This window comes from Lissotriton helveticus, chromosome 8 (assembly GCF_964261635.1).
Source record: "Lissotriton helveticus chromosome 8, aLisHel1.1, whole genome shotgun sequence".
NCBI classification, from domain to species: Eukaryota; Metazoa; Chordata; class Amphibia; order Caudata; family Salamandridae; genus Lissotriton; species Lissotriton helveticus.
The window spans coordinates 292,464,407-292,536,495 of NC_136069.1; positions in this window are offsets into that span (position 1 = coordinate 292,464,407).

The window sequence follows — 72,089 nt, forward strand, 5'->3', positions numbered from 1 at the left end:
AGTGGGGTGTTTTGAGGGTCCTCCACTGGTTCCACATCCCTCTACCATCCTGCTGGCCACCATCTCCTTCGTACGAGACCTTAGATCGTATCACCTTTATCGGATCTCAGGAATGGTCCTCTGGGTGACTACTAGGGAGTTAACCTTCTCCAAGATGCTGGACCAGATCTAGGTCTTGTGGCTCTCTGGAACAGAGAAGGAGTCCTTTCCAAACAGTTGGTCGCTATGGGCCACACATTCCTCTGTCAGGAACACCAGCACCTTCTCAGTAAAGGTTACTTTCAGCTTTCTGGATCCTGAGTTCTTGCTTTCATCATCTGTGGATATGGTCTTCTCCTGGGATGGTGTTATTCAGTGGCAGTGATGATGGCTTCCCCCTATATTTATAAACTTCCTGGTCTGACATCATCATTCTGCATCCAGAAAGCTCAGGTTCCTATTTTGCGATTTCTTACTAAGAAATTGTGATTTTCCTATTTCCTATTTCGCAATTTCCTAATAGCAAATGCAAATCCGAAGGACTTGCATTTAGGAAATCGCAGTTTACATACATTAAGGTTTGCAAATCCCAATTACCAATTTCTATGGATTCACTATTTGGGGATAGCAATTTCGGGGTATTTGACATATGGGCCCCAGTCCTTAACTAGTTGCAGTCAAAGTTTGTTTTTCCCATTTCCAAACACAGCCACACTTTGGGGCAGCTTTACAAGAAAGTGACTCAGGGCGGAACGCAAGCCATTTGGATGTGCCGCAATGAGTCACTTTCAAAGCACAGGATGCGACATATTTACAACAATATGTTGCATCTCTGTGCTTCCCCGTGCTGGCGCTCAAACTGCTGTCATGCGCCGGCGCAGGCACCGTTGCACCATGATGCAAGCATGCCTGCGTTGCGAAGAGATTGTTTTTGTTCAGGAAGGGTTCCCTTTCTGCACAAAAACAAGTTGAAATGCCGCTTTTCAACTTCTATGTGTGCTGCATTAGCACACATAGAAGTTGAAACACGTCATTGTTTCAATGATTGTTTATGTACAGGAAGGAAACCCTTCCTGTACATAAACAATCTTTAGAGGGGATTTCCTCTTTCTATGTGTGCAGCAGAATGTTACACTTTCCCCCCTGGGTTATTTCGATTACATCACCATCTGTACCAGGTTCCTCAAGCGTTTGATGACCCATCCCCTGATCAGCCCTTTTCCATAAATTGCCCATCTTATGTTTCTTTATCAAATAGGTTCAAGGTTTTGAGTGATTTTCAGTAAGTTGACTTTCCACCTCTGAGGAAATGTCCCCACCTATTTATTTGAATGGTCCTATTGACCAGACCGCTCATTCCCCCTGCCTTAACTGTGAGCGTATTGCTGTATTTTCTGCTGTTGTTTCTTTTAATTCTTCTTTGCCAGTTAAGAACACTCAACCAAGGTTATTTAATCCTCTTGTTCTTCCTTCAACAGCAACATATTATGGTTATAAAGGTATTTGCCACTTCACCTCATGGAACATTTCTGGGCTCCAAAACAAACTAACAGCCCTGGATTGGTTCAACATTACTTCCACCTCACATATGATATGTCTGCAGGAAACCTGGTGTGGCGAACCTACCTATCTAGAAGAGTTCTCTTCTCTTTTCCCTTCAGCCACCCAGTCTCCGCCAGGCCGGGCCAAAAGTGGTTCGCAGATTTTCATTTCTAATTTGCTACCTGTCATTATTAGAAGGTCTGCTACTGTTTCCCCTCATTATCAGTTTATGTTGTTGTCTTTCAGGTGTCTGTCCTAGTGTTAATTAACTAACTTTTACAATAATGTGCTTGTTTCTTCCCATAATGATGCTGTTTCCGCCCTTGATGTGGACTTAGACGCATTCTTGCATCCTTTCGATTCTAATAGACCATCCTTAAGGCTGGCGATTTTAACATACAAAAATGTCCTCTTCCGGCATGCCGTATGTCTAGTATAACCAACTCAGTGGGTGTGTGCGTCTCACACTTTCCACACAACGCCTATGGGAAGTCTTTAAATTCCTTACTTTTTAAATATTACTTTTTACTACTGGAGATTTGTAACACCATGAGCAATAAGCAGGCTTTTCTTCCATTGGTAGAGGAGTCCACACTCCAATTGACCACATTTTAATCACTTCTTCTGCTAGTGACCTTGTTCTCAATTTTGGGGTAATGCCAACCATAGTGAGCAATCATAAACCATTCATTTTATCGATGTCTATTCATGATAAAAGTTCCACGGTTAGCACTTGCATAGTAAACTCTGCCTCAATCAGGCCTAATGGTGTCCTCATTAAATGGTTGGGGGTTGACCCTCTATGTTTAGTGCAGAAATTGCTAACTACAAACACAACTGAATGAATGATGAATGATTACGCACTTATGTAGCGCATGGCTGCCCGGAGGCATCCCAGCGCATTAAACAATCTGGTCTGTCCTCCATGGTTCAGGGAAAAAGGAAGGTCTTTAAAAGTTTCCTGAACCTTAGATGGTTAGATTCCAATCGGATGGCATCAGGAAGCTGGTTACAAAATTTTGCAGCCTGTAGGGAAAAACATCTCCCACCCATACGGGTCCTTTTAATCCTAGGAACACTCAGGAATTTCTTATTGCTTGACCTTAGAGTACGCGGAATGTGATGGAGTTGTAACATAGGTTGGATCAAGGCTGGTCCCGAGTCTACCATGGCCTTATGCACAATGGTATAGCCTTGAACCAGATCCTATGTTGTACTGGGAGCCAGTGCAGCTGACGTAGCGCTGGCTTAGCCGAGCTCCTCTTAGGGATATCCAACAGCAGTCGTGCCGCACAGTTTTGGACTGTCTGTAGGATTTTGATCGTTCCCTGGGGAGCACCCAGGTAAAGTGCATTCGCGTAATCCAGCCGCGATAGGATCAGTGCCTGTACCAGCAGGCGCCTGGCTTCAAAGGGAGGAGTTTAAGAATCTTCCTTATTACTCTTATAAGGGCATAGCAGGTAGCTGCCACCTTGCGAGATTGAACCAAGAAGCTAAGAGTAGGGTCAAGCCAAACACCTAAACTCTTAATTTGTTTCTTGGGGAAAGGGGGCTGGCCAAGATTACTAGGCCACCAGGCATCCACGTTAATCGGTGCATCATGCCCTAACATCATGACTTCAGTTTTTGTACCGTTAAGCTTCAGGAAGGACTCGTCCATCCATTTGAGTACTTCACTTAGGCATGCAGAAAGATTTTTACAAGCAGTGTCCTGTCCAGAGAGTGAAATTATTAACTGGGTGTCATCGGCGTAGGTGACCAATTGCACCCCCCAGGGAAGAACCACCTCAGCCAACGGCCTCATGTAGATGTTAAACATGGTAGAACTGAGGGAGTATCCCTGGGGGACGCCGCACTGCAGGGGCATCTGCGTTGAAATTGCCTCCTCCTCAAAGACAGCAAAAGTTCTGTCCGTGAGGAAGGATTGAAGCCACTTCAGGGCAACACCTAAGACCCCCACATCACTTCGTCTTTGAATCATGATGGTATGTTTAACAGTGTCGAAGGCTGCGCTTATGTCTAATAAAATTATAACTGCGCAGCTTCCAGCATCCACGATTTTCCTGGCTTCTTCGACCACTGCAATGAGGGCGGTCTCTGTGCCCTGTTTACGCCTAAAGCCCGTCTGGGTGGGATGTAGGGAATTGGTGTTTTCCAGAAAGGTGGATAGTATTGAATTCACATACTTTACGTCCAGCTTACTAATGCCCGGCAGCAAGGAAATGGGACGATAGTTAGCCCACTCCTCCGGATCCAGGTTAGGTTTTTTTAAGAGTGTCTTTACTCTAGCCTCCTTCCATGAGGGTGGAACGATACCCGCTGCAAGGGAAGAATTAATTACCTCCTGGATGACTGGTGCCACCGTCTCTGATACCATTTTAAGACGGTAGGAGGGGCAGCATCGGCGGGGGAACCAGACTTAAGGTTTCCAAGCAGTTGCTGCACGGTGGAAAGAGCAAGCGGATTAAACTCCTCGAGCCTAGCCAGCCCTAAAGGGGGGGGGGAAGGAGTGGTACCGGGTCCACTTGCTGAAACAAAGAATAGATGTTGGCCACTTTAGTGGCAAAAAAGTTTGCAAATTCATTGCAACGTTTCTGTGCGAGTAGTGGATCACTGAGGGGGCTGAGGGGTGTAACCAGTGATTTAAAAAATTTTGAAAATTTCCAGCGGGGAATTTGAGGCAGAAGCTATCTTTCCTTGATAATAGCTTGACTGGGGTATTTTTATTTTATTTTTATAGGTCCGCAATGCGGTTCTATAATTCCCTTTATTGGTCTCGGAGTAATCTTTCCTCCATTTTCTTTCATACCGTTTACAGATTTGTTTAAGAGATTTAAGTTCAGGAGTGAACCAAGCTTTTTTATTAAGGCCGGTCTGATGGCAGAGTTCATTTTTTGGCAGGGTAACGTCAAGTGAGGACTCCAGCCAATTGTTAAGAAGGGAGTTTGCCGTTAAAGGGTCAGAACTGCAGGCCGGCACAGTCATTTGGAGGTTCATGGCCCATTTCTCAACTGACAACTTAGACCAAATACGGCCCCGTTTTTTAGTTGTAGTAACCGGGAGAACCTGCTCACAGGGGAACCAAGAAAAAGATAAAAGTGCATGATCCGACCAAGGGACTAGCAAAGATTCCTCAAAGCTAAGATTATTAGGATTCGTAAAGAAGTGGTCAAGCGAATTACCTGCTCTGTGCGTGGGGCCTTTGACTAATTGTTTTAAATGGAGCACCTCCAGACCTGCCGTAAGATTCTGACACGCAGGAGTGTAGGGAGCATCCAGGTGAATATTAAAATCCCCCATGATGGAAAAATTGGGAGAAAGACTGGAATAATTTGTGACAGTATTTGGGAGCTTGTCACAGAATTTAGCATGTGCCCCTGGAGGGCGATAAAAAAGTATCCCAGAGAGAGTGCATGTGGGGGAGAAGGAAATAGCAAACATCATGCTCTCGCAATGCGGAATAGGGCAACTCGAGAACCTACAGCCATAGCTATTTTTATCAATAATAGTAATGCCCCCCCCCCCCTCGCCCATCATCCCGATCTTGTCTCAGGATAGGGTAATTCAAGGGTAAAGCCCGGACAACATCAGGATCTGTGCAAGAGTTGGTCCATGTTTCGGTTAAAAAGAGCACATCAAAGTCTCTCTCTTCCAGCAACATGCCAATCTCAGTCGCATGTTTCGGGAGGGAGCGACAATTAAGCAGCGTTAGTGACAAAGACTCAGTCTTACAAGATGCTTGAGCTGTAGGTTCTTCTGAGGTGAATTCAAACTTACAACAGGGGCAGGATCTCTGAGTCATATCTCCGGCCAAAGTATTCGTGCATCTCGTTCTTTCCCTCTCTCTAAATCCAAGGAGCTGTTCCTTGCTGTAACTGTAACTAACCTTGCCTGGAGTGGGTTGTGCAGGGGGACTGGCCACTGGGCCCGACCTGGCCCAGATGGGCTTTCCTTAGGCACTCCTTTGGCGCGTTGAAGGTGCGTCCACTGCACGCGTCCGCTGCGCGGAGGCTTGCCCGTCTGTTTTTATGCTGGCGCAGAGCACAGAGTGCCTCCAACGCCTAGACTGCTACCCTGGGTTAACCTCCCCAAGATGGCCGCTATAATTTTCCAGCCGCCTCCGAGTGAGTGTGATGCTCAGCGCCTACTCGGCTGATTAAGGGTGCGTGCGGTGGTGAGTTAAAAATAGGCAAATTGCCGAACTAAAGATCTTTAAGGTTAAAAAGTACAAAGTACAAAGTACATGCAGAAATACACACAACACAACTCCCGGCTTCCGCCTCAGGAGAACAACTAGGTCTGAAATGAATTTAATTATTGTCTGGATATCGATGTGGTCCATTTCGGGCTGATTCATGCCTTTGAAACAATTGTTAGGTCTATTAATTGTTTACTGACACGATTCTCCAGACCAATGACCTTCAAGAGACATGGTTGGTTTGATCACTCGTGTACCCAGGCACCCAAGCGGGTGTAGATTGATTTGCACAGTTCCCCCAAGGATTACCTTGCTAGTAAACATTATAATTTGGTGCTAGCCTCCAGGAAAAAGGTGCTCAGGGAAGAGGCTTGGTCAACTTTGGCTCAGGCAGCTGAGACCAATGATGTTACTGTTTTGGAGCACGCTTAATGCCCCATTTAAAATATATACTGCACTTGAATTAACCCCATTTGTTTCCCTTCAAGCATGGGATGATACATTTTTTTTTTAAATCTCTGACTCCCTTATGGACAATGTTTCCACAGATGTATGTAAGTGTCAATCCAACTTGTAGCATGACTCTCATAGTCACTCTGGATGAGGTCCTTCTTGCCCTAGAAAGTAGTGCTAGGGGTAAAGCTCCCAGCCCTGATGTTGAACCAGTTGAGGCTTTTTGAGCTAAGAGTGAACTATGGGGGGCCATTTTGGCTGAGGGTTTAAAGCGGCTGCCAAGGGCACGGTCCCTTCCAGTTGGGCCTACTCCATCTTTATAAATTGCATAACATAACATAACATCATAGTGCTCCTTTTTACGTCTCTCCTATGCAACGCGCATGCGCTGAATAGGAGGGCCTTTAGCCATCGCTCTGCTCATTTTCAAGCACACACTCGTGCTTGTGGCGGCATCCACCTCGCTGGAGCGAGCAGCGGCGCGCCACAAGCAGGAGTGCAGTGCTTGAAAAGTGAAGAATGCGCGTGCACGCACCACTCCCGGCTTGTTCTTGGGGTGGTAGGTAAAGTGCACTCTCGGGTTGCTCTCTCCAGATTGTGAGGTTAACATCAGTGTTTCCTCTATACAAACTCCTAGAAATTAAAGCAACATGATTTCACGCTGTGCACTTAAGTTATACAATGCTACTTGCGAGTGAGAGCAATATGTGAGGTTGTGATACATTTGAATGTTAAAACAATTTGCGCCACTTTGTATGAGCCTGTGAACGCAGCGGCTATCCTTCACTGCCCATTACACAGCTGCCCAAAGTTGCATTGTTGCTTCCCTCTTTATTTGTGTCTGGCTCACTACATTTGTTCAACATACATCCCTCATTCAAGTGAATTGCTTCTTCAGCAGAGATAATAGCGCTTTAGAATGATAACAAAAGAAGGAAATGTTGCTAAAACACTTGCGTAATAAGTTCTCTTCATTCGCTATGTGCTGTGATCCTACGGAGGTCCCATGTTATGTGCAGCACCGTACACTCTTCCTGCTGTTTTTAGATAGCCAATGGCACTCTGCTTTCAGGGATATGTATTTTTGTGTGGCAAAATGTAAGTAACATCCTGTGATTATGGGTAAATCACTTAATCTTCCCGTGCCTCCAAAAAATATTCCTGTGTACTTATATAATGTAACTGGTGCTCATGTAAAGCATTCGGGTCGAGTTCACTCTATATAAATAGAACTGCAAAAAATAAAGTATGAGGTCAAAGCGCTATTGTTTCGAAAACCAAGAGGTCATAGTGCTATTCAGCCGCTGTTCTTCACACTGTTTGTTTATGTAGTCATTTACATGCCCAAGGTGCAGGGCTTTCATAAAGTTTGCGGGCATACAGGCGCTTAGATGTTTTCAATACTGTCATGGTCATTGTTTACAGTGAACAGACAACGCTGAACTGGCAATGCGCTAGGCTAGCAGGCATGAGGCTGCCTAAATGCCTGTCTCTTTGTAAGACTGACGGGAAGCGCAGGACTAGAAAGCAACACGATTGGTATAGTGTAAGGGCGTTGTCACAGTCAATGTTTCATGGCTGGGATTATGCGTGACTGGCATGCTCTGTACCGGCCGGCATTGCAAAGGGGCCATGACTGGTATTGATGAGTGCTGGGCGTCTGCTTGACTGACAGAGCGCAATGTTGTCTGTATTGCCAGAAGTGTGCAAGGACAGCAGAGAGGGCTTAGGGCTGCACGGGCATTGGTGCACAAGGCCACGTTTGCACACAAATGTCACTAGGGCTGATGGTGTGAGGTCGCTTAAATGACTGTCTGTGCAATGCTGTCTATGCAAAGCTACCTATTGGCTCTCTGCCTAATGTAATGTAATGTAATGTAATGTAATGTATGTGGTCTTGTAAAGCGCACTGCTGCCCGGAGGCGTCCTGGCGCTGTAGACCGCTGGGGAACCCGTAATGGCTATCCCTGTGAGATGGTCCCTAACTGGGCATCTCCAAGGTGAAACCAGGCATCCCCGGCGTATGTGGGGGGCCGTTGTAGAGATGAGGCAAGCTAATGCCCAGAGTTGCCGAGTGTGATCTCTGGTTAGAGTAGGCACCGAGGCGAGAATTATCGAGTCCGCTGACCCTGGTCCACGACCCTGCCACGTTGGGAATTGAACCCTGGTCCCGGGCCGTTCTCTGCTTCCGGGTCTGCCGCCTCTAACCAGTGAGCCACACCACTCCACTCAGGACTAAGGCAATCTCTTTACATTTATCAATATATAACCACAATTGATAGTCCAGTGAAAAGCAAATAAGGAATAAAATGAAGAACCCCTCATTCTGGTGTGTATATTACTCTCTTGATCAGTAGGTGGTGTTTGTTTACATAAAGGATGCAAAGCCCTCAGTCACCCTAGCATGGCACGCTTCATCATAAGGCTGGCTCCTCACTCATGCTATATATCTTTGCTTTGAGTGGACTCATTTGGCTTAATGAAGGAGCATTAATGTTGAGATGGTGTTATTATGGACACCATCTCAAACTAAAATTAACTAAAGGCCAGTCATAGACTTCGCTATCGCTGCCTCCTTGTAACGGGTAACAACAAATAGGGGAAAGGACAGTGACAGCAGTAACCAGAGTGGAGTCACTAAAATGCTGGAGTAGAGTTGAGGTGAGTGATTTGAGCGCATCAGTAGACCAGGAGCCGAGGAGTCTGGGAGGATTTACAGCGGAGACAGTTATGAATGCCTCTCCTTTCCAAGGCCTGGATAATGGTTGTGGATGTACATACATGCATGAGTGCACATTTGTGTGTTGAAATGCACATGCTTCGGTGTGTATGCATGTTTACACATTTTTGTATGTGTGGATTCCTCTGTGCCTGGCATTGTATTCCTCTTTGACAGATGGTGTTGCTCCTAAGATATTCATGGTACCCCTCCATCATAAGAGATTAATCTCTGGCACTATTGTGTCCAATCCTGGCATAACTGTGACCATGAGATAATAGCTGTCACCCTTCACAATTGTAGGTACTGCCGTATTTTAGGAATTCATCGGATTATTGTAGACATCCATGTCATTTGATCCTAATACCTTGGCATCTAGGGCAGAGCCTCCATGTGAGGCATTTGTAAATTTAAGTATTTAATAAAAACGTATGCTTCTTTCAGACAGACAAGATTTTCTTTAGAAGAGTGAGTTTGTTTAGTCAAAAAGTAAAGTCGTATTTGATAAAACCTGTGACCATAGGGTAGAACAAAGAGTCTGGCAAAGCCAATAGGTCTGGCAAAACACTTATATGGTCCCAAAGGCGAGACCTATTGGCTATGCCAATGCTTGTTAAGATAGGGGACAGATCTGAGCCGAAGTGCTACTGCCCCATCTCACTCCTGGATTCCTCTGCAAAGTTAATGGGTAGGTTTCTCCTACAGAGGCTGGAGCACTGGGCCACCAATAATTCTATCCTTTTTGAGCTCCAGTATGGATTCAGAAGGGGGTTGGGGACAGTGGAGCACTGTGTGAACTTAGACCTGCTTATTGGGAAATAGACCATTGCAAAGTCAGGCTCTCCATTTGTACTTTGCGGAACTCAGCAGCGCCTTCGATTTGGTGGATCACTGGATCCTTTGGCCTACAGTGCTTTCACTTGGGGCATCTGAGAATATTGTTTTTCTTTCTAGCTCTTTTGTACGAGAATGTATCCGCTAAGGTCCACAATGTCCCCAATGTGGAATGTTCTCAGTCATTTAAAATTAAGAGGGAAGTCCGACAGGGTTGTGTCATGCCCCATTTGTATCCTTTCATTTTAGTAAGTGAGTTGATGGTGCACTTCAGACTCTGCAGGCCAGCACCGCAATAGTTGCTGGTCATTTGGTTCCTGTGCTTGTACATGACGACTACGTGGTCCTGATGTCTAGGACCACTGTTGGTCAGCAGAGAGTGATGGACACATTTGCTGACTTCACAGAGGCCGGAAAACTGAATATGAAAAATTCCAAAACATTCACCATGTCTTGTGGCAAAAACACACAGAAGTGCAGGACCTTCTAAATTAAGGGCATTTCGATTGTGAAGGTTAATTCATCTGTTATGTGGGTATACTTTTTACCAATGATGGCTCATGATTCCAACACATACAAGACGCTCATTCTAAAATGAGCTGAGTTTGCGAGGGGGACTTCACGTTCTCCCACAAACTTGGTAGCAGTCCTGTACAAGAAATGGGGAGAACGCCTTTCTTAGGCATCTGTTGTGTACACCTGCCTCTGTACCATCTTTTATTGTTCATAACGAGGTAGGGCTAACTCACCTGGAAGGCCTACTCTTGCTCAAGCCTATTCTACTCTGGCGCTCCATCAAGGCAAAACCTGTAACAGCCTTTACAAAACTCATTATTTTGGATTGTTGAGCATTAGATCATGCCATTACTAAATTAACAGAGCCCTCTAATCTTTTTTTGGTTTCCATGTGTTTCAAGATCCCCATAGAACTATTGCTTTCCACAAGAGTGAGGTCAAAGCTTCCTATCTAGGTGCCAGGTCTGAAAATAGGGCTGTCTTTGAGTTCAAGAAACCTACTGTTGCTTCTTATGTGTTGAATGCTTTCCGGAAGGGCTTTTAATCATACCTGTCCCTGGTGACCAATACCCAACACTTGCTTCGTTCTAACTAGGCTGTGGTTGGGTATAGCACATCTTCTTGTATTTTTTCCCCCACTATGAATCAGCGGCCTAGGGCGTGGTACTCTGCCCATGTGACGGTATTTCGAAACAGAGCACTCAGCACTTTATTTATTTTATAGTTTTTATGATGGCCTAAGGAAATATTTTCTGAAAACGATTTTTCTTGCCCATGATATTAGGACTCATAGTGCTGCTTTACATTTTCTGTGTGCATTGGAGGACCCCTGTTTATGTTTTGGCATTGCTTCATACATATGGAGAGCGATCCGATTTTGGAAAAGTATTTCATTCTAATTGCAGCACTGAGGATGGAGTTTGGGTATTTTTAGTTGAACTGTTTTTAACATTGTATGGTTGTATTCGTGTTTTTAATTCAATTGCTGCTTTATCTTATTTTCTGCTCTTTTATGGGCTATTTTTTCGTGCTGAATAAAGATTTTGAATCAAATCGAGTCATTTTTTATTTCTTTCTGAAGGGGCCAACACAATGTAAGTTTGTTATGCAAGGTAGCAGCAGGAAAGACTGACCTAAGGTTATTCTGTTGGAGTTTTGTTGTTTAGGGATGTCACTGAAATATTGTTTTTAATTTAGTTGATTTCCTTCAGTTTTGTGTGCTTGAATTAAAGGTACAGGCTTTAGAAGCATGTTTTAGGTCTGATCTAATTATTTTATACGCTGGAGAGAATCTGGGAATATTAATATCATATTTAGATGTTTGGCAGTGTTTAATTCTTTTACTGTTTGATGAAATGGCTGGCTTATAAGAATCTTGGCCAATGTGTTCCTTTCTATTTAACCACAAATACAGAATAGGTAAACCCCTTTGATATATCGGCCCCCTTTTCTAACTGATCAGTATTGATAGCAGGTCGACTGCCAAACACACCAGGATTTGAACATTCTGTGGCAGGTTTATACTCTCCATGCCACTGGAATCAAGCTATCCTGGCTGATGAGGGCTGAAAGCCCGAAACCAGTCTTAGGATGCTTGTTTCCAGTCCAGGGAGGACATGGCCTGGCAGTTCAGGCTGGACTGTTCCCATGGGGCGCAGGGTCAAAACTGATTTGCATATGGCTGTGTTCAAACTAAATGGCATGGTGAGCAAAAAAACGATGGATTTAGGCCCAGATCTCTGTACTGGGGTGAATGTGTGACATTGTTCTGCATTCTGTCCATCAACTGTTGTTTTAGGTTTATGAGATTATCACAAAGCACAGCAAGTCACCTTGCTGCACTGCACTGGATATAAAAGAATACAGTGCATTCCTGCCTTTTCCCCTGCGCTGATGCCGTTTTTGCTGCATATTGCCAACGCAGGCACCCTTGCACCATGGTACAAGGGTGCCTGCATTGTGAGGCGGATTGTTTTTGTGTGGGAAGGGGCACATTCCTGCACGAAAACGTTTGCCTGAGGCCTTTTCCTCTTACTATGCATGCTGCAGAATTCAGCACAAATAGAAAGAGGAAAAAAGTAGGAGCAATAAAGAAATATCTCCTTGTTACACCTCAGCCGGGAGGCGTAGGGTTTTGGAGCATTTCCAGGTCTACCACTTTTGGTAAATCTGGGAATGAGTCAAAATTCATGGATGTTGTGTGGGGACACCCACGCAATACCAATCAAACGCCTCCCCGGTTCAGAGTAAGGGAGCGCAGCGATTTGTGGTGCATTGCTTTACTCGAGATTTATGAAGCAACTGCGTGGCTCAGGGGCGGCTCTAGGCTCATGGTGGCCCTGGGCAGGCAGGGTAGGTAGGGAGCCCCGGCAGAGGGGGTCCGGGCAGGGCGGAGCGCGGAGGTCTGTGTAGAGGTGGGGGTCAGGGTGTTTGGAAGTGGAACAGAGCCAGAGGCCCCCAAATCCCTGCCAGGGGTCGCCACGCAAATATGTATCCATCCTCAGAGGATTATTATATTAAGGATATATGTTGGCGTGGTGGCCCCTGGGGTTTGGTGGCCCTGTGCAGGTGCACAGCTTGCACATGCCTAAGGTCCCCCTGCGTGGCTTCATAAATCTAATTTTTGAGTTACATCGCTCTTGCACCACTTGTGGCAATGACGTTATGAGATGGGGTGTGGCAAGATGCCAGACAGGCAGCAAAGAAGACTATCTGGTCTAGGGCAGAAAAGGGATCACAATTACAATCTACAGGTGTGTAGAAGATATCGATGAAAGCAAGAATTTATTACCAACATAAATCACTTGGAAGCAAATATCATGCCAGAAAGGGTCTGGTCTGCAAGATGTGTCGCAGATATACGATAGGGACCTCATTCGGGCTTTGGAAACCATTTGCACTTCAAGAATATTGGATTGTAATTATCAGGAAAAGAAAATACCTTTCAGAGGTAACCGCAGACTTTTCATTTCAAAACACTGCTCAGACTTGCAGCACCATTTTACTTCTCACCTTCCAAGCTTTCAATGTAGTATAACGTCATTGGCTGAGGTAGAAGATGAACTATGCCTTGTAATGTGCTGTATTAGAGTAATTTTGGTTTTCGAAAGAACCTCCTACTGTCTCACCTGCCTCCAGCCCCCATATCTCTAATGCATTCTTTGTTAACACGAGGCTTGGCGGATTGTGAAATGCTTCTAACAATTTTGTATTTCTTAGCTTTAATTTATATCGGCATACTTCTAGACTTCAGTCTTCCTGTGTAAATGCATCTTAACAGAACAATAAATCGGTGTTTAAAAAAAAAATAGATAGCTTGCTTAGCAACGAAATTAATCTTTGTATCTCTAAAGTAACGTTTCAACACGGAATAAGTGCCCTAAATTAGCAAAAATGCTTATTTAAGTAATTTTCTCTCATGGAACGGTACTGATTTAAAACATTCTAAAAACACAGCAGCCTGTACTTTAGCTGTCAAAATGGATCTTATAAGAATACACAGAAATCATGTCATGAAGATAAAATGATTGGTGACGCAGGCGTTCGATTAGTCACTAAACCTCTGAGGGTTTATTTATCCGTATAGCGGGGTGAGTAATCGTCACTGTAGACATCCGTGCATCACAAGAGGTGGTGTAACTACGTAAAAGCATGCCCGTGCTGCCACTGAAATGTGCGCACAAGGCAGACAAAATATTTGTTTACACCCCTGCCTCATCATCTTCAGCCTCCACCGAGCTTCAATTTGGTTCTAGACACAGAAGGTAAATTGTAAAGTAAAATGTCCTGCAAGTCATTATCGCGCAAGTAAAGTTCTCGAAGGCGGGAAAAAAAGACAGCAAAAATAATTGTACGTATTCTGTAATAAATTTGGCAATAAATGAGGGTAGTGGAGGATGGAGATTGGAATTAAATACAAAAAATACAATTTATGCTACATATGAAAACGTAATGTTATGGTGCCGGCCCTCTGTCCACTGGGACGCTCAGACTGCAGGCTAGAGGGCTGCATGGGCTGACATGGTCCATTCATGACAGCCTGATGGGGCCATTTTAACTGTAGGGCCCTCACCATTGCCTGCCCTCGATAGAGCAGCCTGCTTCCTCTAAAATGGTGCTACAGAGTGAGGACGCATACGTGTCTTTAGAATGTTTCCTTTATGGCTGATAGAAATAGTGTGTAAGGTCCAACCTCGCATTCCACGTACCCACCACACAACCCCACTCCGCCCATTGTGCCCAAACATCCGTCCCTAGGATGCACAAGACCAGAACTGGAGGAAGTTCTTTCTCCTACCTCGCCGTCAAGACTTGGAACACCCTGCCCCTCCACCTCATACAATCCGTGTTGCTGACCCAATTCAAGAACGACCGTAAGACCAGGTTCTTCATATGACACCCAGAAGGACCAGCAGCAACACCCCCCTCCCCCCCCGAGCCTTGAGACCCTCACGGGTGAGTAGTTGCGCTTTATAAACCCCTGATTGGTTGAGAGACCACAGACTGGTGTCCATATCTACTGCAGCACACTGGGGACTGGGTTTCCTGTTGGTGGACAGTCCATGCACTTCCAAGAACATGTTGCAGTTGAATTTACACTGCCTAAAAAAGTTGGAGCAATTTGCGCTTAAAGATTGTGAGGCATATTTATCATCATATCATGCAGCGCTGCATGATAGAGAAAGGGGAGCAATGCTATGTCCTTAAAATTATAAGGCGCATTCCTGCCTTTTCTTAGCACTGGCACACAATGTGCTGCCTAGGGCCAACACAGGCACTCTTGTACCATGGTGCAAGGGTGACTACGTAGTTAGAAGGATTGTTTTTGTACAGGAAGGGGTAACTTCATGCACAAAAACAATCCCATGAGGCATTTTTCTCATTCTACGTGTGCTGCAGAATGCAGCACATGTAGAAAGAGGGAAAAAACGAGGAGAAATAAACATATTTTTCCTTTCTACGCCTCCCCTGGGAGGCTTAGAAGTTTTGGCGCATTCCCAGGTCTACCACTTATGGTAAATCTTGAAATACATTAAAAGCCATGGGTTTTGAGTGGGAACAACCACGCCCCATCCATGGAATGCCTCTCTGGGGAAGAGTAACGCTATGCAGCGCTTTGTGCTGCTTTGCGTTACTTTGAATTTATTAAGCCACTCAAGGCCATACAAGGTGGCCTTGCGTGGTTTGATAAATCGCATCTCAATGGTTGCGTCTCTTTTGCACCAGGTTGCGTGGTGCAAAAGTGATGCAACCCTTGATACAGATGGCCCAGTGTGTTTTGGGTAATATTTTTCACCTTGACAGCGGCAGCAGGTAGCATTGCAAGGAGCTCTAGCTTGTGTAATCTGGAAGGGACCGTAGAGTAAAGATATTTGATATTTGATATTTATGGGAATTTGTAAAGCGCGGCTATCGCTCCGGAAGGAGCATCTTGGCGCTGACTTGGAGAACCTATATAACACACCACTTGTAATTCAATCTGTCCAATTGCTCTCAATCAGACCACATGCCTAGTGAATTCAAACTCGGTTATCAAAACAAGTACCACCAAGGTATAAATTGCACCAAGTTTTAATGGCGTTTCTTAAGCAGGTATGCAGCCAAATGCCCGCATGCAGCCAGCGCCCCCAAAGGCAGCCAATCCCACATTGTACACAGCCTTCGGCCATGCTCAGTGGGAGTTGGTCACAGAATTTGTCCCTGGGGACCCTGTCCCCCTGGGCCCTTTTTTTAAAGGGGAGGGGGAATACACAGCTGATTCCCCGAACCTAATATGTCCCATGGGGACCCCATCCTCCAGGGCCATATATATGTAAAAGGGGAGGAGGTGGCCCCCTCCACAAGCCTCATTAGGCCCTGGGGACCCAGTCCCCAGGGCTTTATTTATTTTAATGGGGAGGGGTCCATGTGACCCCCTCCACAAGCCTTGTTAGGCCCTGAGAACCCCATTCCCCAGGGTCATTACTAAAAATGAAGGGGGTGTGGCCCTGAGCCTTGTTAGGCTCTAGAGACCCCATACCCAGGAGCCTTACTAAAAATAAAGGGGAGTGGGCCACATGGCCCCTCTCTCAAACCCGGTTAGGCCCTGGGGACATTAATAAAAATAAAGTTGAGGCTATGTGACCCCCTCCCTGAGCCTTGTGTGGCCCTGGAGACCCCACCCCAGGGCCACTTATTTCACTAAAGGGGAGGGGGCCTGGCACCACCCTCTGCAACCTCAAAAGGCCCTGGGGACCTGTAGTGAATGAGCCACTTTAGTGGTCTGATGCCCTGTGATGACCCTCAATCACCACCATTGTGTACTGACTTTAGTGTGCTATGTTACCTTAAACACAAAAGTCCTACGCACTCAAATCAAGTATAGCAAACAGTATGATAATATAATTGAATAGAAATCTGTCCAACGTCGGTTCTTGAAGTTTCATATATATCTCCTTTTATTTGGTCACCAAATCATTGACACTTTACAGCCAGCCGACACGTGTTTCGTTGTTGGTCTGTACATACACAGATGCTACAACTCTTCAGGGCTCAATGGCTGAATCCTTAGTATTTGGGCCCACGTCCGGTGATAATTCCAACCCGGCAGGGTAACCTTGTATTTGGAAGATAACAGTGTATGGAACTCCGATATTATTTAAAATGTTGCCGAAGACGCCAGTGGTCCACACGTATGTGCAATAACTAATGACTGTTCCCAATTCTCGTAGTCAAATAAGAGTCCTTCAGAACCACACGGATGCGTCACTGGCGTCTGTAACCCGGAAGTGAACACTTCACTTCCGGGTTACAGACGCCAGTGAAGCGAGGGCGATTCGGCCCCAGAGTGAGTGATACCACACGCATCCGTGTGGTTCTGAAGGACTCTTATTTGACTACGAGAATAGGGAACAGTCTTATGGTTAAATCTGTTAACCACACCTTGATAGCTTTATCTGATTTCCTGCTTGACATGCGTGGTGCTAGACAAGCTATTTTGCAGCATGGGGTTGTTATTGATTTCTTGCTGTTGGAACAGGACCATGGCTGTTCATGATCTTGATGGATAATGTTGCTTTAGTCTTTCTCATTCTAAATCCATCTAGTCTCATACTACTGCTTTGCATAATTGTCACCAGCAGTTTAATAGACCCTTGATAAAGGACTGTGGGATTAGCTCCTTGGGTGGTTACCTGATGCTTTGTTTTATCTTGGGTGGTGTATCTTTTAGTCATGTGTTTTTAGTTGCATTATGCTGTTGTATTCAATGTGTGCCTAGTCTTTTGAATATATTTTGCCCTGGAACTGCTTTTGTTCATTCGGTCAGTTATGTTTCTTATTATTTCTGTAATCGTTTGCATATTTTTTGAAGCTTTGATGGTGTTGGATAATGGTCATGGTGGAATGTAGTAACCGATATTTGTTGTAGACAATCAGTCCGATTATGACCGTTGCCCACAACCATCTCTACATATTTTAGCCTAATATAGTGATATTTAGGTCTGTTTCTGACTTCATCTTGCTTAATGGCAGGGCTTGCCTATTGGCTTTGGCATGATCTTATGCCTTCTTGCATACTAATTTTGCTCTTTTGCGGGCATAGAGGCCTATGTTTGAGCAACTCCATGTTCTAAACTGTCGTCCTCTTCTGAGCCTCTTTAGGTGAGAGGTGATGTTTTAATTCCTACTTGTTATTCGCTCTTCCTAAACTAGAGAGGACCGGTTCTTATCGGAGGAATGTGCTCACTCTGTGCCCGAATCATAGCAAACCCCTGGCCAGCTGCTGTTGTGGTCTCGGTACAAAGTGGTACAGGAATCTGATGGGAAAGGAGGCGAGGCTTGCTAGAAGCTTCGACCGATGTTTCCACTTTGTACTAAAGGAGGTGTCTGATCTCTGAGTGTGAGTTAGTCTGGTGGTTTGGCAGGCTGATGATACATCGTGGTGCAGACGTGCAGCAGTGACTGTGGAGCAGAGAGTCCTGACTGGACCAGAGAGAGAGAGAGAGAGAGAGACAGAAAGAGACAGGCTTTCTCTGAACGCAACATGTATAGGAACATTTTTAACATTTAGACAGAGCACAACAACAGATGTTTTGAAGACTGGTTGAGCCCAACCAGTTAAAGTTTTTAATACAAAAATTCTTTCAGTGAAATCTGCTCAGCCAACAGTATTCTTGACAGGTGTTTCTTAGTCCCAATATTGACGCAGCCACAGCCGACACGTGTTTCGTCGCGTTCCGCGACTTTCTCAAGGCTTCAAAGAAATCTGTGATTTTAATGTCAAAATCACGTGTCCGGAATGTTTCGTCCAACACGATGTAGCTGGATATAATAGTCCAGACGAATCGATCTGGTGTTTTCACGTCCGTGAAGGATTACTCTTCAATCTTTGTTGAAGTTTGAAAAAATGGAGTAGTTACTGGTTCCAGGTACGGGGAACTCAGATGTTCAATACAATGTCACAGCGTATATCTTCGGTTATGCTCCTTAGTAAGTCGAAGGGAATCTACATGGTTTTTGCTCAACGTTATATCGATGTCCAAACGGCGGGACAAAATTTCAGTTCCGGCCCATGTTTCAAGTTCAGTCCTGGGCTCCAATGTTAATGGTGGTTCGGTCCACGCTGGTTCCCTTCCTGCAGTTACTGAAATTTTGTCCCGCCGAACTGTTTATGCCGAACTAGTCTTTATATTTTCAGGTTCTATATATATGTATATGTCAGCAATTGCTATTGTGAAGAATGTCTATTGTGATGTTTAGTTATTTCTTTCTTTTTTCATTCTATCATTGTGTAATAAAGAAACCCCAGAGCATATAATTTGTTTACGTTCCTTGTAAGGGAAGGTCGGCCCCCTTTTTTACCAAGTGCTCATGGAGGGATGGGTAAGTTCCCCTCCAATGGGTAGTTGTTGATACGGAAGGGAAATCGGCTCCCCACAAGGAAGTATAAATTCTAATTATTCTATCCAATACATTGTTAGGAGGAGCATGCGCTGCGTACCCTCTCGGATGGGGAGGTGTTGTGATTTGCTTGCTGCATACCCTCTCAGATGGGGAGGTGTTGTGATTTGCTGCGTACCCTCTCGGATGGGGAGGTGTTGTGACTTCTTGTTATTTGCGAGCTCCTCGACAATGGTCTTATATCTTTAGTTTGTTGTTGTTAGTGTTTATTCCTTTCTTAGGTAAGTGTTGTGAAATGTGGTGTCTTTCTGGATCCTGAGAAAGGATGTGGTAAGTAATGGCCTGGTGACTGACAGAAGCACCAAAATATACGGAAAAGCAGGTCATTACAGGACCCCATCCCAGGGGACCTTTTTTTAATTAAAGGCAAGGGGGACTGCACAATCATCCCAGCCTATTTAGGCCCTGGAGACCCCATCCCCCAGGGCCGTACATATATGTTAATGTCATGGGCACTCTCATACAAGCACATTCCACTTTTCCCATTAAGACAAAGCCCCAGTGTGCATTTATGGTGTGCTTCATAGCAAAGAAAGGCCTCTGAGGGAATAATTAATGAGCGGTATATTAGAGGACACAAGAATATAAAACTCTTCAAATAAATAAATAATGCAAGTGAATACTGTTGAATGTATGGTAAAGAAAGTGGGCACATGAATGCAGTAACGCATAATAAAGAAGTGCCAATTGAGGAAGGGCTCATCTGCCCACAAATTTCAGCTGAAAAAGACCTGTAAACTATGTTGGGCAAGATTATAAAATCTAAGTGGCCATTTTGAAACCGGGTGGGTATAAGAACTCCTCCCTTCGACTGCGCCCTTGCTAGGCAATCTGTGCCTAACATGAAGACTGTCGATCGTGTTTCAGTTTCAAACTACTGCCCGGTGTCCTACCTTGTGGTGAGATTCTACCTACCTGACCGCTCTTCGCCGAGGGAGCCTTAGTGTTCAGCGCTTCTGGTCTTCTCCACCACCTCATCCTGAAGGCCTAAAAGAAAGAAAAGAGAGGATTAAGCTACGCTTTACTTACATGAAAGCATGTACCTGCGTGACTAACATTGTTTAAGTGATTGTCTTTAAAGCATAGAGATCCAGGCTAGCCAGTGAGTGAATTCACCCTCAAGGGCATACTAAGTAGGAACTACTACAAACTATAAAGCTTGATTTAACTATAGAGCATTGGTGTTTATAAGGAAACTGGTGCAAGAGCTTAGGTGAGTCCAGCATTTGCTCCAACCTATTGAAAAACTATAAATAGACAAAAGATTCAAGGAGTTCTCTCAACCCTCCTCTTCCAACACCAACTATTAAGCTAAAACTGCCTCCTGGCACATTTGAGTGAGTTTGACTGAGTGAAAGTGAAGTATAAGTGAGCGTGAGTAAATCAGTGTGAGTGGAGAGGTATAAGAACAGGCTGCTAATCTCTTCTTCTCTCTACACAGACATTAGATAATAATCTTCCTGAACCCAACTCCATGATACAAGTTGCTTCCTAGAGACAAATCCAGGTGGCTAAACAGAAAGAAAACAACCCAGATTACAGATTATCAGTAGGCTGTCTTTTATTATTTTATTCACCCCTCCATTCCCTTGGGTGAACTTCCTGGTAAGCAGTATAACTGTTCCCCTCATAGAGCACTGAGTAGAGTTGATGGACTGTCTTCATCAGTTCCTCCTGTTGGACCAAATCCCCAGGTTAGTGCAAGTTTGTGAGTTCTGACTGTTAACAGATTTCATAGCCCACGTACTTAACCGGTCTGAGAAATGGATACCAATTGTGTGCTCACCACTATCTAGAAATGATCACCAGTTTACAATCAGAGGTACAGGCTTCTCGATCAGAGTGAGGAATTAAGAAAATAGTTGGGGCTTGTACACAGGGAGGTGGCAGGCCTTTCTCGCAAGTGGAAACCAGATAGTGTGAGAGGAGGTGGGGCTGTAAACCTAAAACCCTGGATGTGACCACTACCCCTAATTGCATCAGAAGCCTCTTCCACTCACACCACTAAACCCCCCTCCCTTGAGGTGGAGCTCAGGGAACAGGGTTTTACTGTCCTATAAAAGCACCTGCAGCTCCTGGTTCCATTCAGGTCGTTCATCCCCCACAGGTTCCACTGGCCCCTTCTGAGAGTTTTTATGGAGATCATAAGAAATTTAGCATTTTCATCAATCAGTGCAGACTCCATTTCTTATGTAAACCAACCGCTTTCCCAGATGACCAAACCAAGATTGCATTTGTGTTATCCTATCTGGCAGGGAACGCTGCAAGCTGGACTTGAGCATGATGAACCCCTACTATACAATTTAGCTGCGTTCTGTGGGGGAAATGAGGAAGTTGTTTGATCAGGAAAATCACCTTCTTTCTTTAGATCAGGAGTTAATTACCTTAAGGCAAGGCTCCCAAGATTTATTGACATACATCGCAATGTTTAGCAAATTAGTGGTGGAAACAGAGTAGCCTGTAGAAAAGCGAACATCTCTGTTTTATCAGGGTTTGTGAAGTGAGTTAAAGGATGTGTTGGCCCAGGTGGTAAATTTACCAGACACCTTTGAAGATTTAATAGACCTAACCATTCAGCTAGTTCATTGGTTACAAGAGCAAAGGGGTGATAAGGCCCGGGGAGATCCACTAGTCATAGAAGTTTGCTCTATCTCCATAAGTGAAGAAGGAGCAAAAAAACATAATGGAATAGAACCCATTCAAGTGAATCGAATACGAGGACCTTTGTCCCCAGAAGAAAGGTAGATAAGGAGGAAGTTAAAGCTTTGCATGTAGCGTGGCAAAACTGGACATTTTTATAAAAAAACTGCAGTCGGAAACAAACCTATCAAAAATAAGGTTCCAGGTAAAAGTAAAGTGGTTGCTCATAAAGGCTCTGATGAAGACTCTGAATCAGGAAGCTAGTTTTCCTGGAAAAGACAGAGGTCCCTTGTGCAGGAAAAGGAGAAAATGAGATCTCATCGGTACAGCGCAACACTCTTCAGAGTTCCAGACCATACATAAATGTGCATGTAAATTTGTGGTTTCCTGATGGGCGTGAAATGAGATTCCCAGCACTGTTTTGATACAGGGGCTACAGGCAATTTTATTGCTAAAAACCTTTGCTCAAGAACTCTCCTTGCATCAAAAAAGTTCCCCGGAGCCTGTAAGGGCAGCGGATGGCACCGCTTTAACCTCCAGTCCTGTGCAACATCATACTTTCCCTTTAGTGATGCAATTTGGAGAAGATCACTTTGAACATAAACAATTTGATTTGATCGGCGCACCACAATTCCAACTGATACTAGGAATGCTGTGGTTCATGCTACATGACCCCAATATTCATTGGCCAGACTGTTCAGTAACTATGAACTCCCAGAGGCATTGTACTAAAGAACTGGTTTTGTCACAAGAGATTTTGGATAATCCAGTCAGATTAATTAGTTACGGTATCTAGGGAATCTCAGGTTTTCTGTGCAATTACTCTACTGAAAGCCTACCAGGAGCACCAAGTAAAGTAAAGTCCACATTTGTAAAGCGCACAATCACCCGTAAGGGTCTCTAGGCGCTGGGGGCCGTCGGGGAGATTAAGCGAGCTATTGCCCAGAGTCACATGGTGCTGGGCTAACCTGCCGCCGGAGCCGGGGATCGAACCGTGGTCCCCAGATTCCAGCGTCAGTCGCCCTGGCCGCAGCGCCACACCTCTCCCTCTCTCACCAAGCAGTATTTCACAAGCAGAAGGCAAGCCAACTTCGAATATATGATGTTACAATGCAAACAATTACAACGCATGCTTTTACAGCGCACTTTTTACATTGCAACTACCATTACATCGCATGATTTTACAACGCATTCCATTACAACGCATACCATTACAATGCTTACCATTACAAAGCTCTTAATAGGGGGGGTTTTACCCATTAGAAGGTACGGGGACCTGGGTAGTTAAGTTAATAAAGAGAGGGGGTCCCAGTAGCCATGGAACGTAAAAACACACAAATGTAAAATAATCAAGGACACATACATTGAAACCACATTGTTTACTTCACAATGGGAATGCTTACTGAATATGCAAAAATAACCACATACAATAATAGAACACTCGTTTTGGTGGTACCATTACAAAGCAGAATACTTTTAGGGCAACAGCAGCATAAGTATTGGATAGTGTAGGGGTAAAAATTACTATTCCCACTACAGTGAGTGCAACAGTAGGGTAAGTGTTGGATAGTGAAGGGGTAAAAATTACGATTCCCATGTACCCCAAAACCCATACCCACCCTAAAACAAAAAAATTACTCACCTTATTATGCGTTGTAATGGCATGCTTTGTAATGGTGTGCGTTTTAATAGCATGCGTTGCAATGACATGTGTTGCAATGGCATGCGTTGTAATGGCATGTGATGTAAAGGCAGTTGCGTTGTAATGACTGTGTTGTAAAGGTAGTGCATTGTAATGACTGTGTTGTAATGGAGGTTTCCTGTCAACTTCCCTCTCTTCACGAGTACGATTGACATATAGACTTGGTTCCAATAGCAGCCATTCCTTGGAGTCGAATATATACTCTGACCGAACTGGAAACTCAACACCTGCGAGAATATCTCAATGAAAACCTAGCCTTAGAATTTATTTGGCATTCGCAGTTTCTGTCTTTTGTCCCTTGGAAAGGAGGGGAGTTTGAACGAATATCGATTACAGCACCATCAACTGAATCACAGTTAAAATAGATATCTTTTACCTCTTACACCAGTCTTGTTAGACCAACTAAAAGGAGCTAAGGTTTTCACCAAGCTGTATCTATGACCGGCTAACCCAGACACATTGCTGTATTTCCTCCGCTACTCTAAACTAGCGCCAAGACACATGCGGGTAATCGAGCGCTTTATAAGATTCATTAACATAACATAGCATCACCTTGTTCAAGTTCAGCAAGGTGACGAGTATAAAAACATGTTCAGGACCAAGTTTGGCATGTTTGAATACGAGGTCATGCCCTTTGGTCTTTGCAACGCTCCAGCAGCATTCCAGTATTATATGGATGATGTCTTTCGAGGTTGTCTGAGTGTATTTTGTATTGTCTACATTGACGATATTTTTATCTACTCAGAAACCATTCAAGAACATGTAACCCACAGTTTATTTGCAAAACTTGAAAACTGCTTGTTCCATGTTACTGAAATTGAGTTTTTTAGATAAATCATAAACCGAGAGGGCATCAAGGTGAATGACAGAAAAGTGTCGGCAATTAACCAATGGAAATCCCAACCAGTGTCAAGACTTTACAAAGATTTTTGGTTTTTAGTAATTTTACAGGCATTTTATCAAGGATTTTTCATCAAAGAGTTGGACCCATTACTCGCCTCCTGAGAAAGGGTACACCTTCTGTGTGGATGGAAGAAGCCGAAAGGGCCTTCCGTGCATTCAAGCAACAGTTCATTCAAGCACCTCTTTTAAGGCATCTGGATGCCAGCCTACCATTTGTATTAGAAGCCAACGCTTCTCATATCACAATGGGAGGAGTTCTCTACCAAAGACACCCAGACTCTGGACAACTACACCTAGTGGCATTCTATTCTCGAAAGTTCACACCCTGAAAATTAAAGTACAGCATCACTGGCAAAAATATTCTAGTCATCAAATGCACATTTGAATAATAGCGCCATTATATAATGGGAGCTCAGTATACACTAGAAATGTTTTCTGATCATCGAAATTTGCAGTTTCTAAAAAACACCAGGGCACTGCGTTGGTCCTTGTTATTTTCACATTTTGATTTCGTGATAATATATCAACTTGGCTCACAGAATGGGCAGCAAAACAATAGAGGAACTGTCATTAATATTATCATGGGCTACGCCTGACAGAGAAAACTTGATCTAAGTAACCCAATGCAAAGATTTTCTAATCTCAAGGAACAGATACTAGAAATAGACACCGAATCTTGGGTACTAGAAGATCCAGAGAACAGGAGTAGTATATAGGGATACCTTCACATCAACTCTGGCCGGAAAAGTGACAGGTCTGGCCTTAAACTTCTGGCCTTAAATTTGACAGGTCTGGTCTTAAATTTGACAGGTCTGGCCTTAAACTCTGGCCTTAAATTTGACAGGTCTGACCTTAAACTCTGGCCTTAAATTTGACAGGTCTGGCCTTAAACTCTGGCTTTAAATTTGACAGGTCTGGCCTTAAATTTGACAGGTCTGGCCTTAAAGTGCTGGTCTTAAAATTGACAGGTCTGGTCTTAAATTTGACAGGTCTGGCAGCAAACAGCTGGTCTTAAATTTGACAGGTTTGGCAACAAACTGCTGGTCTTAAATTTGACAGGTCTGACAGCAAACTGATGGTCTTAAATTTGGCAGGTCTGGCAGCAAACTGTTGGTCTTAAATTTGACAGGTCTGGCTGCATAACATGGGTAATTGTATATGTGTTTAAAAGTACAAAGAAAAGTGAGTGCATGTAGGAGGGAAATGTCTGGGCATGTTTAAAACTGGGGGTTGCAGACAGCTGTTGTCTGAACTGCTGCGGAGCAGTCCTGAGTCCCCAGCCCAGGGCATGGGAGGAAGGCTATGACATGTAGGTGTCAAAGTGGTGAAGGGTCCTCACAAACCTGCCTATGGCAATTCTCCAAAATAGGTTAATACAAACCCCTTATAAAATAATAAACCACAACCACCCAGGAGCTTTGAGATGCGAAAAAAAAAGACAGGTGGCATGTAGAGCCAAAGCTTCCCATGGTACCCTCAAACAGGGTGACAGCTGGTAGGATGTAATTCACACACACCGCAAAGCCCCGGGTTCCCAAAAGTGACAGGCCTGGCAGGAAAATTGACAGGTCTGGTCTTAAATTTGACAGGTCTGGCAGGAAAAACTCTGGCCTTAAAAATGACAGGTGCTGGGGTTTAGGATTGGAGATAGAGCCTGTTCTGTTCCCGGGATCCCTCCTTCCCAGGAGAAGTGCCAAACAGCTTTAACACCTGAGGCCCATTATAAAAGTGTCAAGAAGGTGTAGAGAGTTTTGCGATGCCCCCCCCCCCCCCCAAGCACAGCTGTCTAACCCTACTCTTCCCGAGATAGGCCATGAGTTTGAGTAACAGATGTCAAAGTAATAAAGTGTTGTAATGCTTATACTGTACAAGGATAGAAAAGGTTCCCACCCAAAGGCCACCATGACATTGTTCTAAACCCACCTCAAGCCATAAAGGGTGTGGGGTCTTCTAATTAGCATGCCTGGACAAGTATAAAAAGGCCCCTTAAGGATCACTGGCCAAACACCCATTCAAAAAAACCGTGGGGAGCGACTTGCCTGGATTGTATTGCTGTACCTTAAGGATTTCTGCACCATCAACCATTTCAAAAACCCTTGGGGAGTGACCTGTCTATCTCTCCATCCCTCTCTCTATCTCTACACACCAATCTCTAAACATTGCTCAATATCTAGGTCTGTTTCTATCTGTTACCATCTCTGTCTATCTCTCTGGCTTTCTGGCCCTCTGGCCATCCTTATCTGCCTATATATCTACATATAGGGTTGTATTGCAACCGCTCTCCCTTACATTATGTCTCTCACTGTCATCTATCTAGGGATCTATTCTGCTCCCTCTATTCTCTTTGTCAATCTTTTTCTGTCTCCTTATGTCTGTTCCTGTTTCTCTGCTGTGAGTGGGACATTAGTTTCAGCTACCAGTAAAATGTGAATTTGAAGCACCCACAAAATATAAGGAGGTTGTTGAATGTTCTGATTCGATGTACTACCCACCATTTGGGAAATGATTGAACAATATTTCATTTTGCAGCAGCGTGTTGGAATACCGTGAAGGTTTTTAAAAGCTTGTGACTTCCATTTCAGATTTAATCACATCATTAGTCATCTCAGTTTTGGAAAACTAATTTTTTTATCTTTTAATCCAGCCTGATGAGGAAAAGTGTAATCTGTACAACGTTACTTTGAAAATAGTTTTATTACACTGAGAAAGTTCAGTTTATAACAATCTGTGGTGTTTAAATTTGTTTGAATTGCCTTTATATTACATTACATATATTGCTTACTATCACAACTAAATAGTAAAAAAACCACGCACCTTTTATATTTTCAAACTGTGTTATCCCTGAGTCAGTATTCCGTTTTACTGACGAGATTCAAATGACCTAATGTTGACGGCTCAAGATGTGGTGACTGCTTCGTAAAGTCGTCTTTCTTGAATACCTAAAGCAAATACCTGGAGGATTGGGGGATGGGGATGCTTGGCTCTGGCTATACATATGTTAATTTGATCTTCTTTCCCTGGCGTGGCTGTCCTGCTGCTGAAGAAACGCTTTCTAATGCAGCGCCATCCAGGTAAAGAGACAAAAAGACATGACAATAGCTGGATGTTATGGGTCACGCCTTCCTCTTCAGGCTGACGGTCGAACCGTAGGATGCAGAACATTCGTAATCCTGCAAACTCCGAAGAGGCTTTTGTGCGTGACGGGTCGCACCTGCACAGTGTAAAATGAGTTCTTATGCGAGAAACGATCCTTTCATTATTGTGGCCCCTCAACAGAAACCTACGACTTGTCCGCACCTTGTAGTTTATTGTAAACTGGATATAGATTCCCCCCACTGATTTAACAATTCTTCATATTATGTCTGTTTTCATAATCTGCTTCAGTATACTAGAAGTCTCTAATAGCTTTCTCGACACTACCGCAGTGCCGGCATATTTTGTGTAAACGGGAAAACATTATTTTTCTTTGCTGTTCTGGCCATATATCTCCCCACCCTTAGAAGATGTCCAGTGCAAGTAAAAAAAACTGCTAAAACTGTTCAAATTGTTTTCAGCCCAAAAATTCAAAGCGGTTTGACAGAGAAATAGTCCTTTATGTGCTTTAATTTGAACTGAAAGGCACATCTTTTTGGGGGGAAATGAATAAAGTACTGAACCATCAGAACCACTTTTAATTTCTAGTGTCTAAATATATTTACTTGGCTATTCACTTACAACTAACATTGGCACCCCAAAGACTAATGTGCTACCTGACTGAAAAAGCTTTGGTATTATGTTTGGAATTCTTTCACTGAATGTACAAAACAGCGCTATTTTAGGCACGCTTTGCATTCTAAGGAACACATTTGGTTCTGTATTCATCCAGAAGAGCCATCAGAAAAAGATTTCCCAGTAAGGGCTGGTGTGTTTTAAGAACTAGATTCTCGAAAATTAATACTGAAAATACATAATGTGCATCAACGTTAAGGAAATTATCCAAGAAAGGCGTTAGTTATTTACCAAAGTGCGCTGCATAGCCAGATTTAGTCAACCACGGTAAATCCAGTTAAAATCCTCCAGTGGGAAATATGTTTCATTTAGCATTTAGCAATAAATTAAAAGGCATGCAACATTGTAAGAGCATTACTACACTGTGTTGCATATTTCTTTCCCGGCCACTCACTTAAAAGTAGTATTTTGCTGGCTGCAAATACAAATTCATTTTGCTATGTGTTAGGTATTTTTTGCAACACTAATGCATAAAACAACATAACACACAGTCCTTCATTCTGGATACTGTGGTTCGCACAGGTGCATCATTTTTCATGAAGAGGTATGGTTACCACACATTTTATGTTTTACCCCATTTGGTTTTCTACTCAAATGGAGTTTAAAAGTGTGACATGGTCAGATGCTTATGAATAGCTTTCCAGGTTAGGATCATTGGTCATAGGAGTGGGTTGTCCATTGCTTTCATGAGTGGGGAATCATGGTACATGTGTGGTATACCTTTGGGGTAGAATGTGTAGCCTCTATCTAGTCGGGCCGTAATTGATTAGGTCTAAGAGTTTGGTAGCAAGATAGCAATATGTGACAGTTGAAACATATGATACAGCAATATCGTTGTCAGAATATCATGTAAATATTGTGTCACAAACATTTTCAAAAAGTATTGCCCCAATGGAGTTAAAAATAGTAAATCTACATCCAATGGGACTATACTTCTGTGAACAATATTAAGGAGACAATAAATAGGTCAGGTAAATTTTTTTTAGATGATATTGTAATATTCAATTGTGTTGACTTGCTTAATCACAGGATGATATATTGCATGACTGCATATCGGCCTTTAGTTTAGAAGAGGTTGGTGTGTTTTATGTACCCCAAAAGAATAGTATATCTTTGTCTACCTGGTGAAGTAGAAATATTAGGATGAGCAGGGGGATCAATCCTAACAAGCAGGTAAAATGTGGACCACCCACCATATTCACTGTTTAGGCCTTCCTCTAAAGAGTCAACTGTAAGATGGATCTTCATATAAAGACATTGGTCTTCTCAGAGATTAAGGATGCCTAATTATTATCAATCTTGTGTTTGAACCCTCAATTAACAAGTATTCCTAAAAACTCAAGATTATTCTGTCTCCACTCCAATTCAAAACCTAGTGGGCACTCTTGACATGGTTAATGTTATACTACCGTTCCAGTTAGCCTTAAAATGTACAAAAATGAAAATTATGAATAGAGGGGAAGTAGGGAGGGCTGTGAACTAAACTGCTGAGTCAAAGCAGAATACTAACAGCATGGGGCAGTGGTATAATTGTTGATCTTAGAGTGTTTGCTCCTTATGACAGTTGCCTGTTTCTAGAGGTTCTGGAACTAACAGGAAGAGAGCAGGCAATAACGGGGCATCCCTGTCTCATGCCCCTGTGAACTACAAAAGTATTGAATAGCTGCCCCACATATCCCCTTTGCCACAAGGATAACACATGGCCGACACAATTGTCTATACATACTCTGTCCTATACATGTCTTTTTCAAGTATTAGGAACAGATACCCCATATAACAAACAAATTCCTCTTCGGCATCCAGTGAGGTAAATATAGCTTCTTCCAAGGTATCCATGCTGAGCCATAACAGAAGACACAATGTCCCATGATGTTTTTGGAATGAGAAGCCAAGGACAAATAATTTAAAACGTGTATTTTAAAATGCACTTGTACCCTTAGGTCTCTTGGTGCTAAAATAATATGTTTATTGTTACCCACCAATAGTACAATAGTAGTCTTTCTATTGACTTCAGAATTATGAAGATCTGATTGGACCCACTGGGATCGAAACCTGTTCCCATGAGATAAAACAAAGATTCCTGAAGTGGATACATTTGTCCACGGAACCACCTGGGCTGCCATCTAGTAACAAATGTCACTTGTGACTGATTTTATGATGGGCGACCATATGACTGTTAGAATTTTAACCAGAGTCTTCAACAATACATTGATTAAAAATATTTGGAGATAGCTGACACTTTATAAGGTGCCCCTGACGGGTTTGAGACGAACACAAACTAAAGCCTTGTACAACAACAATCCAAGTACCAGTGGATTCATCTTCCTTGTGTGAGTGAATCATGAATGTCAGTCAGTTGTGCTTTGCCCAGCTTATAGAATCTTTCTCCAACAATGGGTTAATGACAGTTATGTGGTTTGATCACTCCTTTCTATTGTATGCCATTTGCACCAAGGGAAGAAAATGCATCTTTATCACTGGCTCACTGCTGCCAAATGTTTTGCATTGATACATCAATGTGGGCACACTATCAGATCACTCTCCAGAGACCTTAATCCTTGAGTGTATCCAGGCTGCCCTTCTACTCAAATCATGGAAAATTAACCAAGCGTAAAATTACTGCTGAAATGAAGGAGCTACAAACCATAGCAAGATATATCCGTTGGAAAACAGCGTAACCTCATAGGAAGCAGATAGGACTTTTCTACAAGTGGGAATGATGAGAGAGATTGCCTTACACAAGAAGAAGATTAAGTGGGAACAGAAGTAACTTGAATCTTCTTTCAAGACCTATCACCCAGATACAAAAGACACTCCACTGACTGAAACAGAAAAGTGCTAAGATCCCTCCTAACTCACTCTTTAACCCCAGAGTTGGTCATTCCCTTACTCATCTACAATGGCAAATTTATTAAGAAGGTGAAAATTCTATATGCACTTAGCAACTCAACCTTGCACTCTCTGCGATACCTATCATCTAATATAGCCAGGGCATCGTACAAAAGAATCCCCAATACCAGGGCCACCAGAATTATGCAGCTTGAGAGTGCCAAATTATACAGCAGAGTTAAGTAAATTATGCAGCAGATTTGAGTAAATGATATGGCAAGAAAAATCTAATTATGCAGCGTAAAGCAGCACATTTTGTAATAGTATTACATCATTATTTAGAAATTAGTAAACTTAGAAACACAGTCTGGGTATCGTTTGCATCTCATTAGAACCTGTTTAACACCCAAATATAGCAATAAGCAACAGAAAGGTGACCATTCCAGTTTTGCAAAGGGCCTTCCACCGAGCAGCAACATGTGTCACTTTATTTTTATAACTTTTGAACAGTTTGAGCTAGAAACTACTTTTTGTTAATATCTGTAGATCATGTGGTAGATGATGGCTTATGTGTCAAATGTGACAAATCTATAATGATGTGAAAATCGCCGCAGCTGCACAATTGAATAAACCCAATGGCCTTACTCAAAACATACTAAATACATTAGATAGTTACTATATAGAGTTGTATATTACAGGGATTGGGAAACCAAACCTGCAGAGGAGTGGGGAAACCATATCTGCAGCGGAAGATTTATTTTCCTGGCAAGACATACTCAAGTGGAAACAGAGAAGAAAGCACTACTAGAAAGAAAATATCAGCGGATGAAATTACTTACCCATCACTTAATTGTCATTAACCCAATTGTTGGAGAAAGATTCTATAAGCTGGGCAAAGCACAACTGACTGACATTCATGATTCACTCACACAAGGAAGATGAATCCACTGGTACTTGGATTGTTGTTGTACAAGGCTTTAGTTTGTGTTCGTCTCAAACCCGTCAGGGGCACCTTATAAAGTGTCAGCTATCTCCAAATATTTTTAATCAATGTATTGTTGAAGACTCTGGTTAAAATTCTGACAGGCATATGGTCGCCCATCATAAACTCAGTCACAAGTGACATTTGCTACTAGATGGCGACCCAGGTGGTTCCGTGGACAAATGTATCCACTTCAAGAATCTTTGTTTTATCTCATGGGAACAGGTTTCGATCCCAGTGGGTCCAATCAGATCTTCATAATTCTGAAGTCAATAGAAAGACTACTATTGTACTATTGGTGGGTAACAATATACATATTATTTTAGCACCAAGAGACCTAAGGGTACAAGTGCATTTTAAAATACACAATTTAAGTTATTTGTCCTTGGCTTCTCATTCCAAAAACATCATGGGACATTGTGTCTTTTGTTATGGCTCAGCACAGACCCCTTGGAAGAAGCTATATTTATCTCACTGGATGCCAAAGAGGAATTTGTTTGTTATATGGGGTATCTGTTCCTAACACTTGAAAAAGACATGGATAGGACAGAGTATCTATACAAAATTGTGTTGGCCATGTGTTACCCTTCCAGTAAAGAATTGGCTTGGTAGTTTGGTCTGCCCTGTTCCCATGATGCACTGGGCCAGGGTCAGACTAATTTGCATGTAGCCGGGTTCTGAGCTGGGATGGTGCAGTGAGCTAAAAAACGGTGATGGATCAAGCCCTGATCTTTTGACTGGGTAGGAGTGTTCTGCTTAATTCAGATACTCTGTCCATCACCACCCCCTTTATGATGTGTTATCCTTGTGGCACAGGAAATATGTGGGGCAGCTATTCAAAACTTTTGTAGTTCACAGGGGCATGAGACAGGGATGCCCCGTTATTGCCTGCTCTCTTCCTATTAGTTCCAGAACCTCTAGAAACAGGCAACTGTCTGACGGATGTCATAAGGAGCAAACACTCTAAGATCAACAATTATACCACTGCCCCATGCTGTTAGTATTCTGCTTTGACTCAGCAGTTTAGTTCACAGCCCTCCCTACTTCCCCTCTATTCATAATTTTCATTTTTGTACATTTTAAGGCTAACTGGAACGGTAGTATAACATTAACCATGTCAAGAGTGCCCACTAGGTTTTGAATTGGAGTGGAGACAGAATAATCTTGAGTTTTTAGGAATACTTGTTAATTGAGGGTTCAAACACAAGATTGATAATAATTAGGCATCCTTAATCTCTGAGAAGACCAATGTCTTTATATGAAGATCCATCTTACAGTTGACTCTTTAGAGGAAGGCCTAAACAGTGAATATGGTGGGTGGTCCACATTTTACCTGCTTGTTAGGATTGATCCCCCTGCTCATCCTAATATTTCTACTTCACCAGGTAGACAAAGATATACTATTCTTTTGGGGTACATAAAACACACCAACCTCTTCTAAACTAAAGGCCGATATGCAGTCATGCAATATATCATCCTGTGATTAAGCAAGTCAACACAATTGAATATTACAATATCATCAAAATTTTTTTTACCTGACCTATTTATTGTCTCCTTAATATTGTTCACAGAAGTATAGTCCCATTGGATGTAGATTTACTATTTTTAACTCCATTGGGGCAATACTTTTTGAAAATGTTTGTGACACAATATTTACATGATATTCTGACAACGATATTGCTGTATCATATGTTTCAACTGTCACAGATTGCTATCTTGCTACCAAACTCTTAGACCTAATCAATTACGGCCCGACTAGATAGAGGCTACACATTCTACCCCAAAGGTATACCACACATGTACCATGATTCCCCACTCATGAAAGCAATGGACAACCCACTCCTATGACCAATGATCCTAACCTGGAAAGCTATTCATAAGCATCTGACCATGTCACACTTTTAAACTCCATTTGAGTAGAAAACCAAATGGGGTAAAACATAAAATGTGTGGTAACCATACCTCTTCATGAAAAATGATGCACCTGTGCGAACCACAGTATCCAGAATGAAGGACTGTGTGTTATGTTGTTTTATGCATTAGTGTTGCAAAAAATACCTAACACAGAGCAAAATGAATTTGTATTTGCAGCCAGCAAAATACTACTTTTAAGTGAGTGGCCGGGAAAGAAATATGCAACACAGTGTAGTAATGCTCTTACAATGTTGCATGCCTTTTAATTTATTGCTAAATGCTAAATGAAACATATTTCCCACTGGAGGATTTTAACTGGATTTACCGTGGTTGACTAAATCTGGCTATGCAGCGCACTTTGGTAAATAACTAACGCCTTTCTTGGATAATTTCCTTAACGTTGATGCACATTATGTATTTTCAGTATTAATTTTCGAGAATCTAGTTATTAAAACACACCAGCCCTTACTGGGAAATCTTTTTATGATGGCTCTTCTGGATAAATACAGAACCAAATGTGTTCCTTAGAATGCAAACCGTGCTTAAAATAGCGCTGTTTTGTACATTCAGTGAAAGAATTCCAAACATAATACCAAAGCTTTTTCAGTCAGGTAGCACATTAGACTTTGGGGTGCCAATGTTAGTTGTAAGTGAATAGCCAAGTAAATGTATTTAGACACTAGAAATTAAAAGTGGTTCTGATGGTTCAGTACTGTATTCATTTCCCCCCAAAAAGATGAGCCTTTCAGTTCAAATTAAAGCACATAAAGGACTATTTCTCTGTCAAACCGCTTTGAATTTTTGGGATGAAAACCATTTCAACAGTTTTAGCTGTTTTTTTACTTGCACTGGACATCTTCTAAGGGTGGGGAGATATATGGCCAGAACAGCAAAGAAAAATAATGTTTTTCCCGTTTACACAAAATATGCAGGCACCGTGGTAGTTTGGAGAAAACTATTAGAGACTTCTAGTATATTGAAGCAGATTATGAAAACAGACATAATATGTAGAATTGTTAAATCAGTGGGGGGAATCTGTATCCAGTTTACAATAAACTACAAGGTGCGGCCAAGTCATAGGTTTCTGTTGAGGGGCCACAATAATGAAAGGATCGTTTCTCGCAGAAGAACTCATTTTACACTGTGCAGGTGCGGCCCGTCACGCACAAAAGCCTCTTCGGAGTTTGCAGGATTCCGAATGTTCTGCATCCTATGATCCGACCGTCAGACTGAAGAGGAAGGCATGACCCATAACATCCAGCTATTGTCATGTCTTTTTGTCTCTTTACCTGGCTGGCGCTGCATTAGAAAGCCTTACTTCAGCAGCAGGACAGCCACGCCAGGGAAAGAAGATCAAATTAACATATGTATAGCCAGAGCCAAGCATCCCCATTCCCCAATCCTTCAGGTATTTGCGTTAGGTATTCAAGAAAGACGACTTTACAAAGCAGTCACCACATCTTGAGCCGTCAACATTAGGTCATTTGAATCTCGTCAGTAAAACGGAATACTGACTCAGGGATAACACAGTTTGAAAATGTAAAAGTGCTTGTTTTTTTTACAATTTAGTTGTGATAGTAATCAATATATAAAGGCAATTCAAACAAATGTAAACACCACAGATTGTTATAAGCTGAGCTCTCTCAGTGTATTAAAACTATTTTCAAAGTAACGTTGTACAGAAAGATGACACTTTTCCTCATAAGGCTGGATTAAAAGATAAAAAATTAGTTTTCCAAAACTGAGATGACACATGATGTGATTAAATCTGAAATGGAAGTCACATGCTTTTAAAAACCCTCACTGTATTCCAACACGCTGCTGCAAAATGAAATATTGTTCAATCATTTCCCAAATGGTGGGTAGTACATCGAATCAGAACATTCAACAACCTCCTTATATTTCGTGGGTACTTCAAATTCACATTTTACTGGTAGCTGAAACTATTGTCCCACTCACAGCAGAGAAACAGAAACAGACATAAGGAGACAGAAAAAGATTGACAAAGAGAATAGAGGGACCAGAATAGATCACTAGATAGATGACAGTGAGAGACATAATGTAAGTGAGAGCGGTTGCAATACAGCCCTATACGTAGATATATAGGTAGATAAGGATGGCCAGAGGGCCAGAAAGCCAGAGAGATAGACAGAGATGGTTACAGATAGAAACAGACCTAGATATTGAGCAATGTTTAGAGATTGGTGTGTAGAGAGAGAGAGAGAGAGAGATGGAGAGATAGACAGGTCACTCCCCAAGGGTTTTTGAAATGGTTGATTGTGCAGAAATCCTTAAGGTACAGCAATACAATCCAGGCAAGTCGCTCCCCAAGGTTTTTTTGAATGGGTGTTTGGGCAGTGATCCTTAAGGGGCCTTTTTATACTTGTACGGACATGCTAATTAGAAGACCCACACACCCTTTATGGCTTGAGGTGGGTTTAGAACAATGTCATGGTGGCCTTTGGGTGGGAACCTTTTCTATCCTTGTACATTATAAGCAATACAACACTTTATTACTTTGACGTCTGTTACTCAAACTCATGGCCTATCTCGGGAAGAGTAGGGTTAGACAGCTGTGCTTGGGGGGGGGCATCGCAAAACTCTCTACACCTTCTTGACACTTTTATAATGGGCCTCAGGTGTTAAAGCTGTTTGGCACTTCTCCTGGGAAGGAGGGATCCCGGGAACAGGCTCTATCTCCAATCCTAAACCCCAGCACCTGTCATTTTAAGGCCAGAGTTTTTCCTGCCAGACCTGTCAAATTTAAGACCAGACCTGTCAATTTTCCTGCCAGGCCTGTCACTTTTGGGAACCCGGGGCTTTGTGGTGTGTGTGAATTACATCCTACCAGCTGTCACCCTGTTTGAGGGTCTCATGGGAAGCTTTGGCTCTACATGCCACCTGTCTTTTTTTTTTGCATCTCAAAGCTCCTGGGTGGCTGTGGTTTATTATTTTATAAGAGGGTTTGTATTAACCTATTTTTGAGAATTGCCATAGGCAGGTTTGTGATGACCCTTCACCACTTTGACACCTACATGCCATAGCCTTCCTCCCAGGCCCTGGGCTGGGGACTCAGGACTGCTCCGTAGCTGTTCAGACAACAGCTGTCTGCAACCCCCAGTTTTAAACATGCCCAGACATTTCCCTCCTACATGCACTCACTTTTCTTTGCACTTTTAAGCACATATACAATTACCCATGTTATGCAGCCAGACCTATCAAATTTAAGACCAACAGTTTGCTGCCAGACCTGCCAAATTTAAGACCATCAGTTTGCTGCCAGACCTGTCAAATTTAAGACCAGCAGTTTGCTGCCAGACCTGTCAAATTTAAGACCAGCAGTTTACTGCCAGACCTGCCAAATTTAAGACCAGCAGTTTGCTGCCAGACCTGTCAAATTTAAGACCAGCAGTTTGCTGCCAGACCTGTCAAAATTAAGACCAGACCTGTCAATTTTAAGACCAGCAGTTTAAGACCAGACCTGTCAAATTTAAGGCCAGACCTGTCAAATTTAAGGCCAGAGTTTAAGGCCAGACCTGTCAAATTTAAGGCCAGAGTTTAAGGCCAGACCTGTCAAATTTAAGGCCAGACCTGTCAAATTTAAGGCCAGAGTTTAAGGCCAGACCTGTCAAATTTATGACCAGACATGTCAAATTTAAATCCAGACCTGTCAAATTTAAGACCAGACCTGTCAAATTTAAGGCCAGAAGTTTAAGGCCAGACCTGTCCCTTTTCCGGCCAGAGTTGATGTGAAGGTATCCCTACATACTACTAACAGGTGTCAGAGAGGGGATCTCCTAGATCATCGCAAAGCCCTATATGTACCTAGTAATGCCTTGCAACATCACGTTTTAAGTTGGGTGCATGACTAAGCCTTAGGAGGGCAAATAGGCATACATAAAACCATAACAGCAGCTCAGCCTCACTTCTGGTGGGGCATCTTATAACAGGACACAAAACAATATGTGACTGCTTGTACGGGTTGTGCGCAAGGAAAGGCAGATCATAAAAACTTATTAGGATTATTGCAACAAGGGGCGGCTACTCCACTAGGGCGGAGGAGTGTTGTCCCACTGTTTTCTCGCAGTGCGAGAAGCAGATACATAAAATGGTGATAACTTTCAGTTATTACCATTTTATATTTGGTTGAAGGGCTGGTGGCAGGGCTGCTCTGAGAGCAAGGCAGGGGTGGAATGGTGTGCCTGCCCACTCCCAATTGGGCAAAGACTGTTTGGTTGGCCTCCTGGGGTCGCCCAACCAGTCATGCACACCCTGCCCTTCTCCATGGAGGCTGCAATTTAGCCTCCATGGAAAAAATGACCTCCCCATAAGCCCTTGGCTGGGGGGCATCTTAACCAATTACAACACTGCTTCCAGCGTTGTGATTGGCTCTCGGGAGGGGGCCTGGCTACCTGCTTTTGCTTCCTGTTTCTGGAGAGCAGGAGAGCAGAGGAAGACATGGGACCCATCCGGCGGAAAGATACATTTAATTATATATTTTTAAAATTATTAAATGAAATCCCCCCTGCGCGACCTCCCCGCCCAAACCCCCCGTGATTCATGCCGTCCGCGACTGAATGTGACCCACCCCAATACCACCAACTACATAGCATTCCCACAGTACTAATAACTGACCAAGGGTCCCAGTTTGAATCGCGCTTCTAGCTGAAGATTTGCGAATCTATGCACCTTGATGCTAGTCTATTAGTTATCACCTCCAAACTGACAGAAATACTGAGGACTTAAACCAAACATTAGAACAATATCTTACATGTCTAGCAACACAGCAAGGGGAGGATTGAAGAAAGCTTTTGTGAAAGTCAGAATTAGCTTACAATCATTCTGAACATACCACTTTAGGGTGTCCTCCCTTTTATTGTATGAATGGATTTTATCTAAAAACATTACCCTGCCTGCCACCACCCAACATCCATCTATAGAAGAACATCACAAACACCTTTGCAGTGTCCTTCAAGCAGCCAAATGGATGTTGGGAATGGCTCAACATGTGAGTAAATACAACGCATATAAGAAGCACTCAGCTGAGCTTCCTTATCAAGTTGTAGACCAAGTATAATTAGCTACAAGAAACCTGGCCCTGAAAGGAAATCCCAAGTTAAAACCAAAATACTTTGTTCCTTATAGCATCACACAGGTCATAAATTCAGGAGCTATATGACTGGCACTGGTGCCCACCTTACATATACATCCAGTGTTTCACGTGTCTCTGTTGCGCCTCTGTCATCCAGGCACATGGCTAACGAAATCAGCACAGCCAGTCGAGATTGAGAATGAGTTAGAATATGAGGTGAGGTAGATCCTAGGGTGGAAAATGATACGAAGACATGATTACTAATTGATTGACTGGAAGGAGTTTAGGACAGAGGAATGGTCCTGTGAGCCAACTCTCAACCTCCGAAACCCTAACCTCTTACGCAAATTTTACACCCAGCAACCTTCAAACTTTTATGGGCACTCTCATGCATGCACATTCCACCTTTCCCATGACTACCAAGACCCAGTTTTTTGCCTCCCAGTAAGAACGCCCTGACTGGCCGAGTTCGCCAATGGTGTGGTTCACAGCAAAAAAAGATCCTCAACGGACTAATCAATGAGCGGTAGATTAGAGGGTACAAAAATGCGGGTAAGCACTGTTGAATGTATAGTAAAGAAAGTGTACACATGAATGCTGTAGCACGTGAAGAAGAAGCCCTAATTAAGCAAGGAGTCAGTGGCCCACAAATTGCACCTCGAAAAGACTAGTAAGTGAGGTTGCGCGAGATTATGACATTTCAGTGGCCATTTTGAAATTAGGAGGGTATAAGAACCACTTCCTTTGACCGTGCCTTTGCTAGACAATTTGTGCCTAACAAGAAGATGGTCCATTATGTCTCATTTTCCATCTCCCGCCCATCAGTCTACCTCGTAGCGAGACTCAACCTACCTGGCCAGTGCTTACGGTCTTCTCTACCTCCTCATACCAAAGGCCTAAAAGAAAGAAAAGAGAGGATTAAGCTTAATTCTACTTACATGAAAGCATGCACGCACATGGCTAACATTGTTTAAGTGATTGTGTTTGAAGCATGGAGATCCATACTACTGAGTGAGCAAATTCATCCCCTAAGAGCATACTAACTACAAACTACTGTAAACTATAAACCGGAGTACAGTTGTTTATAAGGAAGCCAGTGCAAGAGCTTAGGTGATTCCAGCATGTGCTTCAACCTCTAGAGAGACTATAAATGGACAAAAAACTGAAGGAGTTTGTTACAAAGACATAACACCAGGTAAGTGCTGAAGAATCTTTGTTCAGTCTTACACCACCAACATATTCCAGTCAGCTGAAGGCAGCTGTGGAATGGTGGTTCAACAAACAGTAAGAATGTTACAAGGGTAGGAATGAAGGAAAAGGGATAAACCAAGAGAGTTACAACACGCCTCGCAAAGCAGGAGGGAAAGAAGAAGAAATGTAGAGTGAGCGAGAAGAACAGGGAAATTAGAAGAAAAATAGAACAAGGAAAGAAGAACAAACAGAAAGGTTCTGTCAGGCTCTGCTTTCTGGCCTCTTCGGGGCTGTGTTGCTAGACCTATAACCTCCCCATCCGAACTGCCTCAGAGTCTGAAGTAGAAAACACAGACTACTAAGGGTGTCCAACCGGGGAGGGAAATTAAGGGGACAGCAGGGAGGGAGACCTGAAACGACAAAGAACAGCTAGTTTAGGAAAACCCACCCGCTCAGGTACTTCTAACCCTCCCACTTCTCTAACGCTCTTTACCTCACAGGTAGGGACCGCAGATCCCCCGCTCGTACCTGTAAAGGAAAATACACGTGACTGGTTCTGAAGTAGACTCTCAAGGATGAGGTACCAGGCACTCCACCCAGCTGCAAGGATGACAAAGCACAAACACGTTTCAGGAAAAACCCTAACTACAAAGGGCTATACTAAATACCAGTATACTTGCTACACCTACCTAATGTGCATAATATACAATCCTCAATGGGGGAGGTAAATCCCTCTGATAATACCCCTCTTGGAGTCTCCTACAGCAGGCAAAACAACGATAAACATGTGAAGTAAATGGAAAGAAAAAGCAATGTAAAGAACAACGGAAACTGAAAGGGTTATTGCATAATCCTGGTGTTCATAGATCACACCGTAAACAGATAAACACCCACATCCGTTGTTGTCAGATTAGGTCAACAGAGGGGTAACAGAGCCTCTGTCTTCTGACTATGCGCCAGAGTTCCTCGTACTTGTAAGTTGTTTTCTCCCACTCTGAGAGACTCTTAATCAATCCTTCAGTTTGCCAAGTTCGCTGCTAGGTTCATGTGAGGGCAGCCCCTCACTCAACAAACAAAGGTGGCCGGGTGATGCTTCCCCTCAGCCGAGAGGAAAAAACCCGATGAGAACCAACAGTTCACGCCCTTGCGCGGTGTACACCAAAAGTCAAACAAAGAGAAGCCGGGTATTTCACACACACCCGACCCGGTCGCTTCCCCTCCGCCGAGAGGAAAACCAAAGTGCATTTAGAGTTCCACGTCCCAGCGTGAACTCCGACTTCGAGAGGAAGTGCCAGCAAAGTAGAACAGATGCGGAAAGAATCCGCTTTCTTACCGCCTCTTCACTCTCTCTCAAACCGTTCTCCAGGATACATCCAGAATTATCGGCAACAGCTTCTTCCCCGGGGCTCTATTTGATGACTCGTTGCGCGCGTTCTGTGCGTACCTTGCGTGACTGCCCCTCAGCATGACGGGAGTCGTAGTTTCTTGTTATTCCGATATTGTGGAATCACGGGATTCGAGTCGTCGAACACCCTGCCCGGCGGATCATGACAGGTGCTAGAACAACAGCAAGCAATATGTGGACCACAAATGGTCAAGAGAATTTAACCAACCGCAAAGTCTTTGTGCTAAACTGAAGACCCACTGTTCCTGGATGACCTGCGAGGAGACATGGAGCATTTTGCCATAAGACCTGCTTCCTCCTGAACAATTTGGGGAGACTTGACTTTTACCACCTTGTCCATCCCCCAAGTTTGTCCATTTTCCAACTGGACTACATTTCTTCCTACTCTTGTTATCTTGGGAGGTTCAGCAAAACGGGAATAGCACTCTCTTCTTGCTTTGGGAAGGTCGATGCGTACCCATTCACCAGGATTGAGCAATTGTGTTTTGACATTCTTAGCATAGTCATATCTTGTTTTGCATTTGTTTTGCTGTATTTCAATCCTTTTGACAATAACTGATCTGTCTACGGCACATGGGCTGTCTTTACGTAACCATCCAGCAGTGAGGTTGGTTTTTCCCTTCCTACCCTTTAAAGAGATAAACAGACACTCCTGTGACACTATTTGGTGCAGTTCTCTACACCAATATCAATTCTTGCAAGGCTGATTTAGCTGGTACATTAGTGATTTCTGCTCTTTGAAGGCATTCTTTAATAACTCTGTTCAAGCGTTCTACTAACCCATTAGCCCTTGGGCAATACAATGCGGGTTTCTGATGAGAAATGTGAACGTCTGCAAGGAAATCCTTTATGAGATCGGATGTAAATTGTACCCCATTGGCTGTTACATTGGTATCTGGTATATCTTCTTCATAAAAATAATCTTTTAGAAATTGAATGAGGGACTTGGTGTCAGTTTGGTTTACACATTTCGTAATCACCCAACCAGTGTGGTAGTCCATGAGAACCAAAATACATCTCTCATTCAGCTGTTTGAGGTTTAATGGGCCAATAATGTCTAAAGGAAGTTTTGCCCATGGTTGAGTAGGGACTTGGAAAGTCAAAGGAGAATCCCTGGAGAAAATACTTCGCTATTGCCTAAAGGTACTCCCTAATATGTATGTCCCATTCGTCCAACATTCATTATTCAAGAAGAAGCATTTAAAGTTTCCACACTAGAATGTAACGTTTACAGTCTTATTTAAAAAAAATATAGGTTGAACAAATATCCTATATGCATCAGTTCAAAATTTCAGCAAAAAAGATTTTTCCTGAAAACAATACTTTAAAAAACATTGTACATTTTACTTCATGACATTTGAGCGAGATTATCCACATGATTTCATACACTATGGACACAGATAAAATAAAAACATTAGCAAAATCCTAATCATTTAACGAACAACACATTACATTGATCTGCAAACAACCCCCCAGGAAAAGTGGTAGCTTTCGGTATTTGTGCTACAAGATTGCCTGATCCAATTGCCTTTTATCTATTCAACTGGATCAAAAATTCATGAGTATCTGTTTTTCCCTGGGCTCCACTTGGATTCTGTATTTAGTCAAATGCGTCGACGCGTTTCGGTGTTAGCCCCCTGGAAACGGGAACACCTTCTTTAGGACAAAACAGTTGTTTAAAGGGGTTCACCGTCTTCCCAAATAGGAATCCGTCTCTAGATCGAAATGTCGGGCCCGTTATATAAGCATGTTAATATGATCCTCCTGGGTCTAGGGCAGCTAAGACCTGAGCCAAAGTCAGCATCTTGAAACTTCTCCTTCCGGAGGAAGCCGTTGACGTTCCGTAGGTCCAAGATAGGGCGTAGGCCCCCTTTACCCTTCTTGGGTACCAGAAAGTAGTGGGAGTAACAACCACACCCTACTTCTGGCCCAGGAACGAGCTCGATGGCCCCCTTGGCCAAGAGGGTTGTAACTTCCTCTTGCAGAAGTTGCAAGTGATCCCCCGACACGCGGTGGTATTGCGGTGGCATGGCTGGAGGGGTCGCCTCGAAAGGGAGGGAGTAGCCCCTTCGGACGATTTGCAGCACCCACCTGTCCGACGTGACAGTGCGCCAGTGGAAGAGGTGAAGGCGAACCCTGCCCCCCACTGGCGTCACATGGGCCTGAAAGCATGGACTAGGAGGGTTTTGAGGCGAGTGCTGCAGGGGAAGGTGTGGACTGGCCTCGACGATTGGCCCCTGACGGCCGCCACGGCGGTTTCCTCTGCCGCCACCATGCTCTGTAGTAGCCTGTGTAGTAGCCTGCGGTGCGTGGCTGGCAGCACATGTGGGAGCGCCCCTTCCTTGGCCACGAAAGGAGCAAAAGGCACCAGTTTGCTGGCCTAGGGCCGAGAGGCCCAAGGACTTGGCGGTAGCCCTGGAGTCCTTAAAACGCTCAAGCGCATGGTCTGCCTTGTCGCCAAAGAAGCGACGGCCATCAAACGGCATGTCCAGAAGGGCGGCCTGGACATCAGCCGAAAAGTTGGCGGTCCTCAACCAGGAGTTGCGACGAACCGCAACCGTCGTTGCCATTGCTCTGCCCAGTGAGTCCGTGGTATCCAGCCCAGAACGGATGGAATAGCGTGCCGCATCTCGACCCTCCGCAAGGGCTTGGGCGAGTTTAGTCCGGGCCTCCTCCGGACACTGTGGCAGCACGTCCGCGACCGTGTCCCACAGAATGTGGGTCTAGCGTCCCAAGAGGCATGCGGTATTGACTGACCGCAGTCCCAAACTCATGGACGAGAACACCTTCTTACCGAATTTCTCGTACCTCTTGGATTCCCGATCGGGTGGAGCCGTTGGGAATGCGGTCTGGGAAGTAGAGGCCTGGATGACCAGGCTCTCGGGGGTGGGGTGGGTGGACAAAAAGTAAGGGTCGCCCGGAGCCGGGCGATAGCGTCTGGCCACGTTCCTATACACAGGCTGACCTGTAGCGGCCTTGGACCAAGTGCCCAAAAGAACGTCACACAAGGCCTCATTAAACGTCAGCAGAGGCTCGGCCGAGCTTGCCTACGGTTAAAGGACCTCAGTGAGGAGGTTAGTCCTCACGGCCGGAACGGGGAGCTCTAGGCCCAATGCCTTGGCTGCCCGCTTCAACACTACACTGTAGGCAGCCCCCTCCTCCGTAGCCATGGCTGGATGGGAGACAAAACCAGTGTCTGGCGAACTGTCCAGTCCACTGGCATCCCCAAGCTCATATGTCCAGTCCTGTTGAGACTCGCACTCCCGTGCCAGAGGGGTCTCAGACCCCTCCCAATGTCCCATCACCTGAAATTCAGGTTCAACGGATGGGGCCGGTTCGTGGAAGTAAAAGTCTCCATATGGGCTCCGCTCCGGCGCCGGAACCGAATCAAGGGCAGGATCGGGGACGGCGTCGCCCGTAGGCGGCACCGGGGGCGACACCCTAGGGGCCGGCGTCGGTGAGGTCGTGAGGTTGACCGGCGATGATCCGGAACCGGATCCAGTGAGGGCCTGCGGCGCCGGGTCCGAAGTCGCCAGCGGAGCCGGGGCCGAAGCACCCGACGGCGTTGGAGCCAAAGCACCCGACCCGCTAGGCCCTCCAGCCGGGACCGCTGGGCTCGAAGGCGCCACGGAGCCCGGCAGAGGAGGGAGAGACCTCATGGCCATGAGGTATCGCTCGATCTCCTCTGGCGTCACATCGTGCCCAGGGACCGGAAGGTATGGGGCAGGTTGCGACGCCCGTGATTCCGTCAGAGCCGCGTGGTTTGTGTCACCCGAACCCCCAGCCGCATCGTGCGAGCATCGGGGTGGGTCAGAAGAACGATGACGCCTTCCCGATCTCTCATGCCTCTTACCTGAGGACCTGGATCCTGAAGACCGATGCCAACTCTCGGAGCTACGAGGGCTCCGACCCCGCGACCGGTCCCTCAACCTCCTGTGGGACCGGGACCTTGAACGGTGCGGGGCCGACTGCCGGAGCTCAAGCCTCTTGCGGGACCGCTTCCGCCCAGCCTTAGACGTCAGGGCCCGGCAGTCGGAGCAGGTTTGGTCGTCGTGGTCGAGGCCTAGACACTGAAGACACCAGCGATGGGGGTCGGCAACCGGCATCAGTCTGCTGCACTTGGAGCAGGGTTTGAACCCGGGCATCCCTACCGGCACCGTAGGAGTCGAACGACTCGAGAAAAACAGATCAAAAGATCAAAAAAGTTTAGTCAAAAAGTGACTAAGGGGTAGAGCTTCTCCGGATCTGTGCTAGGTGGCGCGGAAAAAAGAAGAACTGACGTCAGCTGGTAAGAGCGGCGTCTAAGTACTCCGGCGACATCATTCCAGCGCTAACGACGCCGACGACAGACGCGGAGCCGCAGACGACACCTGCCGACGCGCAGGGGTATTGCTACGCAAAAGTTTCCGGATCCAGTCTGACGCCTGTGGATATTCTAAGGTAAGGAATCTATCACTAACGTGTCTCTTTCAGATACAACAGTTATGGCTTGACCAAAATGTTTCTCCAACTTGATTACAGTTGCTAGATAAACATTGAAATCTCCATCACCTTCATCAACCTGTTGTTCAGAATCTTAGTTAAGTTATTAAAGGGTTTTAGGCCTTCCATTCCCAAATTGTGTAGGAGAATGTGTTGTTTCTTGAAATTGGAAAATTTGTCCCCTCCAATAGCTATTAGATACGACTCAAACAGTTCCTTACAGGGAATGTTTGGTTCCCCAACTTCATTTAAGAAAGGACATATTTAAAGCAGCCATGGTGCACAAGGAAAGTCACTGGATTGGTATCTCAAAGAACAGGTGAAGAAGGAACTTGTAAGCTAATGAATGAGGTGACTGACAAGCTAGCTGTGCCTGTCAGCGAAAAAATTAGGAACTATGGCAGACAATCTAGATGCCGTATGCAGCTTGATGCGCACAGTATTGAGATGCGAAGTGAGGGAATGACGTCGAAGATGGAGCCAAGCTGATTTAGAGGAAACAACTTGGGCGGAGATAAGCTGGATGAAGGCAGAGCTATACCTCGTCACCGTGGCACACCCACCCCACACTGTGAAGCAGAGCGACGCTAGCGGGTGACACAGTGGTGAGTGCCGACGGCTGGGTTTAACAAAAGGTGAAACTCCACACGTTTCCGTCATGAGGGAAAATTCTTGTAAAGAATGAAAAGCTCCCAGCGTTTCTCAGGACAGTAATCTCCTCACGTCCGGCAAGGTTCCGGACCGTGCAGCCCAGTGGAACTATCTGGTTCAGGGAGAACACCACAGTAAAATGGAAGTAAACAAGGATTTGGCAGAGGTGTAAGGATAGTGGTTTGCGGAGGCGAAAACGAGGGCAAGGCTGTACTCTCCAACTTAAAGAAGGGAGAAATCCCTTATGTAAATGGACAGTAACTTAAGGCAGAGAGGTTGATAAGAAGATCCTCTTGTAGTACGGCTGTCCAGGAATACTGCTGTTGCATCGTAGGTACAGCTGGGGATGGTGGTGTGGCTGTCCCCTCGCAGCAAGTCATTGCCAGTGTTACAAAGACATAACACCAGGTAAGTGCTGAAGAACCTTTATTCAGTCTTACACCACCAACAGATTCCAATCAGCTGAAGGCAGCTGTGGAATGTTGGTTCAACAAACAGTAAGAAAATTCCAAGTTCAGGGCAAGGGCAGAGGTGAAGGAGAAGGGATAAACCAAGAGAGTTACAACAGACTTCTATCAACCCTCCTCTTCCAACACCAGCGACTAAGCTAAAACAGCCTCCTAGCACATTGGAGTGAAGCTCACAACGTGTAAGTGAAGTGTAAGTGAAGCGTGTGTGAATCAGTGTGAGTTGGGAGGTATGAGAACAGGTTGCTAATCTCTTCATCTCTGTACACAGAATCTAGATGGTAATCTTCCTGACCCGACTGCACAATACAGGGCGCTTCAGGGAAATGAATCCAGGTCGCAAAACAAGAAAGAAAACAACCCAGATTACCAGTAGGCTGTCTTTTGTTATTTTAGCCACACCCCCATTCCCTTGGGTGCGCTGCCTAGCAAACAGGATATCTGCTTCCCTTAGAGAGCCCTGAAGGGAGTGGATGGATTGTCTTCAACCATCGCTCTTGCTGGGCTGGATCCCCAGATTAGTGCAAGTTCACAAATTCTGGCTTCTAACAGTTAAAAGGGGGGGGGCTGCGTGGCCCACCCTCCCCAAACCTTTACCTGCCCTGGGGACCCCATCCCCCGTGGCCACTTATTTGAATAAAGGTGAAGGGGGCACGCAAACCCCCTTCTCAAGCTGTTCTCAGCCCGGGGCCCTACACTATTAAAGGTGGGTGTCCTAGTGCGCACCCAGGGCGCCCACCACACAGTCGTTGGGGGATGTGTGGGTATTCCCAATACCAAAGCGGCCCCAGCCAGCTCACTGCAGAAGCCGGCATTGCTCCCATCTGGATGGAGCAGCTCCTAATGCTGCTCCCTCCAGGCAGGAGCAATATTTTGATCTGTTTCCATGCCTGCTTTAATGCGGGCATCGAAACAGATTAAGTCCGTTCCCAGCTAGCAGCAGCATTTGTAAAGCTCCTGACCGCTGGGAGCGGAATTGGTGTTTGATCCCGCTTGGTGGCAAATTCAAAAATGGTCCCGCCAAACGGGAGCAAACACAAGTTTACCTGCCTGCGCTGATAGGTTGCATGACCCCCCTCCCTTAAATTAATCAGCCCTGGGGGTGCGGCCTCCCTGGATCCTTTAATGGCTCATGGGGGGGTTGTGCAGTCCCACTCCCCATTTGGTTAAATTTTGGTCCTGGGGGTGGGCTCCCCGGGGCCTTGTGATACTCGGGGAAGGGGGGCCCGCGTGACTCACCTCCCCATATAAAGTAATTTTGGGCCCTGGGTTGTGCTCCACAGAGCATCTGGAGGTGGAAGGAGTTGCGCTCACGTGCCCCCTATATAATCTAATTTCACGCTGAGGATGTGCTCTCCGGGGCCTCTGGAGGATCAGGCAGGGGGACCAGGCAGCTGCCCTTCCCTTTATGAATGCAGCTATAGGAGTGGCCTCCCTTGGGCCAATTTGGGCCCAAGGTCTTTTCCAATCTCGCGAGAGTCCTGCAGGATTAAAGTTTTTTTATTGTTTTTTTTTGGCTGGGTGGTGGGTCCGACTGGTTCGCCACAGAGGGCAGGGTATCCCTAACTTGCCCCTTATACTATTTTTCTTTTTTAATTTCAGGACAGGGGACAAAGTCAGTAATAGCTGCCAGAAACATGTTCTTATTTGTACTGGCAGCAAATCAAGAGTGCATGCACCTGCACGAGTTTGACTCAGCGGGAGCGAAATGGCCATGGGAAGTAAAGCTCCCTGGGTAAGTCAGAATGCTCCATTTTTAAAATGGCTCTCACTCGAGAGTCTCTCGATACACTTGCGTACCCAACCGTCCAGCTATACAAATATTTTTTTAACCCGAATTTTTAAATGTACTGAACAAATTTACACCAAATCATAGAAAGTGTCTTCGGCAGACCAAGATGTAGCTTCCTGACAAATTTAGTGAAATTCCATTCCGCAGTTTTTGCTCTAGACTTGTCTAAAGAAGTCTATGGAAAATGCATGGGGATTTTGTGTCTTGAGACCTCCTTTTCTCCCAGCCACAGGTTGACAGATCTCCATTTTTTATTGCTAATAACTTTGGCGCTGTTTCACGAATCTACACAAAACATTCAGAAAAAGTGTTACTTTTTGACTAGTTTGCACATGAAAGGTTTTGGGGTGATTCGTCAAGCGAGGGCTGGGAAAAAAGAAGGGGTCCCAAAAGAAGTTTTATCCATTCATTTTTCCATAGAAGCTTTTTACATTGCAACAGTCCAAATCGCTGAACAGATTTACACCAAAGTTGGCAGAAAGCTGGTTTGTGGTCCATAAAGAGTGCTTTATGTGTTTTGCTGTTGATTTGTTCAGTAGTTTTGGAGAAATTAAGGTTAAAAAAAATTCTAGATATCACATCGCGGAGGATCTTTGGAGCCGACCGATCTGAAATGGATATCTGATTGGCGACCACCACCTCAACCAAGAAGTGGTGGCAGCCCTCTTATAACTCGGACTCAGTCCTGAGTCCTAGAAAAAACATTAAAAAGAAGACATAAGGGGGCACGGTAGGGATACCCTGACCCCTTAGGCCCGATGGTGGGTCCCAGGGGCTCCTATCCTTTTTTAAAACCCTCATGGTGAGTCAGGGCCCAGCGGTGATGACCCATGTTTATTTTTATTGGGGACCTCCACCACAGGCTGTTTTTGACCCAAGGGACCCCATCCACCAGGGCCCAAACTATTTTGCTAAGGGGAGGGGGGAATGTAGCCCATCTCCTCAGGTCATCTTTGGGCCCAGGGATCCCATTCTACGGGGCACCAAAGTATTTTTAAGGTGCGTGAAAGCTGCCCCCTTCCCAGGCCATTTTCAGCCTTCAGGACCCCATCCCTGGGGTTTGAAGTATTTTTAAGAGGAGGGTCCCTCCCTAGACCGCAATCTGCCCTGGAGATCCCATTCCCCAGGGCCCACTGTAATTTTTAAGGGAACGGGGGCCCGCTGTCTGAGCCTTTAGAAGGATCTGGGGACCCTATTCCCCAGGTCTGCTACTATTAAAAGTATGTGAAGGCCACACAGCCCCCCCTTCCTGAGCCATTAATTGCTCCAGGACCCGATCCCCTAGGGTGGTTTATATACTATGTCCCGGGGAGCCCGCCATTGGGACACAGTGGTTTCTTTGCCCGCGCCAAGCATTTTTAAAACTCCTGTCAAACGGGAGCAAACACAAAGTCTGCTTCCAGCGGGCGGAGCTTTAAAAAGGCTCACAACCGCTGGGAGCAGACTTGAGATCTGTTTTCCCGACTGCACTGATGTGGACAGGGAAACAGATCGAGATATTGCTCCTGCTTGGAGAAGGAAGCATAAATAGCAGCTCCCTCCGGACAGGAGCAATACCAGTTCTCGCAGTATGCAGGGAGCCAACTGGGGCAATGGGGGCCTGCCCCCATCCCCATGGTCCCCAATGGTGTTCTTGGTGAGTGTCCTGAGTGAGCACCTGCCTTTAAAATAAATATAGCGGGCCCAGGAGATGGGTCCCAGAGCCATAATAGACTCGAAGTGTGGGGTCACGTGGCCCGCCTTGTTTTTAAAAGAGATACAACCCTAGGGGATGAGGTCACCAGGGCCTGAGGAGGCTCTGGAAGGGGGCCCGCGGCCACCCTCCCCTTCAAAAAAGAAAAAAACAGCCCTGGGGGATAGGGTCCACAGTGTCTAACAAGGCTTGTAGAGGGTGGCACATGGTCCCCCTCTCTTTAATGTACCTAGGGACCTGGTAGATGGGGTCCCGGGGGTCTAATGAGGCTCACGTGGCTCCCTCCCCTTTAAAACAAAAAAGGCCCTTGGGGATGGGACTCCGGGAGAGAGACCATGAGGCTCGTCCCCTTCAAAAGAAAATGGCCTGGGAGATGGAGTCCCCAGGTCAAATAAAGCTTGTGGAGGATGGGTCACCTTTAAAATCCATAGGGCCCTGAGGGATGGGGTCCCCGCGGCCTTATAAGGCTCAGCCAGCGGGACCGCACATCCCCTTCCCCTGTTTAACTGTATTTGGCCACAGGTGATGGGGTCCCCGGAGCCTGAGGGCCAATCCTACGCCGCATAGCAAAGGCTCAACCCCTCACCGTGGACAGCTGAAGCAGTGCTCAGCATGGCTTTGGATGACTGTGCGGGGGCTTGGGCGTTAACTCAAGTAACTATAAGTGGTGCCTTACTATAACTCACGGCTCATCAACAATTTCATTACAACTGTTGCAGTGATATTATCACTGATGTCATAGAAGATGTCATGAGTGATGTAATATGTGGGGTAATTAGCAGTGAATATATTTGACTTTACAATGTAAACCATTACAACGCATGCTTTTTCAACTCGTTTTTAACATCCCGCATAAATTAATGAATCCAAAAACACTTTCTGTAACCTTCATGGAAAGAGCAGTGTGTAGGGTGGAAGCAGATTAACAAAAGCAGCACCAACAGAGTTTTAAACATCTTAAACAACCTGAATGGAAGTGGGTGCCATAATTAGTTGTCTAAATCCAACCTGTAAATTACTTCTGGGAAACTGAGGGATGATGGTAGCTTTAAAACTATGAATTCCAAATGCAATCGGAGTATGCCTCTGGGAATGAGCAGAATGGTATAAGGTGTTTTTGCCTTCAAGAAAGTGCAGGATGGTGGGGTGTGGCAAAAAAAGTATTCCAACACTAACTGGTGTATGCCTCAGAGAAAGTGCGTGATGGTGGTGGGGGGCAAATATACTATTCCAACTCCGACCGGTGTTTGCCTCAGGGAAAATGCAGGATGGTGGTGGGGGGCAAATTTACTATTCCTACTCCTAACGGTGTTGCATCAGAGTAAGTGCTGGATGGTGGTGACGATAAAAATTATTATTCCACCTCTGAGCGGTGTTTGCCTCAGGTGCTGGATGGTGGAGGGGTTAAAAATTACTATTCCATTTCCAATCAGCGTTTGCCTCAGGTAGAGTGCTGGATGGTGGTGAGGGGCAAATATACTATTCCAACCACGACCTTTGTTTGCCTCAGGGAAAGTGATGGATGGTGGTGGGGGGCAAATTTACTATTCCAACTCCTAGCAGTGTTTGCCTCGGGGAAAGTGCTGGATGGTGGTGGGGGTAAAAATTACTATTTCATCTCGGACATGTGTTTGCCTGAGGGAAAGTGCTGGTTGGTGGTGGGGGGGCAAGTATATTATTCCAACTCCGACCAGTGTTTGCTTCACTGAAAGAACAGGATGGTGGTGGGGGCAAATTTACTATACCTAACATTGTTTGCCTCAGGCTAGGTGCTGGATAGTAGTGGAGTAAAAAATTACCATTCCATCAGTAATTGGTGTTTGTCTCAGGGAAAGAGTTTGATGGTGGTGATGGGCAAATGTACTATTCCAACTCTGATCTGTGTTTGCCTCAGGGAAAGTGCTGGATGGTGGTGGGGAGCAAATTTACTATTCCAACTCCTAAAGGTGTTTGCCACAGAACAACTAAAAAGTTGGATACAGTCATTCCAGAAAATCAAAATCTGCCAAAAGAGTTTCCAAACAATACCCCTCAAAAGACAAAGTAAACTTAAGCATTTGCAAAATAAAAGTGCACAATCCTATTTTACACATGTAAAACAAAGGAAGCATACAATTTAATATTGTTATTAATTTTAATATTCTTCACAGGTATTTTTGCAAAACTCCTTCACAAGAAGAGGACACATCACCTAGTCCCAAAAAACAACTTAAATTCAAGTTGCAAGAAGACCAAACAAGATTCAAGGTAAATAAAATCACTCAGTGTGTTTGCCTCAGGGAAAGTGCTTGATGGTGGTGTGGGTAAATATTATTCCAACTCCAACAAGTATTTGCCTCTGGGTAAATGCAGGATGTTTTTGGGGTGCAAATTTACTATTCAAAATCCAGAAGGTGTTTGCCACAGGGAAAGTGCAGGAAGGAAGTAGGGGTAAAAATTAATATTCCAACTCCAACCGGTGTTTGGCACATTTAAAGCGCAGGATGGTGGCGGGGGTAAACATTACTATTCCAAATCCTACAGGTGTTTTCCTCAGGGAAAATGCAGGATGGTGGTGGGGAAGAAATTTAATATTCCTACTCCGACTTGTGTTTGCCTTAGGTAAATATTTTAACCTAAAACATTACTGTGATGTAAATGTAACATTGGATACATTTAAAATCAAAATCAAAAATGTATTCATCTCCACAGAACACCTAAAAAGTTGGACAGTCATTCCAGCACATTAAAACCTGCCAAAAGAATTACAAAATAATACTCCTCAAAATACAATGAAAGAGTAATCGTACTATTTGAAAAATATTTCCATAATCAAAGTGCACAAGCCAATTTTACACAATGGATGCATACAATAAAATATTGCTAATAATATAAATCCTCTCCCCAGGTTTTTGGCATAACTCCATCACAAGAAGAGGACACACCATCTAGTACCAAAAAAGAACTTCCAAACAATTTTCGAGAAGACTAAACAAGATTCAAGGTACTTAAAATCACTTATTTTTGATTACACAATATTTAGTATGGAATAGCAGTAGAAATAAAAGAACATGTAAATGTAAATTGTCAACTGCATCATAGAAAACATTTACATGGACCTGATTATGATGGCGGACGGACCTGAGTCCGTCCGCCACCATAGAGTAGGAGGGACCGTCTGCAGGGGCTGTGGCGGTCCCTCCGTGCAGATTAGGATGTGACCGCCCCCTGGCGGTCACATCCTCAATCTTTAACATTGCGGCGGGTGCAGCTTCAAGCTGCACCCGCCGCAATGTTAAAAATGCAGGCACGGCATTTGCGTGCACAAAGCAGCAGGCACCGCGCGGTGCCTGCAGCTTTGTCCACGCAAATGCAGCGGGGTATCATAGGTACCCCCCATGTGCACCCCCACACCCCCTTCACCAAGGGGGCCCGCTACAGGCCCCCGAAGTCAATGTCCGTATGCTTTTCCAAGGCGGAAAAGCCGCCGTGGAAAAGCTTATGAATTCCGCCATCCTAATATGGCTGGCGGTGTCTGATAGACACCGCAAGGCATGTTAATGCTTTTCCGCCGCGGTCGGAAGGCGACCGCGGTGGAAAAGCGGCGGACAGATTCAAAGACCCACCAACCATCCTAATTTGGCAGTGGGTCTTTCCAGCATTCGCAGCGGTTTTCCCGCATCCTCCGGGCCGGCGGTGGCTTCCGCCGGCCCGGAGGATGCGGGAAATCCGCCATCCTAATGACCCCCTTAGTGCACAAGAAGAATTTTAAAAAATAGGAAACCAAAATCCCCTTGCAATATTAATTATAAATGTAACAGCTTAACGTGCACAAACATTATAATGCGTTAACACATTCATTTACAAGAAACTAGTAATTTATTAATATTCCTATAAATAAAACCTTTGAAATATTTTAATTTTTCTGAACTAATTGTGTAAGAAAGTTCTCTAATTTAAAAACCAAAGCAAGAAAAAAAAACTGAAAACCCAACAAGAATTTTTCTTTAACAAATAACCAAAGACAGTCCTCTGAAAGGTAAGCATAAGAATTAACAGTAATAAAATAAAAATTGACCAATTTCAGGCAAAAGTAAGCTGCAAACAACAACCAAATGCCATTAAATTATGCTTCTTTTTGGATAAAAAACTTGTTCTGCAAACTCTTATATTATAAATTGTGCATTAGCTTTTCACTTACAGGTTTTTAAAAATAAACAAATCATTTAATACATTTTTTTCTCTTTTTCTATTTTTTACAGATTATGGCTGCGAGAAATCAGGCTAAATACATCAAATCAAGTAGAGGCAACCAACTTTTGCAGCACAGTGGCTACGTTTATTGTAAGGAGAGACTAACTGAGCCCAGGTATCATTGGAGGTGTGTGCAGAATTACTCATCCAATTGCACAGGCAGAGCAGTTAGTCTTGGTGACACTGTAGAAAGAACCACAGAGAATAACCACTCTGCCTCTGCAAAGGAGATAGAAGTAAGAGAAAATATTAACGAAATGAAAGTACTTGCATCCACCTCCAATTAACCCTGTGGCTCAGTTTTGAGGGAGGATTCCCAACACATTCCTGCACATGTAGCAAATTGTATGCCCACAATCCCAAATCGAAGCAGAATTATACAGCGTAAAAAACAGGCAAGTAACCCCCAACGTGTAACTCCGCAATCTTTCTCATTCCACCTGAGTTTCAGAACTGTAACTAACAAACCCTTTCTTTTGCATGGCAACCAAAACCCTCTTAAAAGAATTCTTATCTTTAGCACTCCCCGTAATCTTCTTAAATTAGAGAGTAGTGATAGTTGGATGATACGTTTAAATCCACGCCCCATCCATTCACCTAAATATACACTATTCATGCCTACGTTAATAATACAGTAGTTCCCTTAGTGTAGTTTACTGCCTGATAAACAAACTTCAACATACACTGAATTTTTATCAGTGATTAAATCAAAAACAATTAAAGTCCTAGAAAAGTGTTAATTGACTTTGAATTACCTATGATTAATAATATTACCAAAATGTACACGGATACCCAAATTCAAGGATGTTTTTTTCACTTTTCGCAGGCATATTGGCGTAAAATACAAAAAACATCCTTAGTTGAGGATTATATATCAAACAGTAAACTTCAATTTGAACTAACAAAACTAACTGCTCTTTGTTTTGTTATTCCTGACAGTGTAGCGGAGTACCACACATCTATTACTGAATTTTTTTACAGAAAATGAAGACAAATTGGCACCCCTTCTAAATCATTTTGAAGACGCATGGATTGGCCAGCTAAGCAGGTCAGGTTGCAGGAGGAAGCCACATTACCATGTGAAGTGGTGGAACTGCTACTCGACCTGCTTAGAGGGGGGGAGCAAAAACAAATAATGCCATAGAGGGATGTCACAACTCCTTCAATAAATCGATTTGGAAAACCACACCCTAACTTTGATCATTTTTGGGAAATTTTGAGGAAGGAGCAACGTTTCCATAAAATGAGAATTTCTCAATCATTGACAGGTAGTCTGAACCCACGAATATCTAAAAGAACTAAGGGAATGTCCGAGCGCCTATTGGGTGCAATTCAATAATTTTCGTTGATGGTGGCTTCAGACTACCTAGATAATATTGCACACATACTCCATTTCTAACCTACACTTACCCCACTAACACGTTACTTGCCAGTTTGTCAAACAGTCCCACTAATAAAATTGGCATTTTTTTAAAAGCTTTTTTAAATTAAACATAAAGTTGGGTTTCTTACCTTTAGATGTTTTCTTTTTTCAACTCTTGGACTTTGTTATATTTCCCGTTTTCACCAAGAGTATCCTAAAACTCCACAATATATTCAAATTAATCCACTAATCATCCAGTAAGCCATGCTCAAAAATATTTTTTTTTCAAAAAATTGACACAGTTTGGCAAAGTCTTTATTAACCCGCCAAAAATATTGGTGGCAAAAAATACAGGGCACAACTATACAAAACTGCAATCCCCCCAAAAATCTCAAAAACTAAAATGGTTGTTATCATCATGCACCCTGTGGCGAGCACCCCTTGGTGCCTGCCACCATGTGCATGGTTTGAAAGGGTGACCCCATGGGTACCCCCACGGGCATGATTCGGAGGACCCGGGTGAAGGGAGGCCTGCTACGGGCCCCCAAAGACCGTTCTGGCAGCCACCTTTTCGATCGGGCAAAACAAAACATAAAGGCTGTCAGAATCGTTCATCGTACTTGCTTGTTTGGAAAACCTACTCCATCGAGCTGTATGATTCTGCTCCGGAGGGCTCTATCTCTCCGTAAGCCTTCTGCAACCGATTCGGTCAGCTCTAAGGCTTTCCAGGCATCGTAATTGCTCGTTTGGAACTGGGTAATGAATCGGTCAGGAACAAGTGCTCCGGATCAGTTTAGGCAATTACAAATCTGTTCATTAATAGCATTTCCTAAATGCCCAAATAGCATTTAGGAAATGCATTGTCCATGTGCTTTAGGAATCCCAAATAGGTAGTCCCAATATTTGCATTACCGAATCGCCGGTGCAATTTGCGATTTCCACATGGTAGAAATCGCAAATTACGATAGTTTTTTGCCTTTCGTACATATTAAAAGGCTATTTTGCATTTGTTAATGGGCCGAAATTGTGATTCATACCATTAAGAAATGTAAAAAGCTTTCGTACATCTGACCCTTAGCATGGTGTGAATCTCTTTGGTGTGAATGTTCCTCTAAAGCATTAAGGGCCAGATGTAGGTAACTCTAATTTACCGACTCATAAATACCGAATTTTACCGATTCGGTATTTATGAATCGGTAAATTTGAAGGAGGGAGATGTAGGTAATTTTTTATTTTGAATTACCGAATCTGTAAAATTCGGTATTTACCGATTCGGTGAATACCGAATTGGTACTTCCCATTGATTCCTATGGGCTGTGAAGCCCATAGGAATGAATGGGAAATACCGATTCGGTATTTACCGAATCGGTAAATACCGAATCCTGCAAGGGTGCAGGGGGTGTCACTTTCACACCCTCTAGCACCCCAAGTACAGGCATGTGTGACATGTGGCACACATACATGCCCTAAGGGCATGTCTGTGTGTCACATTGCACAGGTGTGCATGCACAGATGTGCATGCACACCTGAATTCGGTATTTTACCACCCAATAGGATTGGGTGGTAAAATACCGACTCTTAAGGGCCTGTGGCACTCTTAGGAGTGTCTGCTACATATGGATTTACCGAATCGGTAAATATAGCGATTCGGTATTTTACGGATTCGGTAAATTTACAGAATCAGTAAAATATAGGCCCCCTACATCAGAAAACCCAAATACCGGTCAGTAACGGCCGAATTCGGCCGTTACCGACCGGTATTTGGGCTCCTACATCTGGCCCCAAATGAATATTGCATGAAGGGAAAAAATAGTGATTTTCTGGAGGTAAGATAAGCACATGAAATCAGACAAGCTTCAATTCCCAAAATGATAAATGCATTTTATAAAGGAAAGTGATTCGACCCCAAAGTAAAGCTGTAATTTCAATATATTTGCTTTGCCTAATAATTACTTACTGATTTCATGGGGCTGAGAGCATCCACTTTCATTTGAAGTAAATCTCCAACATACTCAGGAGGGTTTGCAAAGTATTTTTCTTTCTGACCAAAAGAAGTAGATGGCAAAATACACAGGAGGCAGAAGAGACAATGGGCAACATGCATCAAACTTTTCTATGGTCGCAAATGGCCCCATTTGCAGAATCAGACCCTTCACAATCACAAAAATTCATCGTGGTATGTATCAAACCTTAACTGCAATGCAGTAGCAAGCTACCGAATTGCAATTTTGGTTTGCAATCAATACCGATTTGGTATTTTTAATGGTGCATCCCTTCCAAATACCAAATCGATACGGCATGCACAGGGTCGGATTAGTAAGGCGGGCAATGGCCGATGGCCCAGTATCGGAGTTGCAGCTGTGGGCTAAATTTTTAGCCAGCGCGGAGGCCGATTTACACTGCGTCTGAGCGGCCTTTCCGGAGGCAGATGGGCCTCTATTACCTCCCTTTAACCAACAAGGCAGAGGTGTTATTCCCTGTCTCTCACTGGGCCGGCAAGTTAATTGAGCAGAGGCCTCAGCGGAACTGGCCTCACTTATATTCAGGTACGGTCCACCTTTGTGAACTAATCCATGAACAAAGAGTCCTTGCATTTTTTTAAAGCTCATGAAGTTAAGAAAACATGCATCTTTTGGAGACCCCCCCACTCCTTTTCATGATACTTGAAACACTGAATTGGTGTTTTGCGAAAAGGTGCAATCTACAAACGTGGGTAGCTTTTTTTAGAGTGCCTGGGCCTATTTTTGATCCCAATCCCACCCTGGGTATGTATTAATGTTTTGCAACTGAATTCCAGTTGCAAAACAATAATAATTTACTGACTATCGAAGTGTAGTGGTAACGCGTTTGCCAATGGGAAGGGGTCCCCTCGGGACCCCTTTCCATTTGTGAATGTAAAAAAAAGGGTTTTGTAAGAGAAGGCAGTGGTCCATTGGACCACTGCGTCTTCTTAAACAATTACAATTTAAAAAAAAGATACTTTTCTTTTTACACGTATCACCGTTTTCCTTTATGGAAAACAAGTTGCTATAAAAAAAATACTGTTTTATTTAAGAGCAATTGCAAACATGGCGGTCTATGAGTTTCATACATTAGGAATAGCGAATTCCAAATTGCAATTCGCAGAAAATCACAATTAGGTAATCACTGTTCCTGAAATTGACACATCTGGCCCAATATCCTACAACAGAGAGGGCACCTACGTCCTTCAGTATAGAAATATTCGTAACACACCTGCAAGACATCTTGCTGTAGGATAGAGGATTGGAGAGTGACCAGACACTTTAATATGTGCAGCACCTGGGCTACAACAGTATACCTGCCATGAAGACTCAGTGGATTTAATGCAGAGGTCTCCCTGCCGTATTTTATTTTAATCTGCTGTTACATCATGGTCTAAGTTCAAAATATATTAACTTAACACAGCTAAAAAGTCGGGAAAATCAAAACACAGTAAGCCAGAAATTTCACAATTAAAGTTAGCAGAGCCACATAAGACAAAAGGATACAATATGAATACAGGGAAAAGACTGAAATAATATAAAACAATCTTCAAAGACTTGATATATGTCTTGTAGTGGCTACGGGACGAAAATTGAGATTGCCTGCAATGAAAAAGTGAGGCTAGACAGGGATATGGACCTGCTGAAAAAGTTAACTTCACCTTTTTTGGAATTTTCATGGAAATTAATTTCTCTGTCTCAGTCATCTCACATGAATTTCAGACAAGGTCTTTAAACAGGGACTCGCTGTTAAACAGGGTGGAAAGAGCAACCATTTCCACCTTATTAAGATACAAAGACAGGCTGTCTCATTGCGTTTACAAGTGTGGGAACAGCGTTTCTGCTGGTCATTACTATGTCCCCTATTGTAGCAAAATGTTGCACAATACATCTCGATTGATACCTGGTATAAGAGCAACGTGATTAACTGATATTGTCTCCACTTTACACCCGTGGCGGCTCCTCCGCTAAAGCGAACCACTGCTTTTCAGCACTGTAAATAAAGGAAAAATTTAATAATAGATGCAGCAGCTGGGCGAGGTGGGGTGGGATGGGTCTGCTCTGCTCTCAGAGCGGGTGAGGAGTGGTGGGCACTCTGTAAGTGCATGTGAATGTTTGGCCGGCTGACTCGTGCTGGCCAATCAGTCATGCGCACTTTGCATGTTCTCTACCCAGGCTGCATACATTTATTTTGTTTCTCATTAAACAGTCCCCACCCTCTGTCCTCCTCCCCGCCACCCCAATCCGTGCAATCCGCCACTGCTTCACAACGTTTCCACCCAGGTCATAATGACTCCAAAGTTTCAAGAAAGGGAGAGGCTAAGGCACAGCTACACAAGCATCGTCTTGAAACATTACTACGATCAGAAACCCAACTTATAGAACTGGAACAGAGAGGGCGTGGGGAGGATGGAGGTGAGGTGCTGCTTCTTATGCAACAGGTTCATGCAAGCAAACTACAGGCCAAGGCTAGGCAGGCATGGCTTGCTTCTTGTTGTAGGATTTACCAGTGGGCGGATAAATCCAGTAAATTGCTACACCGCCTATGTCAACAGGGGTTTCAACCACCAAATATCCCAGGCATTCTCGGTCCGGATGGCGGGGTGCTCAACGAGCCCTCTTTGATCGCCATTAGTTTTTCAGCTTACTTTACAGATCTATATGCCAGAGGGAGACTCTACAGGAGGAAACGATACACCAATTTATAGATGACCTGCCGGATATAGCTGTCTTGAATGCAGCAAGAGCTGAACTAGATACCGCCCTCACAACCGAAGAGCTGGGGCCTGCGTTCGGGTATCTGCGCGTGGGCAAAACCCCGGACCGAATGGTTTCCCGTATGAGGTTTTCAAGGTCTACTTTTCCCAGCTGGGAACCCATTATCAGGTGGTGGTGAACGCGGCTGTGGAAATAGGTCACCTCCCGTCATATTGGAGACACGCCTAAGTGGTGGTGTTTCTTAAACCTGGTCGATCCCTAGAACAACAAGTCTCATACTGCCCCAGCTCTTTACTAAATGTCAAAGCCAAAATACTGGCCAAAGCTCTTGCTATTCGCTTAATGCCATACATAAGAGTTGGTGCATACAGACCAGGCGGGATATATGCCTCATAGTGCCACGCGCCACAGCATTCGTGCCCACAAAGCCATAGCGGCAATAGACTGCTACAAGGGGCCAGCTGCATTACTGCTAACAGATATTGATAAAGCTTTCAATTCGATTAGCTTGTCCTATCTATTTGCACTTTTGCGTCGTCTTAATATAAGCCCTTGCTTTCTATCACATATACATCTACTCTATACTGGTCTCACAGCTTCGGTGCGAGAAGCGAGATCAGTTTCTCACACCTTCCCTTTCGGGAGAGGCATTCCCAAGGCTGCCCCCTATCACCATACTTATTCGCTTTAGCGATGGAGGCACTGGTGGTGTGGATCAAAATTGATGCCCAGGTGCGGGGATTTGAATGGTCGGGTGGGGTCTCCGAACGAATGCCACTTTATGCAGACGATGTCCTATTCTTCCTTACTGACCCTAATGAACAAGTTACTTACCTTCCGTAATGCATTATCTGGTAGAGACTCTATATGGTATTCTACCTTTACTACGCGGTCATTACTTCGTATTACCATTACTACGCATATTTTAGTTCGCAGATGCCATTACTTAGCATGCATTTATTACGCATGCATTTACTACACGTTACATTACTTAGCATGCACTTACTAAGCATAATGGAGTTACTGTACAAATTAAAGTTTTTGGGTACAGGGGTATTTTTTAGGGGCCAGGGTGGGTTAGGGTTTTGAGGTGTAGGGGGTATTTTTAGGGTTCAGGGTGCGTTTAGGTTTTGGTGTGCTGGGGTAATTTTAGGGGTCAGGTTGGTTAGGGTTTTGAGGTGTGGGGGTAATTTTAGGATTCAGGGTGCGTTTAGGTTTTAGGGTTTTTGAGTTCATGAACTATTTTGAGGGTTCAGGGCGCTTTTAAGGTTTTGGGGTGCTGGGGTATTTTTGGGGTTCAGGGTGTTTAGGTTTTGGAATACAGGGGTATTTTTAGCGGTCAAGGTGGGTTAAGGTTTTGGGGTGTAGGGGATATTTTTAGGGTTCAGGGTGCATTTAAGGTTTTGGGGTGCTGGGCTCATTTTAGGTGTCAGGGTGGGTTAGGGTTTTGGGGTGTACGGGATATTTTTAAGAATCAGGGTCTATTTAAGGTTTTGGGGTGTTGGGGGTAGTTATAGGGTTCAGGGCGCATTTAAGCGTTTGGGGTGCTGGGGTATTTTTGGGATTCAGGGTTTTTAGGTTTTGGGGTACAGGGGTACTTTTAGCGGTCAGGGTGGGTTAGGGATTGGGGTGTAGGGAATATTTTTAGGGTTCAGAGTGCATTTAAGGTTTTGGGGTGCTGGGCTAATTTTAGGTGTCAGGGTGGGTTAGGGTTTTGGGGTGTACAGGATATTTTTAAGAATCAGGGTCTATTTAAGGTTTTGGGGTGTGGGGGTATTTATGGGGTTTAGGGTGCATTTAGGTTTTGGGATGCTGGGGTAATTTTAGGAGTCAGGGTTGGTTAGGGTTTTGGGGTATAGGGGGTAGTTATAGGGTTCAGGGCGCATTTAAGGGTTTGGGGTGCTGGGGTATTTTTGGGATTCAGGGTTTTTAGGTTTTGGGGTACAGGGGTACTTTTAGCGGTCAGGGTGGGTTAGGGATTTGGGGTGTAGGGAATATTTTTAGGGTTCAGGGAGCATTTAAGGTTGTGGGGTGCTGGGCTAATTTTAGGTGTCAGGGTGGGTTAGGGTTTCGGGGTGTGGGGGTAATTTTAGGGTTCAGGGTAGCTTTAAGGTTTTGGGATGCTGGGGTATTTTTGCGGTTCAGGGTGCTTTTAGGTTTTAGGGTGCTGGGGTAATTTTAGGTGTCAGTGTGGGTTAGGGTTTCGGGGTGCATGTGGTATTTTGAGGGTTCAGGGTGCATTTAAGGTTTTGGGGTGCTGGGGTTCAGGGTGCACTTAGGTGTCAGGGTGGGTTAGGGTTTTGGGGTGTAGGGGGTATTTTTTAAGATTTAGGGTCTGTTAGACCTGTCTGCTTCTGAGAGTCCCCTCACACTATGATTTATTTTGTTCCCCCGTGCCTCCTAAAATTTGTCGCTTTTTCTTTGTCTACCAGGACCTTTTTGTGTGTTGTCCCATGGGGCTAGATGCTCTTTGATGCCCAGTTGCTCACCAAGTTCCTGGCACCTATGTACAAGGCGCCTGACGGAACCAGTGGCATAACCAACTGGGGTTGTCAACCCTAAAATGGTGGACACCATTGTCCCCTATGAGAGTGACTCCCATTGGAGCCCCTCTGACCTCTGACCCTTTGAAGGTTTTGGCGCACTTTGTGTAACCTGCAAACCTGACAGGAATCCCCTCAGGAGTTACAAGTACACAAAATGGCTGCCTTAGGAAGCCCAGTACGGTGGCTCCTAATGACCAAAAAGATACCTTGAAAGGGCCATGTCATTGACATAGCCAGGGAAGGTTCTAGAACCTTCTGGCTCGTGCTGGCATCCTAGGGCACGGGCTATAAAAGGCCCAGTCCCTGGCGGCCATGGAGAGAATGATCAAAGAACACCAGAAGAAGAGGACTTGACCCCAGATTGACACCTGCCCTGTTAACCCCCTGAGGCAGCTGATAGCGCAGGCAGAAGAGCAGCAGAGGTTGCTGGCGTGGACCCTGACTGGCGTTCCAGTCAGAAGCGTGAGCAGTGAACTCTAGCCTTCAGCGCCTGGTCAGCGAGTGCCCAATTGCCCCTCAGAGACTTTGGCCATAGTTAGAGCCTCCCCGCCCCCCAGTGGTGAGATCGCAACTGCAACTCTTAAAAGTGCCACCTTCAACTTAAGTGCCTCCTGGCGGTTGTTCGGACGTCTCAGAACCCACCGCCGTCGACGCGCTGTTTGTGGATAGAAGGTGAGGTGCTGCGCTGGGGCGGGGAAAGGCTGGCCTTCATTTGGGCGAGATTACTGTCTCTGCCCTGCCCGAGTGACTTGGGAGCTGGTGCGTGGGCGGGAACCCCCCCCGTGAGTGAGCTCGGAGGGAGGATCGCGGAGCCCCTGGAACCCCCCTTCGCCCTGGGGAGAAGTGCCATACTGACTGGAGCGCTTACCGGCGCCGCCGAAGTGAGGTGGGCCGTCTCTACCCCTGAAGTTGCCGCGTTGTTGTGGAACTGTGATGCGGTCTCATTTTGAACTGTGCGCGCAGGTGTTTTGGCCCCTCCGGCAGCCCGTTCGACGGTCCCAAGACTCGTGAACTGGAGCCGCCTTCGGAAACCCCGCCTGCGCTGACAGAAGCGCACAGATTCCTCCGGCAGCAGTAGCATTCAACCGGCTGGCCGCGGAGTGTAATTGCCGTAGTCATTTTATGCCTTTATCTTCCAGATATACGCGCAATGAGTTGTGAGTGCAACTAAGGGATTATCACGCGTATCTTGTGCCCAGAGAGCCCGAACCCGTGAACACTTCAAAAACTGTAAGAGCACGCATTCCGCATTGAATGACAAACGTAATGTGTTTACCCTGAAAGTGATTAATTGGTGGCAGCGATACCAGAATGACCCTGTGATATTTATGTGAAACGATCAGTATCTAACCTGCTAGGAAACTGTCCAGTCATTGCTGATATTTATTCCAGTCATTGCTGATATTTATTCCAGTCATTGCTGATATTTATTCCAGTCATTGCTGATATTTATTCCAGTCATTGCTGATATTTATTCCAGTCATTGCTGATATTTATTCCAGTCATTGCTGATATTTATTCTAATGTATTGAATCCTGATATTTATCCAGTATATTTATTTATTAGAGTCCAACTATTTATTCCTGAGAAACCAGTACACAGCTAATCAAACCCATGTAAGAAATGTGAATGTGATTACCTAAGTGAACTTCCTTCAAACCCAGAGAACTTTTACATAAACGAATCGTATTTTTCTATAACAGTGGTGTGGTGTCCTTCTTTTTGTGTGGTGTGCAGGGAGTTATTATTTGGTCATAGCCGGCTTAACACAACAGCCTTCTACCGCCTTTTCACTCAAGCCAAGCTACCCCCCTTTGTGCTGGGCTTGCCTATCGCAGGTCCAACATAAAATTGGTGCTCAGAGGGTGGGATTGCGAGCCGTGCTTGTTTTGAACCACATAATAATTCAGTGTGCACCACAGGTACACACCCGGAGTTTTCTCCTAGCGGCCCTCAAATTCAACGTTTTGCTTTTTCCAAATTCTTTCCTGGAGGTGGGTGGAAGTGACCCTCAAAGTTCTTATCCTGGTCACCTATTTCGGGGTGGTGGTCCACACTTTTCACTGACAAGATGGAATTCGAAATGTCAGAGCTGGAGACCTATACTGTGGCCCAGCTCAAGGATTTCTGTCAGGAGAGGGGAGTGTTTGTCAGGCGAGGGGCCAAAAGAGAGGAGCTCCGTACTAGTCTGCGAGCATGGGTGGAAGCACACACGGAGGGAACGGTGGAAGAGGAGGAATCGGACCGAGGTACTGTCATTGATAGGACTGCGGAATGTCCCCCAGGGGTGGGTGAGATGTCAATCAGCCCCAAGGCAACCTCGCGGGAGGGCAGCAGTGTGTCATCGAGAAGGTTGTCAGAAACCGAGTTAGCTGACAGGAGAGAGGAAAGACTGTTATGGTGGGAAATAGCAAAAATGAGGTTGGAAGAACGGAGGGAGGGGAGGAGGTTGGAACATGAGTCCAAGATGGAGATGGAAAGGAAAAGGATGGAACACGAGTTCAAGTTACGAGAACTCGAGTTCCAGGCCTCTAACATCACTCCGAAGGGTGTCGAGTCAAAGGAATTTGCCAGGGAGCCCAGGCCCCATTTACCCAAGGACGTAGTCGCCAGTTATACCGCTGGAGACGACATAGCCAAGTGGCTGGCAGCCTATGAGGTCTCCTTAAGAGCCCATGGGATCCATGAGAAGCATTGGGGTGGTGGATTATACCGGTATATGCCTCCGACAGGTAGGGATGCCCTATTGGCCCTAGACCGGGAGGAACAGGTTAATTACCCCGCCATGAAGGTGGCGCTCATCAGGAAGTTTGGGTTGACCCCCAAGAAATACCGGCAAAGGTTTAGGGGCAGCCACAAGCTGAGCTCACAAAATTGGGTTGACTTCCTGGATTTTGCCAAGAAAGCCCTGGAAGGGTGGGTCCAAGGTAGTGAGGTGGAGGACTATCAAGGGTTGTATGACTTAATCCTCAAGGAGCATCTACTCAAGAAATGTCTTCCCGAGCTGAGGCAACACCTGGTAGACAGCAAACTTACTTGCCCCCGTAAGCTTGCTGAGGAGGCGGACATTTGGGCGAGTACCCGAGTGTCCACGAAGGGGACTGGAGGAGATTCTCAGAAGTCCGGACAGGGCGCTCCCCAGAGGAAAGAGGGGGGAGATAATAAGAAAGAGTTCTCCAAAGGTCCCCAAAATAACTTTAAGGGGAAAAACACCTTTTCCAACTCTAAGGCTAACCCGCAGAAGAACCCTAACCCTGGCCAGAGTCAGCAGCCAAGGGTTGTCCATTGCTTTGAGTGCGGTGGTATTGGACATTACAAAGGAGACCCGAAATGCCCAAAGAGACCACCCCCTCCCACTGGAGGAAAGTCCCCGGGAGTCGCTAGTGTAGCGCTCGGGGAGGAGATGTCCTTAAGTAAGGGAAGGGAGTGGGCGGGAGTCACCATAGTGTCCCTGGGTGATCGGGAGATGGTTCCAAAGATCCAGGTGCCCGCGAATACTACCAAGTATGGGCAGTGGATCACCATCAATGGCCATAGAGGGGAAGCTCTGAGAGATACAGGAGCCAGTATGACTATGGTAAGGAGTCATCTGGTGTCCTCGGAGCAGGTGATGCCAGGCGTACTTCATCCAGCCGCAATGGCTGACGGCAGAATGGGTCACTATCCTGTGGCCGAGGTTCCCTTTGAGTGGGGAGGGGTTGCAGGTCCACTTCGAGTCGCCGTAAGCCCCGCCGTGCCAGTCGATTGTTTGCTGGGCAATGATATGGAGCACAATGCTTGGAAGGAGGTGGAATACCAGACTCATTCTGAGATGCTGGGTACACCTGATTGGGCCTGTGTGAGTACCAGGTCGGCGACTGCTCGAGAGGAGAAGTCGCAGGGGTCGGAGTCTGGAGCAATGGCCCGCCCCGTAGCTGCTGATGAGGGAGCATGTCGAGGACAGGAGGAGCCTGCCTCGACGTCCGTGCCCCATGAGGCGGATAGGCCACCTGCGGAGGTGGACCTGGAGTCCACGGAGGAGGACATGGTTCCGTTGGAGAACTTACCTATCCCCGCTGATTGGCGAGTGGAGGGAGGTCCGTCCAGGGAGGAACTGAGCAAGGGACAAAGGGAATGTCCCTCCCTCGAGGGTCTGAGGCAACAGGCTGAAGCCCAAGCAGCGGGTAACGAGTCTGGGAACTATCATGTTTACTGGGAGGATGTCCTTCTCTACAGTGAACCCAGGGCGCCAGTGCACGGATTGTCACGGGCCCTGGTAGTCCCACAGTGTTACCGAGCCTTCCTGTTAGAGTTGGCTCATGAGATTCCCTTGGCAGGACACTTGGGTCAGGACAAGACCTTTGCCAGGCTTGTCCCCCACTTTTATTGGCCTCGAATGAGGGTGGCGTCCGACGCATACTGTCGGTCATGTGTGTCATGCCAAGCCAGTGGGAAAACAGGGATGAAGCTGAAAGCTCCCCTGGAACCACTTCCCGTCGTTGGCACCCCCTTTGAAAGGGTGGGCATCGACATTGCTGGGCCCCTAGATCCACCGACAACCTCCGGTCACAGGTTTATCCTGGTACTGGTGGATCATGCCACAAGATATCCAGAGGCAATTCCTCTGAGAACCATCACTGCACCGGTGGTGGCAAAGGCCCTGATGGGGATCTTTACCCGAGTGGGTTTCCCCAAGGAAGTTGTGTCTGATAGGGGGACCAACTTCATGTCAGCATACATGCGGGCAATGTGGAAGGAGTGTGGAGTGACCTACCGGTTCACCACTCCTTATCACCCACAGGCCAATGGCCTTGTGGAAAGATTCAACAAGACGTTGAAGGGTATGATCAGAAGTCTACCGGAAAGCCTGCGGAGGAAATGGGACGTCCTCCTACACTGTTTACTTTTTTCTTACAGGGAAGTGCCGCAGAAGGGAGTGGGCTTCAGCCCCTTCGAGCTTTTGTACGGGCACCCTGTACGTGGACCTCTCAGCCTGGTGAGGGACTCCTGGGAAAAGTCTCCCCGGAAAGTTCCCCAGGATGTGGTGAGCTACATGCTGGCCTTCGGAGCCAGATGGCTAAGTTGTGGAAGCAAGCTTCTGACAACTTGGAAGCCAGCCAGGCAGTGATGAAAGCGTGGTAGGACCACAACGCTCACCCAGTGGAGCTGGAGCCTGGACAGAAGGTGTGGGTGATGGAGCCGGGAGAGCTGAGCGCTCTTCAGGACCGTTGGACAGGCCCCTATGAGGTATTGGAAAAGATGGGCAAGTCTACCTACCTGGTGGACGTCAAGACCCCACGGCATCCCCATAGGGTGCTGCATGCCAATCGCCTCAAGCCCCACTATGAGAGGCCCGAAGTCATGTTAATCATGGTGACTGATGGATCGGAGGAAGAGGACACTGAGCCTCTCCCCGACCTGTTTGCGTCTCAAGAGAAGGATGGGTCAGTGGGGGGAGTGAAAATCTCACCATCCCTAACTCTGGAGCAGCAGGAGGAATGTCGCCAGGTCTTGGGGTCATTCTCTCCTCTGTTCTCCCTTGTACGGGGTAAGACCCATCTGTGTGTTCATGACATGGACACCGGTGACAGCCCACCTGTGAAGTCTAAGTCTTACCGGCTGTCGGACAAGGTGAAGGCCAGCATCCGAAGCGAAGTAGCTAAGATGCTGGAGCTCGGAGTCATTGAACCTTCGAATAGCCCTTGGTCTAGCCCGGTGGTTTTAGTTCCCAAAGCTGCACCACCTGGCACCACGCCAGAATTGCGATTCTGCGTGGACTATCGAGGACTCAATTCGGTGACGAAGACCGATGCTCATCCGATCCCTCGGGCGGATGAACTAATTGACCGGTTGGGAGCTGCCCAATATCTGAGTACCATTGACCTCACAGCAGGGTACTGGCAGATTCCCATGACTGATGGAGCAAAGGAAAGGTCAGCCTTCTCCACACCTGATGGACACTACCAGTTCTGTGTGATGCCCTTTGGGCTCAAGAACGCTCCTGCAACATTCCAGCGACTGGTGAACACGATCCTCACTGGGAAGGAATCCTTCTCTGCTGCTTACCTGGACGACATTGCCGTCTTCAGTAGCAGGTGGGAGGATCACTTGCAGCACCTGCAAGACGTTCTCCAGGCCCTGGAACAAGCTGGTCTGACGATCAAGGCCCGCAAGTGTCAGATTGGGCAGGGGTCGGTGGTGTACTTAGGTCACTTGGTGGGCCGGGGAACGGTGCAACCCCTTCAGGCAAAGATTGAGGCAATCGTGGCCTGGGAACCCCCCAAGACCCAGACTGAGGTCCGAGCCTTCCTGGGCCTCACAGGTTACTACAGACGGTTCGTGAAGGGGTATGGCACTATCGTGGCTCCCCTTACTGAACTCACGGCCAAGAAGCAACCCAGGAGAGTCATCTGGACCGAGGCTTGCCAACGAGCCTTCGACACCCTGAAACAAGCATTGTGCAACGCTCCAATTTTGAAGGCTCCAGATTTCTCAAAGGAATTCATTGTCCAGACAGACGCATCCGACATTGGCATTGGGGTGGTGCTATCGCAACTCAATGAAGAGGGTCTGGATCAACCCGTGGTCTTCCTGTCACGGAGACTACTTCCTCGGGAACAGAGATGGAGTACCATTGAGCGGGAAGCCTTTGCGTGGTCTGGGCACTGAAGAAGCTGCGACCATACCTGTTTGGTTCGCACTTCCTGGTTCAGACAGACCACCGACCCCTTCGTTGGCTCATGCAGATGAAGGGGGAAAACCCAAAACTGTTGAGGTGGTCTATCTCCCTACAGGGAATGGACTTTCGGGTGGAACATCGGCCCGGAGCTGACCACGCCAATGCAGACGGTCTCTCCAGGTATTTCCGCCTTAGTGTTGAGAACTCCCAAGGAGTTGGTAGCTCTCCCCACTTTCAGCTGGGGGGGACGCGTGTTAGACCTGTCTGCTTCTGAGAGTCCCCTCACACTATGATTTATTTTGTTCCCCCGTGCCTCCTAAAATTTGTCGCTTTTTCTTTGTCTACCAGGACCTTTTTGTGTGTTGTCCCATGGGGCTAGATGCTCTTTGATGCCCAGTTGCTCACCAAGTTCCTGGCACCTATGTACAAGGCGCCTGACGGAACCAGTGGCATAACCAACTGGGGTTGTCAACCCTAAAATGGTGGACACCATTGTCCCCTATGAGAGTGACTCCCATTGGAGCCCCTCTGACCTCTGACCCTTTGAAGGTTTTGGCGCACTTTGTGTAACCTGCAAACCTGACAGGAATCCCCTCAGGAGTTACAAGTACACAAAATGGCTGCCTTAGGAAGCCCAGTATGGTGGCTCCTAATGACCAAAAAGATACCTTGAAAGGGCCATGTCATTGACATAGCCAGGGAAGATTCTAGAACCTTCTGGCTCGTGCTGGCATCCTAGGGCACGGGCTATAAAAGGCCCAGTCCCTGGCGGCCATGGAGAGAATGATCAAAGAACACCAGAAGAAGAGGACTTGACCCCAGATTGACACCTGCCCTGTTAACCCCCTGAGGCAGCTGATAGCGCAGGCAGAAGAGCAGCAGAGGTTGCTGACGTGGACCCTGACTGGCGTTCCAGTCAGAAGCGTGAGCAGTGACCTCTAGTCTTCAGCGCCTGGTCAGCGAGTGCCCAATTGCCCCTCAGAGACTTTGGCCATAGTTAGAGCCTCCCCGCCCCCCAGTGGTGAGATCGCAACTGCAATTCTTAAAAGTGCCACCTTCAACTTAAGTGCCTCCTGGCGGGCGTTCGGACGTCTCCGAACCCACCGCCGTCGACGTGCTGTTTGTGGATAGAAGGTGAGGTGCTGCGCTGCGGCGGGGAAAGGCTGGCCTTCATTTGGGCGAGATTACTGTCTCTGCCCTGCCCGAGTGACTTGGGAGCTGGTGCGTGGGCGGGAACCCCCCCCCCGTGAGTGAGCTCGGAGGGAGGATCGCGGAGCCCCTGGAACCCCCCTTCGCCCTTGGGAGAAGTGCCATACTGACTGGAGCGCTTACCGGCGCCGCCGAAGTGAGGTGGGCCGTCTCTACCCCTGAAGTTGCCGCGTTGTTGTGGAACTGTGATGTGGTCTCATTTTGAACTGTGCGCGCAGGTGTTTTGGCCCCTCCGGCAGCCCGTTCGACGGTCCCAAGACTCGTGAACTGGAGCCGCCTTCGGAAACCCCGCCTGCGCTGACAGAAGCGCACAGACTCCTCCGGCAGCAGTAGCATTCAACCGGCTGGCCGCGGAGTGTAATTGCCGTAGTCATTTTATGCCTTTATCTTCCAGATATACGCGCAATGAGTTGTGAGTGCAACTAAGGGATTATCACGCGTATCTTGTGCCCAGAGAGCCCGAACCCGTGAACACTTCAAAAACTGTAAGAGCACGCATTCGGCATTGAATGACAAACGTAATGTGTTTACCCTGAAAGTGATTAATTGGTGGCAGCGATACCAGAATGACCCTGTGATATTTATGTGAAACGATCAGTATCTAACCTGCTAGGAAACTGTCCAGTCATTGCTGATATTTATTCCAGTCATTGCTGATACTTATTCC